The 72,089-nt window shown below is 35.1% G+C and overlaps 1 long non-coding RNA gene across 1 annotated transcript; it reads right to left on the minus strand.

The window, feature by feature from the left end:
* Positions 1-16,491: 16,491 nt before the first annotated feature.
* LOC311606649 lies at positions 16,492-55,181 on the minus strand. Its single transcript, XR_014782387.1, has 4 exons — positions 55,055-55,181; positions 51,910-52,044; positions 19,937-20,086; positions 16,492-17,427 (listed from the first exon to the last, which is right to left on the minus strand). It is a non-coding gene; the product is annotated as an uncharacterized lncRNA (long non-coding RNA).
* Positions 55,182-72,089: the final 16,908 nt, after the last annotated feature.

A 72,089-nucleotide genomic window follows, 5' to 3' on the forward strand; every position in this document is an offset into this window, starting at 1 on the left:
TCAGCAGTGAAAAAATAGGGATGTCTCAAAATCCAAGGTTAGAATCAACTCTTGATATCCTTTGACCTTTGGACGTATGCAGTAGCACCCACTCGTACATAAAATGTTTGAATACACACACACACACACACACACACACACACACACACACACACACACATACACACATCATAGCAAAATTCCTGACATAGACACAAAGAAACCTCATGTCTGCCTAAACTTTTATGTTTTCAGTTTTTAATATTTAAAGCAGGTTTATGATATTTTGTTCAATTAATTTTAGGAAATAATAGACAGTTAAGCAAAATGTATATTTTGACCCTTGACTTCTTGCCTTTGAGGTGTAAAAAAAAAAGATATCTGCTTTTATTTTAATTTCCTTAAGTGTTTTCTTTTATGTTGTAAATATTTGTAAAATAGTATGCATTGCTCAATGCTCTATGGCCTAAATATGGTTTGCTTTAATAATAAAATCAGAGAAATGTTGGGGAAAAAACACATGGAGGTCAGGAATATATATTATTTCATTGTGCCCTTGCAAGTATTTCATGTTCTTTTCACTTTCTGTTCTAAAAATAAATAAATAAATAAATAAAACTGCCTGTACACAGAATCTTTCAAATGAAAAGGTATAGGACTGAGGATCTGGATTCAAAGAAACAGGGCAGTAAAATAAGCTGTTAAAAATTAGGGCAGAATGATAGGCAGGAAACAATTAGGGCACCGTAGTTCTGAGATAGAAGTAGAGGGCAAGGAATGGCAGAATATGACAGGTGAAGGATGAGCTGGGTCTGTACATTACAGAACAGGAGGATGGAAGACTCAGACTGAGCGGGAAAATCAAGTGAACATCTGCTGGCTGCAAAAAAAACGTGCCAACACCCCAAAGGTGAACTAGGAAACTGAACAGGAAAAACAGTAACAGGCTTCAGACTGATCATAAGAAATTAAAGATACCTCCTGAAGATGAAAGAAACTTAACTTTTCCCTAAAGGACATATGTATTTTCTGTTTGGGTTTTAATTAATATAAAAAATTTATAAGCAAGTTTCAAAATATTTCTAATATAGTGTGTGCACTGGATTTTATTGTATTCTACCACAATGTATTTAAATCGAAGTTTATAAAATTTCTTACATGGTTGATTATGGAAATGCAAAGTAATATATTAGAATAATGCAAGATATTTATCATATTTTCATATTTTAATTTTTACATTAAAATTTAAATTTACCATTTAAAACTATTATTTTTGCTTTTTACTTCACTTCTAGTTTATTCTTCTAAACTTCACATTAACAACAAAAACTGATACAGCAACAAAAAAAAAGGAAAAATAAACTCAGCTCTTATCTACAAAAGAACAAAACAATAGTTAATACTTCCCAATGAAGGCTCAGGAACACTAGGTAATTTAATATAAAAATACAACACATCCCTTTACAGGTGTGCACAAAGATTTGAAAAGAGCAGTTTGAAGAAATATATATTTCTTTTAATGTGATTTATAACAATATGGCAATTTCTAAGAAAATAAATCGCTCCTGAGAAAAAACTCAGCAGAAATGAGCGCATGTTAACACTGCGCCTGCTTTCCAGGTATCCTGAAACTTTGCAAGGAATATTCTGTGTACAGAGACCGGTCAGCTTCCTAATGCTACCATGAGTTCCTATGGACACTTAACTCCACAAATCTAAACTCAGTTTCCTCCATGAGCAGAGGCAGTTGTGAAAAAAGAACCAATGGTAAACACAGAATGTCATTCAACTGAGGTCAAAGTCAAACTGCTGGGAAGTGAGAAAAATAATTAATAATAAAGATAATATAAGATCACTTGTGAAAATAAAAATTAGTTCCCTTGATGCAGAAGAGCAAGGCCAGAGAGAAATGAGGCACGGTTGAATCCTCAGGTCAACCCTGAAGTTTCACCTGTGTGTGGTAAAATACGCTTTGACTTTTAAATGTTTTAGCTACACTTTTTTCTTTTGTTTGATGTCAGCCTTTTTTCCCTGCTCTGCCTAGATTCATTTTTATATTTCAGTCAGGGTCTTTTTTCTACACTCACTTTTTTCATACAACACATTTTTAAATTAATCATAATTGCATGTAAAAGTGTATAATTCCAGATAGTGTCAATATTCCACAATATTTTTTCCCCACTGGAGAATAACGATGTTACTGAAAATGTTTACAATTGTTCAAAAAGCTCCCCATAGATTTGGAAGTTCAACTTCCTTGGAGGAAATTCAGGCAACAATCACTAAACTGAAACACTCCTGTGAGAAAACTGCAGGCAACATCATGTTACAAAATATGTATTACGTTTTATAAAGAACTTGAAATAATTCAGCTTTAAGTCAGCTGTTGACTATAATCAGGTCATATTCAACGTATAGAAATAAAACAAAGCATAATTTTTTAAAAAGGGAACAAAATGTCAAAATGAAACATAAGCTCTTATCTTTTGCTGGTGGCTAAATTTAATGCTATATCTCCTAAAGCTATTCATGTCTTTCTGTCTTAGGAGAACAGCTATATTCTGAACCATGTACCAAAACCTCCCACAGAAACCACCTGCTCATTACTTCTCCCCAGGCTCTGCTTGCTCTGTCTTTCTTTGCCAAGAAGCTACTGCCTATATGTTGTTGCTATCATGAGTTCACATCCGTGGTCAGAATCAACAACAGACATCATTTCTTCACTGTAATGAGAAATGGAGGAATTCCAAAAGTATGATGTTCTTGAATCTGTATTTAGTTAGAATGGGCAGATATTTGTCCATCAATAAGCAGAAACTTTCATCTGCTTGATGCTTTGTGAGATGTCAAGTATTATGTGATGCATATGTCCTTATGCTAGGGTTTGCAGGTAGTTTGTCTTCAACAAGTTCTGTGTTGGAGATTTCTTCATCAATAAAGCCATATTGATGTATTAAAACCTTTAAAAATTGAGACTCGGTTAAGGTGGTGAAAACAGGGGTGTGTGGCTCTCTCTCACCTCTCCCCGTTCCCTCTCTCTCCTCTCTCTCTCTCTCTCTCTCTCTCTCTCTCTCTCTCTCTCTTTCTCTCTCTCTCATACACACACACACACACACACACACACAAACACACACACACACAAACACACACACACAAATCATGACCGGTGTTTGCCTTTACAACTAAACAATCTAAGTATCTTTTAGAGAACATATCCTCTGTATCACTCTAATCACTTGTTTGATTAAGAAAATCTTATTGATGCACTAAAGATATAAGAATTATGATGAAATTTCTTGGTAATGTTCTGTATGAATTTTTGTAAATATTGATTAATGTCAGTCATAATACAGTTTATATGTTAACGTTATCTGTTATTATATGTTATATGAAATCAAATTGAAGATTAAGAAGTTAAAATATAAACAGTGTCACACAACTAGTTCAAGGAGGACACTGGGACCTACATGCTAGAATTTCAGAAATCATTTCTATAAACCTAAACACTGATAAATGGTAATTCTTATTATAATGTTTTTGATACAACAATCCTCACACAAATAGAAAAAAAACTTGTATGCTTGTATTCTTACATCTGTCCTTTTATTACATTTAAGCTACACTAATGATATTCTCAGAAGGTGTAAAAAGCACAGGAGCATATATTAAGAAAAATGTATTTAGATTGTTTTTCTCTATTTCAAACCATGTTGCTTCTTGTATCTTTAAGTAGAGCATCATGTGAGCTTGTTTGCCCACTGTGTTCTTGTGTCTCTGAAATGATAGGGCACTGGTTTTCTTTACATTTCCCTTCATTCATAGTAAGGATGATCTGATCCATCATTTATCAGTTCCTTCCAAATAGTAAAATGCAGACATTTAATATTCATTAATATTTACTTAAATATCTACTTTTCCCAACCTGGTTTGACTTAATAATATAAATATAAAATCAACAAAATTCTCACTAATGTACATCTGATTCTATATTTTGCTCTATAATAAAACAAGGTATCTTGACCTCATATCTGCCTTCTGGTACGGCCCTACTTTTTGCTGCATTTCACACAAATATGAAACAGTTGTCTACAATCCATTTCAACTTTCCGAACTTTCCATTGCTGAACTTGTGCCCCAGCTCTCCACTGAAGCTGCTCTTGTGTGTCTCACCGCTGACCTTCTATTATAGAGAAGAATGTTCCTTTGTCTCGCTTCTTCTTATATATTTCCTCAGAAGCACTCAAAAAAATATTACAGACCCACTTTGAAACACTAAATGTCCTTGGTTTTTGTGATTTTTTTATTGAGTCCTGATTGTCCCTCTACCTTCCTGTTGGATCTTCTTGCATTGACTTTTCTGTGTCTTATTGTTTTTCTTGAGTCATAAATATTGTTTGCTTCAGAAATTCTGAGACTCTCAATTGCCTTTTTTTTTTTAAACTTTTACTTTAAACTCTTCTTCTTGGTCATCATATCATAGACATAAACTTGACAGTGTGAGGCTGTGTGTGACATTGGTTATGTGTCTTCAAAGTTGAATTCTATCCTGAATTTCAGGCTATTAGATCCACATTGTTTTTATTTGTGTGTTCATCGCTTCCTTCCTTCATTTTAACAGTTCCAGCACTTTGTAGATGTATAGAATTAAGTTTTAAGCATGCTCAAATATTTCCCTATCCAACACAGGCTGCTTTTTTCTTTACAGTTCTAATATTTACTTATTTTTTAAATATATATTTTATTAATTTATGCATATTACATCTCAATTGTTATCCCATCCCTTGTATCCAGCCATTCCTCCCTCCCTCCCACTTTCTCCTTACTCCCCTCTCCTATGACCATCCCTGAGGGAGACCTCCTCCCCCTGTATATGCTCATAGGGTATCAAGTCTCTTCTTGGTAGCCTGCTATCCTTCTGAGTGACACCAGGCCACTCCATTAAGAGGACACGGTCAAATATTGGATACCAGAGTTCATGTGAAAGTCAGTCCCCACTCTCCACTTAACTGTGGAAATGTCTTGTCCATTGGCTAGATATGGGTAGGGGTTTTGAGTTTATGCACGTAATGTCTAGTCAAGGACACCTTGGCTGTTGCCATAGTTTGAGCAGAACCCTTGGACGCAGATTTGCCCATCATAATGTTCTGCTTGGAGGTTTCTAGGACCCTCTGGATCCTTCTATTTCCCCCATTTTCCCATGCTTCTTTCACCTAGAGTCCCAATAAGATGTCCTCCCTTCTGTCCCACTTTCCTGGTAAGTGAAGACTTTCTGGGACATGCCCCTTGGGCTAGTGTCCGTATATAAGTGGGTATATGCCATTTGACTCTTTCTGCTGCTGGGTTAACTCACTCATTATGCTTAATATCATAGTTATTAGCATCATTATTATTGACATTATTTGCTTTGGTATTTTAAGGATTTTTTTTTATAACATGCTAGGACTCTTTCACTAACAGAAGGAACCTCAAGTGATATGCATCACTAGGGTCTCAGAAGCATTCAGAAGTGTCCTCTGAGCATGTATTTTACTATGCCTTAGGAATAATTATAGATACTTAAAGAACTAGTGTTATAATTATCAATTTTATTTAAAGATAATTATTTCTATAATATGCTATTTATATTAGTCTGTGAACCTTATAGTCTATAAAATTTCTTGACAAAGTCGCCATGATACTTCTAACAGAGACCAAATTTTCTCTTTCTGTTCCCTTGCACATACACTTTTTCTTGCCATATTTACTCAATCCTTCCATAAACAATTCCTTTAGTAACTGATACCATGTGTCTGGGTAACACACAATATCTAACATTACTCAAATTTTCAAAGCTTTCTCTTCAATAGTATAATGAATCCAATTAAAAACATATCCATGTTTATTCCTAAGTACTAAACATTGTCTATTCATGGTCTGACGGCTTCCCTTAACACATGTTTTATAAACTGTAGTATTTTTTATGTAAAAAAAAAACTTATTTTTTTATTAATTTTATTTTTTACATATACATTTATATTATTACACATATATACAATAAACTACCCAACAAGAAGAACCATGAAACTATCTGGAAGTATATAAATATTACATTATTAGTGGTTTTTTTTCCTATTTGTATTTGGAAGACTTGAAGAGAATATCTTTCCTATCTGGGTTCATCTAAAATTCTGAATGTAAATCAATCATTTCTACCACAGATAAAATTCTGCCTAGAAATGGGCAAGCTTTGATGCAGGCAGAATTGAAAGCCAAACTCTGCCAAGACAAGCAAATCCTCCATAGCTCCTGTTCACAAAGATGTCTATCATATATATTGACTATGAAGGCTGAGGATGATGCCCCAAATTATAGACACAGTTTTGTGTGACTGCTCAGGTAGCAAACTGTCTCTGTCATCTTCTCATTAGGAAAGGTACTAACCTGCACTAGATAGATGTTTTGAATTGATAATGATGGGATATGATAAATAATGATTTTAAACCAGATTTTAGATGCACCAATATAGGAAAAATGCTTTCTTCAGGGCTGCCGAATACAAATAGCCAAAACACTAAGAATGTAACATTTTGATTGTGTCATGGGTCTTCTTGATATACGTAGTTTATTGTATATATATGTGTGTAATTATATAAATGTATATGAAAAGAGTAAAAAATATTAAAAAAAAGAACTAAGCAATCATTAGAAAAATTTAAAAAACTGTAAGTTAACTAAACAATAAGTTATAAAAAATTCAAGGAGGATACAGTAATGTTTAATTACCTTGTACCTTTGAATATACTGAAGTCTACTTTGGCTGTTTTCTAATCTGAAGCAGTAGATTGGCATAACAGATGAAAAAGGCAGTGCTATTGCTCACCCCTCCCTGAAGGGGGAGCCACTTGCTGATGCAAAGCATTCCAGGTTTCACTTTGCAATAATTTTGTGTGAAAAATATGTGAAGATGAAGATTTCTTTTTATTTTCTTACATTGAAATATGCCAGAAGATGACAAACCATGTACCTCTTCTCAGGAAATGACTAGAAAAAAAATTGACTTCTTTACCTTTCACACATTTAATAGTATGTGCACAAGACAGTGCATTACACAGTGAAGGCTACGGGAGGATAGAAGCGATTTCTCATCTCAGAAAAACACTCTCAACACAGTTTGTTTACTTCATTCACCCCCCTGGCTAAATCTCAGTGGAGAAAAACATTTCTACTGTTCACCCCTGGCCTAGGTCTTCAGAGAGTTTCCTGTGAGTTGTATCACATTTATAGTCTTGGTTTTCTCAGATGGCTACAGTGAAGTCCCAATAACTGAATGACTTTTAAAATACAAACGTGTTCAATAAATACCAGGATGCTAGATGCCTGATATGAGAGCAGTGTTCACGTGTTGGATGTTGGTTGATTCCGGGTTTGGCCATCATCTCTGTCCCTTCACATGTGGTGGCACAAAAGTAAAACAGTCTTCTGTGATCCTTGTTATATGGGCCCTAACAGTACTCATGGCCATGAATTCATAACCTCACACCTATGTACGATGACATTGGGAAATATGACTCCAGCATGGATATTTGGGGTAACATTTAGTTCATATTACTTACTAGGTGTTAAATCTCTACAATTAATAATACTAAGCAACCAACATATATGTTTCAAATATATATGTATGCTATAACATGAAACTCTAAAATGGTGGACAAGAAAACATAATTGTCAAATTTGGCATTCTTAGGAGGGAGGGGCAAAATCATATATAAGATGGTGACCTTCCATTCAGCATGCATTTAAAACAAATGCTATCACTGAATCTGTCATAAGTCTAGGCAAGTCCATGGATTATATTACTTCAATATTTCTTTGAGTAAAAACCTTAAGTAAACATTGAAATATGAATAGGATTGAATGAGTGTTTTAAGGAGGCAGAATACATGCCCAAGAATAAAGAAAAGCTATATATATGGATACATAATAAAAGATATAAAATTCTAGAAAGTCTAGGACTGGGGTGTTATGTACATTCAACTACAATAGGTAGGGAATGGTTGCATTCATCATAAACAAATAATGATGCAATACAAAGGGGAAAGGAACGCTAGAGTCAGAACTGAGGAAGGCTGTTATATACACAGCTGTTAGTAGTGTAAAAATAGAAAGAACATCTCTGTCAAAAGAAAATCTTTGAAGTCTAAAACCTGATCATTTATTTCACTATATTAGGCAACATTATCATTCCGTTTCATAGGATCCCATTTAAAGCAACTCAGCAGAATTGAACGTAATTCAGATACTTACTGCAAACAGGAAAGAGGTGTGGTAGGATGTGTGTTAATCAGTTTCCTGTTACTGACCACAATTGGCTAATTTAATGAATAGTTACAGAGACTCTACTAAATGCGAGTGTGAATAGACTCAAGACCTGGAAATATTATAAAACTGAAATTATTAGTCAATTTCCAGAAATAGAAGAATATGGTATTGAGATAAAATTGAGATAAAATGAGTACTTGGACTGATTTAGGTAAATGATACAAGAACATTTCTTCAGAGGATGATACCAAGGGTTAAGACCAAGCAGAAAGAGATTTGATCAGTGAAAGATGCTGTGATGTAAATTATTAGGTCTATCATATGAAGCAATTGAAATCAAGGAAGCAGAGAAAGAAGAAAACTAAATCTGTACCCCATAAAATTTGTTTCGGTTCTTTAATGTGCATTTTTTTTTGTACATTTCAATCAACTTTGATGTTACAATTCCCATGTTGTAAATTATCTAACAGGAGAGACTTAAATTTAGTGATTAGCAAAGTTATATAATAAGTAAATGGTACAGCTCAGATCTGTTAAATTATTTAAAAATGCTTTCTTAAATTAGATACTATAATCACAATGGCTAATTGACACATTAGAGATTTATTTTCAAATATTACTCTCATCTAGAGTCCCAATAGAATACCATGTCCCCTGGAGGGGGAGACCTGGTGGCACTCAGAGGAAGGACAGCAGGTTATCAAGAAGAGACTTGATACCCTATGAGCATATACAGGGGGAGGTAATCCCTCTCAGGAACAGTCATAGGGGAGGGGAATAAGGGGAAAATGGGAGGGAGGAAAGAATGGGAGGATACAAGGGATGGGTTAACCATTGAGATGTAACAAGAATAAATTAATAAAGGAAAAAAATGTGAAAAAAATAAAAAAAATAAAAACTGTTTACAAGGAAAAAAAGAAAAAGAAAGAAAAAAGAAATATTTCTCATACACTCAGCTTCCTACAGCCTTGTGGAATTTGTTGAGCACTCAAATGTAGCAAATAGGTAGCTCAGTCTCCCTATGGGTCCACTATTAAGGGAAGTATTGCCTGTCACTGTCACAGAGAAAGAGGGTATAGGCAGTCCTAATAAAAATCTGATGCTCCGTATTTGACCACCTCCCCTTGGTGGGGAGGCCTGATGGCACTCAAAGAAAGAATACCAGGCCAGCAAGATGAGACTTGATAGCCTGTGACCATATAGTCGGGGAGGAGGTCCCCCTCTGTCTTAGACCTAAGGGAGAGGAATAGGCTGAAAGCAGGAGGGAGGGAGGAATGGAAGGATACAAGTGATGGGATAACAATTGAGTTGCAATCTGAATATTTAAATAAAAATTTAAAAAGCAAAGTTAAAAAAAACTTGATATGCTAGGGTCAGTTGGTGGGGGAGAAGGGCACCACCCCCTCTAGGAGGACCATGGTAGAAGAAGAGTGGGGAGGTGGGATAGTAGGTGGGACAGGCAAGAAATGAAGGAGGGGCCTATAATTGGTATATAAAGCAAATAAATTTTAAAAAATAAAAAAATTACAAATAAAAAAGGAAGAGGAAACGTATTCAGTTGTTTGCTTTTAAATGTAATCTGAGCATAAAAACAATGTAAATCGGTTGAAATAATTTTAAAAGCATTTCTTTCATTATAACTTCGTTTTCTATTTCCTTGACCAATATATTTGTTTAAAAATGCTCCAATCATCTACTTTTTTTTAGAATTGTCACAAAATATAATTATCAGGAATGTGGAGAGCAGCAGTTTGGCCCACAAAGGCACACTTGCCATTCACAGTGCATGGTGGCTGTAGGGAGATTGAAAACTTGTGTCAGAGAAACTAGTAAACATATTCTGAAAAGCCTTTGCAGTTGGCTTTTTTTCTTACCCAGAAAACCAACTGTTTATGGCAGCTACTGCCTCGGGGCTATGTGGAGCAGTTGTGTTCATTGATTAAGGAAACTAAAGACATATCAAGACAGAGTGAAACACAAATAAGACCTTTCAAAGGCATCTAATGATGAGATTTCTTCAGGGCAAGCACAATGCCTTAAACTTCTAAGCTTCCCATAAAATCTCTTTAAATAATCTCTACTCTATTTAAGTTCTAGGAAACAAAGCCACTTTTTGCAAGCTGCAATAACAAATGGAAGCACTTCAACCCATACTGAGTAGGAAACACTGCAGTAAGTGAAGGGGAAAATGAACTTGGTTTTTAAAGCAGAACCTATTCTGTGTGATAACACAGGTAAATAAATTTGCTTAGCATTATAAATTATTGGATACAAATGTATCTCATTTAAAAACACTAGAAAAACCTTCTAAAATGACTAAACCATCTTAAGTTCTTACAAATCACACATACAAAATAAGCAGTCTTCATCAATTTCATAAATCTCCTATGCCCTTATTACAAAATACTATCGTGATGCTTTTAGTCATTGAATCATACGAGTTTAACCTTATCTTTTTATTATAATTATGTGTGTATTATGATGTCTTTATACAACATTTATAAACTTTGGACTATTTCTGTCTGTCATATCATTTGAACAAGCAGAGTCATATTCACGTAGTATCCACCTGACAATAATGTAAGCTGTGTCATACCTCTCTGATCCTGTTGCTGCTGCTTATAATACACTTAAAAAGAGACGGTGGTATAAAGTTGTTTATGTCTTCTAAAAACATACACATTTATTTGGTAACCCAAAGTAAAATTATTATAGACTATTGGAGTTTAGGATAGAGATCTACTGAAAATTTTAATAAACCACTCCCATTCCTTTCCATTTACTCAATATGTTCTGGTTTTTCTAGGAAGGGTAACATGACAATTCCATTCACAACTTTTCGGTTCTATTTCAAAACGCCTGAAACTAAGTATGTTATAATTTATTTGACACATGCTTATGAAGAATAAGGAAGCCAAGAACGTGACTCTGATATGTGTTCGCCATCTCCTAACTGAGCGTTACAAAGAAAAACATGCAGCCCCAGTGACCGCTTTCTCTTGGATGGAGGTATAAGCAGTACCACATTGTTCATTCTCTTATGTAATCCTGATTGCTTCCCAATTTTCTTGCTCCCAAACATCATCTGCATATGAATTTGGAATTGAGAATTTTAGTTTGATCTTTTCAAAAATTGCATACAAATGGTAGCAGAAATGAACTGGACAAGAATGCCATAGAATATATAGTAGAAGGGAAGAAATCTAGCAAATGTGGATAAGATTCAAAGTCCAGAATTTCCAAATTATTAGAGCCCCTGGTCACTCTGGCCATGTAGCGTTTTTTTTTTTTTTTAACCGAACACTTGTTTAATGATGTTCCAAGGGGAAGCGGACATATTACATGGACACCAGCACGTATGTCCTTGCTTCCTTATCATCTCACATCACTCCTTATTTCTTATTATCAGAAAACATAATTCCTGCCTCAGGATTTCCCTTTTATCATACATGCTGGTTTCTGTTTATAAACCTGGGAACTGTGCAATTCGAGGTAAAGAAATGGTTAACTTACCATCGTGTGCTTAGTTTAGATGTTCCACTATGCATATTACGCCAAGGAATAAGTCCAATAAAGTCTCTTTGCTGGCAGATCAGATGTGCAATAATAGTAATAGTTTAGGAGCAGAAATCTGTGTGATTATCCCTATGCCCAACTGATACACATTCAAATACCCATTATATAGGTACTATGGTGGACAGTAGGATCAGCTTGAGAAGCAGAGTAATACTGTCTTCTCATTTGCATGTACCATGTTATCTGTGCTGGTCATGTCATATAATTTCTATTATTGGTACTTCTTTTCCTTAAGGATTGGAGAATAGAATTTAGTTCATGTCTCAAAATTAGTAAACCATGGCTAGTATCCTTCGATATATATGCATTTTGTGTATATTATCTAGGATATAAACAGGATTCTTTGTTTATTTCTTTTATTTTTAAAGTGACATGACTTTATGCTAGGATCCAAGAGCCTTCCTCTGACACCAGGGCTTTCCTTAACTCCATACTTTTAGCTCACCACTAATAAATGCATGTCACAGAATTTCACATCATATAAGAACAAGAGGTAAAGCATGTTTACACTATGCTTTAATTCTTGTCAGAACACCATTCTACTGGGAATAATGAAAACAGGAGATTCTATCCATAAAGTAGATTTCTACAGTGTCATAGTAATCATGTAATCTGGCTGATAAAGACATAACATTGGACATGGTGGCTGTATTTGTCAGTACTAGCAAGTTTCTCAGTGTACTGTCATTCATATTTATAGCTTTGCTAAAGAATCCAGTGTATTTCTCCATTCTCCCATGCTTCTCTCATCTAGAGTCCCAATAGGATGTCCTCCCCTCTGTCCCACTTTCCTGGTAAGTGAAGACTTTCATGGGACATGCCCTTTGGGTTAGTGTGCAGATATAAGTGAATATATACCATTTGATTCTTTCTGCTTCTGGGTTAACTTACTCATTATGGGGACTGGCTTTCATACGAACTCTGGTGCCCCATATCTGACCACGTCCCCTGGATGGGGAGGCCTTGTGGCACTCAGAGGAAGGATAGCAGGCTACCAAGAAAAGACTTGATACCCTATGAGCATATACAGGGGGAAGAGGTCCACCTCATACACAGTCATAAGGAGGGGAGGAAGGGGAAAATGGGAGGAAGGGAGGGAGGAATGGGAGGATACAAGGGATGAGATAACAGTTGAGATGTAATATGAATAAATTAATAAAATATATTTAAAGAATAGAAAGAAGAATCCAGTGTAATGAGATAAATACAGATGTCTATATATGGTCAACTGTCTTTAAATTATTTGTGTGCTTAATACTGACATTGCTTGAATAGATTTATAGTGGCATTTTTGTCATTTTAGCTATGACCAGAGTTGCTGAAGAGGTTGTGTCTGTAACTCTCACTTGACTTAACTACTTTAGTAGCCTAACACAAGACAAGCATTCAGTTGGTGATGTCACAGATTATACCAAATCACAAGGTAGGACTGTAGAAATTATAGAGTAGCACAATTTTTAGTAGACCTATGAAAAATTCCACATAGTGACTTGAAAAATGTATTTATTATCAGAGAGTTCTTTTATATTTCAATTCAATTTAATTTATTTTTAAAAGCCCATATTTAGAATTGCTGTAACCAGGGAAGAGAGCCAACTCAAACTCTACTAAGGGTCTTACATATTGCACTCAATATGGAAATTTCTTTCTTCTCACCTAGAGCTTGCACTAGGAAAGTTCGAACATGCTGTTTTTCCTACACTGGAAAGTAATTATATCTGGGAAGAATAAATTCTGTATTATTTTCAAGCAATTTGCTAAGTGAAAGCCAAGTGTTCTGAGTAGCATAAATCCATCACAGAATGATGACTACTTTCTGTATTTCATCTCTTTACCCGTTCTGTAGTTATTCATCCTCCATTACGCAATTTTTTTTTCAGTTTCTGGATTTCCACTTGTCTTGCTTCAACAAATTCCAAAAGTATTCTATGGCTATTTGATCAAAGTCCTAAATCAAAGTAATATATATTGATGTTAACATGTGTTCCCAATACTTGTGTGGCTGAAGAAGGACGAGGAGCTGGAAGTTACCCTGGGCTATAATAGCTGGACTCTGAACCAAAATAATGAAGAAATCCCATCCCAATTACAAATGGAATATTATATGTAAATTACCAAAACTCAGAGCCTTTTAGTAAATACTTAAAACACATTAGTTCACAGTATTCCTTTTATTCAGTTACACACATTATATATTCCTCTGTTCATAAAAATAAAAGTGATTTGAAATTACCTGAACATCAAGGCGCATAAAAAAACAGAAATTGAAAAAATAGAAGAAATATAAATATTGATTTCCATGCCAACTTAAATAAGTTGTTCTTTATTTTTTTATGCTCTCAAAATTGATTTTCAATACTAGTTAGAAAAATTGATGCTTATTACTTGAAGATTTATACAGCTCTTCTGTATGTAACGTGTCTAAAATTTTCAGCATCGTGATGAATTAATATAATATATTAAGATTATTTAATAAAATATGTTTTAGAAGGACAAATGGTTTCAATATGTCAGGTGTGCTTCATGGATCAATATAAATGCAAAGAGTGAAATCATCCATTATATATTTCGGCTTCCTTTTTAGGAATCTCAGGTGATGATTTGTGGGAGGTAGCATCATCAGAAATTTAATAGTAGTAATTTATGTTAAAATAAAGGATTTATGATAGGTATATTTTTACTCACGAAACAAGATAGATTGGAATTATCCATCATTGCTGTCTAAAAGAGTTTGGATTATTATAATTTATTTTACAGAGTATTCTGTAGGAAATAGAGTTGGCTAGCCAACATCTTATTATTAGCATCACAAGATTTTTTTCAATAAGGATAAGCTGCCAAAAACTTAATACTACGGGGAAAATAATCAGACTCTATTAAGAAAAATAAGGGTGTTTTTTGGCTGCTATTTTTGTGGTTAAAAACTTAAAATATTCATCCAGAACATTCTGAATTATTTTCTTATTATTACAAAAGAGTTCATAACTCAAATCATCAATGTTACATACCATTTTATGTACGTTCATTGAATCATCCATTTTCAATATCAGTAATGTTTGTGGACTGCTATTGGCACCATGAGCTGAACCTTCACCAATAAAAATCAACACTTCACTCTTCATCTTTACTCAAGATACTTTCTTCTAAATATGTGAAAAAAGCTTAAAGACCTCTACATAGGTATACACAGGAACACATGCAATATCAAATGCACACACATACATGCATGCACACACACATGCAGAAACGGTGTATTGATGTAATAGTTATAAATTGAATATTAAAAGCACTTACGGGTGGTCTGACTCTTCTCACTAAGGAAATAAAATTGAAAATGGAAATAGACATTTGAGCAAAAGTGATTTCACGTTCAAATATGATGTGCAAGACCAGGAGAGGTTCTATAAAATCAAAATCATTTCATAGGATTGAAAATTAGTGTTTGTTTAGGGGGCAGAAATGGCAGGACCTTAGTAACTTTTGCCTGTTAGAGTAGTTCTTGTGAAGAGAATGTAATCTTGCCTTAGTCTTAGTTTTTTGGTGAGTTATCAGTGTCTGCTGGCTATAAGTTAGTAAAGGTTACATTTAGGGATTTCTTTCTTTCTCTCTCCTATCCTTATTTCTCTCTTATCTTTCTATCCAATCCAGCATTAGAGAAAAATAGGTGAAGGAGGGAAAGATAAAAGGGAAGGATACATATTTATAGGATAAAAAATAGATGACTGAATCTACTACCTTCAAATATTTCATGATGGTGTTTTAGATTGATGGAAATTTAAGACTATGTATTCAACTCTTTTTTTTTTTTATTCATGGTATTACCATTAGCATTTTTCTCCTTTATTAATTTATTCTTGTTACATCTCAATGGTTATCCCATCCCTTGTATCCTCCCATTCTTCCCTCCCTCCCATTTTCCCCTTATTCCCCTCCCCTATGACTGTTCCTGAGGGGGATTACCTCCCCCTGTATATGCTCATAGGGTATCAAGTCTCTTCTTGGTAACCTGCTGTCCTTCCTCTGAGTGCCACCAGGTCTCCCCCTCCAGGGGACATGTATTCAACTCTTGCTTTGTGTATTGCATATCATATGTTAATAAAAATTTAAACTGTATGTTGTATCTTGATAGAAACTTAAGTTTCTTTTGTTCAACATTTACCTAATGTATTTTACATGTGCAACTCATTTTAAAGGGGTGATGTACAGTTCTAGACTTATGAAAACTGTTATAACCTGTTCAGGATTGTCAGAGATAGAAGTTGGTAGGTAGTCATCCATAAATCTTACTAGGGACTAAATTAGTTAATTACAGAATAAGCTTTATCTAGTCTCTCATATACTTTTAAGCAAATAGTAAATAGCTAAAAACAAACAATGTTTGTTTATCTATATTAGATACATTAAGATAGATGAGTCATGAGAATGATAAATAAACAGATATATGACTAAATAGATATCGATATGCATAATAGTAAATAGAAAGATGTCTTCAAACACTTCAGATATCTATAGAATATGGCATTTATTGGGGCTTTTCTGAGAGAGACAGAGACACACCTGCTCCTGACCACACCTCTAATCTACTTCAATGGAGAGTATGGGCATAGACGAAAGAGGGTGACAGAATGACCACTGGACCAAAGTGCTGTTCTTGTCTCTACTGGTGATGGCACAGGGACAGCCAAAACTGTGACTACAGCAGAGCACAGTGTAACTGGTTGTGAAGCCTTATGAGGACTGGCTGGAACATTCTTCAAAATTCCTACCTCACAATCATGTCTGTTCAATATACTGGGCCAGAAGGCTGAAGACTAAATGTTCCAACAATAGTGAAAAACCTGTGACTGTCCACACAATCAACTCTCTCTGTCCTGCCTTGTTTTTAGAAGTTGCTTGTCTGTGCTTCCTTCACATTAGATAATATTTCTTTCTTTGATCTTTGATAGTGCTGAAGTCTAGATAGCCACAGTGTTACTATAAGCTTTAGTTTAGGAATTAAAAACATGTTTATAGGTTGATTAATATAATTTCTATTAAACAGATTTTTTTTAAAACTTTGGACATTAGGAAAGAACAGGATAGAAGAATACTTTCTCCAGGATTGTCAAATATGAAAGGACTAGGTTATGTACATGTAACTTGTACCTGATGACTCAGTATATGTATTTCTTGGTTTTTGCCTATTTAAAAAATTAATAGAAAAGGTGATGTATGAAGAGAATGTAATCTTGCCTTAGTCTAGGCCCAAAGTGGAAACAGTCTTGGGATGTCACTCCACCTAGACTTTGTCTCTACAAACTGATAAACATCTGAGATAGACTCAGAGGAGGTAGTATCAGCCTAAGACACAAGGTGACTCCAGCAGGGATTTGGAGGATTGGGGAAGGCAGTGTGATGCTCTGGGGAGGGGGGACACCTCCAAGTTTGGTCCACGGATGGTACAGCTTCTTCTGTTTGGATAGATGATCTGCAAGGCTCCTGAGAATTATGCCAGGGGAATTGCCCCATGGAACCGATATCCAGAAGGTTTCATTCTTGTTCTCCTTAATCTTCTTTCCCTCCTATTTAGGGTAACTAGGGTATAAAAGAGGTACATGCCTTTAATAAATTCCTAATAAAGTTGAATATTTAAGGAATCGGAGTCAAAAAGTTCTATCTCTAACTTCACAATAAAGCTAAAAAATAATGTAGCTATATTCCAAATCTGAATTTGTCAAACAATTTGAACCAATACTTTAAAATCATATAAGGCTACTTCTGTATATATTAAGATATTTCAATTTTCACGGAGCCCATCAGTCAAAGGTTAAGCAGTATAAATTCTTTGAATGTTTCTGTTCATCTCATTATCCAATAATGATCTACAGGATCCCACTATATGCTTCAGAGGAATGGACTTTTGGGCATGACTGTATTATAAAATGTTGAAATCTCTCAAAATCCTTAACTTTGAGAATTTTTTCTTTTTAAGCTTACTTTTACATTACTAATGATATTTTAATACTTTGTTATTATTCCTATATTCAGACTTCCTTCACAATCACAGAAAGTTCAAACCACTGTCATTCTTTACTGGGTGACCTTTCCTCTGGAGAGCATTACCCTGGCATCCGCTGGCACGCTGCAAAACATGACACTTTAGAAGCAGTGATGTGGCACACCAGTCATGATTCATTTGTCCAGAATTCCAGTGTCAGATGTGATTAGGCCAAAAAAAAAAAAAAGCTTTTCCTCTGTAGTCTGAGTTTTTGGTGTACTAAATAAGAAATAATTTGCTGATAAAATATCAGATGCATCAATTTTATGGCTTTGTAAAAATTAGAGATATATAAATCATTATTGTCTGGCTCATGTATACCTATTTTGTAGATATTTTATGTAAAGAGTCATAAACCATTATTATCTTATCTATACATACATATTTTGAAGTTAGTTTGTGTTGAAGTCTTCGATTTTACCTTTTCTCAAAGCACAGCACCTGCTTTAATTTATGTAATCATAGCCATATTCTCATCATCTACTAATTTTAGCAGATGAGTGTCTCATAAGTGGATAGTTCAAATATAATAGGCCAATAAAGTAGGATGGCTTCTGGAAGACAATCTCAGTCATTTTCAAGAGGATGCATAATTGTACACAAGACTAGACTTAAATGGTTATCTATCAACTATCTATCTATATCATTTATCATCTATCTATATCTATCTGTCTATATCTATCTATCTATATCTATCTATCTATCTATCTATCTATCTATCTATCTATCTATCTATCCATCATATATGTATCTGTTGATATTTTTAACAGTTAAAACATACCCTCTGCTCAGTTTCCATGCCTTGGCTTCACTAGATCTGCCACCAATCTTTCCTATGTATTCATCATCCTACCCAACCCTTTAGAGTCTCAAGGTAGACATACCAAAATTGAATGGAAACAATCAAAATAATGGGCAGAAATGTTTGGCCTATAATCTTATTTCTGTTGCTATTTTCTGGCCAAATGCTTTAGGTTCTGTACTGCATATTATTTCTCTCCTTAGAAGGATCTAGCAGCACTGGTCCTATCTATCATTAGAATGTCTTCTAAATGCCAGTTGAGAACCTTCTCCTTGAGGAGGGGTATAAGATACCATGAATAGTAGAGCTAGGCAAGGAATTGCAGATAAAAAGGTAAAATTTGAAAACTTTAAGAGATAGAGTGTCTCCAGGAAAGGATGAGACTATTAACAGAGAGCCTTCACAGAGCTGCTTGGTTTGAGCATCAGAGTGTGCACAGACAAAAACAACATTAATACCTGTCAATGAGAGAAAAATCAAATGTCTTTTCATTCTCCCTATCTTTCTTCCTCTCTTATTTCTCTGTTATATAATTTTTAATCTCTTTTTGCTGAGGACTGAGAATATAGAATTGTGTTTTAGAGCTTGACACCATTGACCAATTATATTTGTAGTCTTTGTTACTAATTTGTCTAAACTTAGGATAAATAGTGCTTTTTTTTGCATCAGTATTTTCCATCCACCAATCTAAATTTATGATATTTCATTAATTAAGTTGTTGCTGAGATTAAATTAATTGATGCGAGTGAAATATTTTTATAATATCTGGGACTAATAAGTAGCAAAAAATGTGTCTCTTGTGTTGTTTTTCCATTTGCTTATGAAGATGTGATCTTACATTCATTCTTCTTTATGTATGTGTTATCTAAATATTTATATGGATAGTTTCCAAATCTGCTTGCCATATAGACATCTTAGGCAGGAATCTATCTAAAAATCTAAAATCTGATAATGTCAAAGTCATCTGGCTTTCAGAACACTGGATAAACAAGACCTCAGATGGTGGCGCTCTGAACAACTCGAGTAGTAGACCCCTCCTTATGTCATGATTTTGAGGGGGATTTGGAATTTTAAAGTTCTTTATGTCTTACAAAAATCTACTAATTTGTGTCAAACTTTACCATGGATACTATTTTTGTAACACTAGAGATGAACATTTAATTTTTCTCCATATTAAACACATTTGATAATGAAATGTCATGTTGTTGAAGAGTATATTTTCATACCCAGGGACTATTTCCTACTTGTCCTGGTATTGGAAGAAGAAATTTTCATGTGATTATAACCCTCTTTCCAAACATACAAGTTAAAACACAAACAGGATTTGGTGGCCAATTTTGTTCACTTCTTCACCATGACTCATCAGATTAATACATGAGACCTGAGGGCAAAACCTGGGAGGAAGAGAAAACAGGACCGGTTATCCTTAACATGCTAAGTATAAGGATATAATGAACTCATTTAGGATACTTCTATGAAAGACCCTAAAACAAAAGCTGCAATCAAGAATTATGAAATGGAGCAAAAGCTAAGAAAACGTCTTAAATTATAAAGCCCTGAAATTATTCCTCAATGAGTCCCCAAGTAGTCTGAAGGAGATTCTGCCCTTTGGTTGGTAACTCTAACCAGTATTTGCTTCTGAGAGTGGTCATCTCCTATAGCACATTTTCAGATCCCTGGCTTTCGACTCAGTGTTTGAAGGAGTTCTTCTCTAAGTGGGTTAAGTATTTTTCATTTTATACAACACATTTTAGGTCAGGCCTGAGGAACTCAAATTGCTTTCCTCATTTAAACTGCCTTCAGGCATATATTAATATGTGTTTGCTGATAAACTTACATTTCTCATATCCTTATTTAAAGATGTAAAAAATTTAAGAGCTTGGTTTAAAATAATAAGACAGAGATTTCAGATATTTTACTGGATCTGAAATTAGACAATCTGATTAGTAATCATTCCAAATTAGGAAAATGTGAAGTAAGCTAAAACAAGTGAGTAAAAGAAGAGAAATGGTGACATAATTTTTTGTTTCTTAAAATATCATCCAAATGTTCTCTAAGAATTCTAAAAGATAAAAAATACATCAGTTAAAGTGGCAAGCAAGATGTTATTTTTGGCTACTTTTATGAGGGATATATATTGAATTAATATCAACTAAAATAAACAAAGGAAAATTAAAACAATGCCTTTAAGAGCTGTGTGTGCACTGGAAACATACATTAGCTATGAGTTCAACCTATATATGGTCATTTTTATTTTATTTAGTAAATTTAAGATCCAGCTTTCCCATGTAGTCAGAGTGAAAGATGTACCATAATTATAGTTATAAAGGATGATCAAATAAAGGGAATGGTAGCATGAAAAAACCATTTAACATAGAATATCACTCAAAAGAGAATTCATGCATAAAGTATCATATTTTCTCTCTTTTAGACTATGCTAAAGCATGGTTTTATTTCAATCATGTTTCACATATAAATATATATGGCAATTATACATTGGAAAATTGGAAAATTTAGCCACTATGAAATCTTTTGTGTTTTAATATAATCAAACAATATCCCAATTCTACTTACACTGTAGTAGCATGTGACTACAAAGATAATGTTATTTTCAAGTTTCAAAGTTTATAGAGCATCAAAAGTGGTAAACTACATAATTAGATGATGAAATGGATACTAAACAATTCAGGTGAAAGAAAGTTACACTCTTTGGGTTCTATTCAGTGTAAGGAACCCTAATTTCCAAAGGTAATATAGTAACTGGTGACCAATCCATTATTTGGTCTCTAGAATCAATCAAGCTTTGTTCTGGAAAGAGAATATAGGAATTTGAATGTGGATACAATCTATAAGAATCCTTTAACTTGAAAACAAATAATTCAGTATAATTTTGTAATCAATTGCTAAAGACTATGGGGAATGTGTTCTTTGCATAAGTAGCAGAAGTGTCTAACTCTGATTACTATTAAGATGTGAGAAAAATTTCTGCTTGCATTCATTTTAAAATTGGATTTCAAGTTAATTTTCCCTCTAGGTGAAGGAAACAGCAACAATTTAGAGATATTGTCATTTTTAAACAGCATCATTAAAGAATGTCATAAATATTGGACAAGAATCTGCCCTATTCTTGGTTACATAGTTTTCATGATTTGCAATGAACTCAATGTGATGGAATCTCAATTTATTCTGTTGAATAAATATTTTCCAAAAGCTAGGAAAGTATGGATAAAGTGACAGTCTCTTCAGAAAATGTCAACGTATGCTTTATGGTAATGGATAATTTATGAGCTAAATTTGGACAAAGTAAGAATACAGAGAAAATAAATAACATTGTCACTATCTTTATGCAACAGGCTAGCGAAAAATTTGGGATGAGGAGCAGTAGAGGAACCAGAAGAGAGAGAACGGTCCTAATCAGATCAATATATATATATATATATATATATATATATATATATATATATATATATATATATATAATTTATTCATATTATACCTCAATTGTTATCTCATTCCTTGTATCCTCCCATTCCTCCCTCCTTCCTATTTTCCCCTTACTCTTCTCCCCCATGACTGTGACTGAGGGGGACTTCCCCCCACTGTATATGCTCATAGGGTATCAAAGGTGTCCCATATTTGACCATATTTGACCCCTGGATGAAGAGGCCTGGTGGCACTCAGAGGAAGGAGAACAGACTACCAAGAATCTGATCATTCTTAAGTGACTGGTTTTCATTAAGACCTAGAAAGTGGGAAAGGTTCCATTTGTGGCAATGGAAATTATTTGATTAATGTTACTAAAGAGTTTTCACTGCAAACAGAGAAAAAGAAGAAGCATAAGATCTGTGGTTCATGATTCAGGCATGAGTAAATTAGTGCATTATGGATGAATTTGAATATGAAATAATAAAAATGTAGGAAGGAACAAGGTATCTACATCTCCTTAGAGACAATAGAGTTTCCAAGTCTACAGGTGAGAGTATGACCTACATCACTTCTCTCACATGAGTCTTTTCTTTAACTGATAACTAGCAACGTTCTTGTTACAGATTATTCAAATTCCTGGGAGAAGGAAACAGATACCCACATATGGCTATAGATACATTTGTTTGGTATTCACTTCATAGCAGCATTCCTTTAATTCACAAATCCATACTAATGCCTTTCAATATTGTTATAGCTCTCGGGAACAGATACCATTATTTGCTCATTTTTTTTAAATGAGGAAAATAGGACAGACATATTTGGAAGTCATATAGATATGCATTTTATAGATATGATTTGAAAGCAAGGATATTGAAGATGTTCTTTTTTTCTTCTTGCTCTCTGTGGAAGAAACTCAAAATTCCCTCTTCATATCACAGCATCTTGTAAACTTATTTCTTGCAAAAGTCTTTACCTATGATTTTTTCAACATTAAGATATACAGGCGGTAAACTTTAAACCTCTACCCAGATCTAGGCAATGATCAGAACATTCTCCACAGTTGAGTGGAGAGTGGGGTCTGACTTTCTCACGTACTCTGGTGCCTCACATTTGACCATGTCCCCTGGAAGGGGAGACCTGGTGGCACTCAGAGGAAGGACAGCAGGTTACCAAGAAGAGACTTGATACCCTATGAGCATATACAGGGGGAGGTAATCCCCCTCAGGAACAGTCATAGGGGAGGAGAATAAGGGGTAAATGGGAGGGAGGGAAGAATGGGAGGAGACAAGGGATGGGATAACCAATGAGATGTAACAAGAATAAATTAAAAAAAGATATACACAACAAATTATATTAAGCTAATATTTTTAACTTAATTCTTGGTTAAAAGAAGGATGACATTATTATAAACAATTTGGAGTTCTTATTTTAATAGAGGATTTCAAAACAGCAGTGGCATTACTAGACAATAGTCTTAAAGACAGTACATTGTGCTTCAGAAGTTTGGTCTTTTCTGTCACAGATAGCAGCTGCTAGTGGTGATGTCAGTGTTATTATTACCAGCAGTTCTGCAATAGCTGTAAGCATAAAGTGCACCTTGCTTTGCAATAAATTTTCTACAGCGTAGGAGAAAGTCAGCAGTGTAGTTGGACTCAGACTGACAGGGAAAAGACTGGCTTTGTCAACTGTGACTGTGACAGGCAGTAAAACCAGAGCAAAGCTGCAGCTCATGGCACATGACATCTTTAAAACAAAGAAAACCATAGATGATAGAGTATTCAGAGGCAGCATTGGAAATGACAGCTGGCATCCTCTGCAACTCCAGGGACTCCCGGTCTCCCTTCTTTTCCTGCTCTCTCCTCTTACCTAGTTATATTTCTCTTTTCAATGTGGTTCTTAAATCACAAGTTTAGTGCTTAGAAAAATGGCCTGAAACATAAAATAGACACACACATGTACTTTAATTTATAAACATATAACATATTTATTCTAAAGAAATCAGTACTTATTGTTTCAGTTTAACTAAAACTATAGTGTTGTATGTTGGATTCCGTATTTTCTTTATTGTTTACTAAGAAAAAGGTAGTGTCTTAAGTTGATAAAGGTTTTATATTTGACATTGTTGACTATTTAAGTAACAAGGAAGATGTGAGAAAATAATTCCCAGAAAAATATAACCACTGAATTTTTGGATGAGATGATTCTAAAAGGCTTTTAATTGAGAACTATCTTTTATCTTCACTAAAGGCAATCTATTAGTTTATTATTTTAAGTTTCCTTGTGTATAAGAAAAATAATTCCAAGGAATACTGAAAGTTCTTATTATTACTCCTTAGAACACACAACCATATGTAAAGTTATCAGAGTCTGACTGCATTTTCCAGTTAGAAGGAAAAAATATATATGGAATATATAATAATATAGAAACATTTTACAGTTAATTTAATGTATTTATACAGTGTTTATGGTCACTTAATAGTAAGATACACTTCTTTATGTTCTGAATGCTTGGAAATGTGGTAGTTTTCTTAGTTTATGGCTGTTGTGGAGGCTTTATTACTTCCTGTAATATATATATATTTCTGAGCTGATATTTTTCTTTGTGACTTTCCAATTCTGCTTCATTATTTATCTTTCCGCTCAATCCCTTCTGCCTTCCTTTCCATCACCCATGCCTACTTAGAGACCCTTGGCCCTTTCTCCTTTCTTCTCTTTTGTCATCTCTGTCTTACTAATTCTCTCTGTATAGTCCTGTATAGAACCTTTATTTATGTCAAAATTTATGTATTATGCATTACCTGATATTATAAATATAGACCCCTTTGTGTAAATTTAATTAAGATTCGTAGCATCCTAACAAAATAAATGACCCTGACCTAAAGTATTTAAAAATCCTCAGTAGAAAAAAAGTGTAATACTGAGGCACTATACTTCATCTCAGCTAAGTGCTCCCTTGTCCTTAACAAGCAGTGAAATTGCACCAAAAGCAAACAGGAAACAGCATCTAGAAGTATGAAGGAATTCTAAACTTAGCTACTGATAAAAAAAAAATCAAAAGCCTTTTCCAGGTATGAAAAGAAACAAATAATTTGTGTTTTTCAGTAAAGACTTTAAAAGTGGAAGAGAAATACCTGACAAGTAAAGCCCCAAAGACCTGTAAAAATAACTCTCCTCAGAGACCTTCTCTTGTGTTCCAAGAGGACTCAGAGCACAGTTGCAAGCAGCAGACATGTGACAGATTTCTCCAGTACTAAACACAAATGCACAAGTGTCAGAGGGGAGGATGTGAGTATTACAAGCTGTGAAATCAAAACAAATTTAAAAATGTAAACAAATAAATATGAGTAAGAAAGAAAGTAAAAATAAAAAGAAATGTAGGGAGAACTAGATGTCTTTGTGTTATTTTGCAAAGATCTTACTGTCAAAAATAGCAGGTAAACTAATGTAATTGTGAGGAGAAAACCAGAAAATCAAAGAAACAATCACATAAAATATTAAAGAAAATAATATTTCTCAATATATCCAAATAAAAAATATGACATTATTAAATTTGAAAGAACTAAAGAATAGAAAAGTCTGCCAGGTCATTTTTAAATAGAAACAACAAAATCCAGTACCTTTCCATTATATCTAGTCAGGTAAGAGGAAAAACTTAGAAGTTATTTTTAAAATTGGGGACAAATGAGCAGGTGATGAAAAGGAAAGGCTGAAACACTGATGGAGAACAAAAAAGAAATTATGATCAATAGAGGAACTGCAATTAATAAAGAAAGGGAGGCATGCATGCTGTACTCCGGAAAGAAGCACTTTAGTCCATAATGAAGGTGAGTGGTAGAGAATCCTACTACAAAAACTGTATGTTAAACAATAAACAAATAAGGTTTCTAATAAATGGAAGCAATATTATTTATTCACATATATTTATTCTTTTAACATTATACAGGGTTGGCTCATAACAAGGAAGAACTAACCCTGTTAATATTAAGTCTTTATTCCTCAGACACTAAGGCAACAGGACCTTAGAAACCAAGATCCAGTGCCTGCAGGGCAAAAAAAAAGAGAACCTTAATTCTACCAAAAATTAAAAGATAAAGGAAAGGAAAAATGAAAAAAGAAGAGGAGACCGAGAGGAAGAAAATAAATAAAAGAACAAGTAAGATCAACACAATTGAGATCATTATCTCAATCTCAGTGCTGAGGTTGGGTGAAGAAAGAAACAGAAGTACACACACACACAGACACACACACACACACACACAAGCAGGCACATGAGAACATAAGAGAGATAGAGCAGAGAGACACAAACAGAGACAGAGAGAGGACACTCTGACATACAATAAGCGAGTGTTACCTTGAACTGGAGGTAAGGAAGAGAAGAAAATTATGAGCAAGAGAAACATTGAATCTGTCATGCTATGCGCACTGTACTCTAAGTACTGGTATTTAGAATGTCACCTAAGAGAAATCCACACATGTATTTTTGACTAATAAACATGAAATTGAAAGTTATTAGCAGGAAAATAAATGTGATGTCTGAAAGACGAATGTGAATTAAACAGTAAATGAAATGTGCATTGGTTCAGAAGCCATGACTTAAAAAAACAAAACAAAACAAAAACCCTGAAAATTTATCAAAACTAAAACCTACTGGATGATGTAAAGCTTTAAGGAAAACTTTTTATGCTGGAAAAATGAAAACACATAACATAGTATTTAATATAAAATAAATACAGAGTATAAAGTGTACTGATTAGCAAATGTTTCTTATTAAACAGAAAACCACAACTATAATATTGTTTGGAAGAATTTTTAAGATTATAAATCAAATAGCTAGTATAAGAAAGATGAAAGATATTTTGAGATTTGAAATGATCATAATTATAAAAAACTAAGTATGAAAGTAAAAGCAGCCAATTTGTAGATGAAGCCACAGGAAGAGTCTGTGGGTTCAGAGTTCATCTTTGATTGTAGTTGTTTTTTGGTGATCAGAGCCAAATATGCGCCTCTTAATAAAGAGTATGTGGTTATTTAGCAGTTTGGTTAAGGTTAAAATATCATTCGGATTCCAGACTAGCAACCCATTTATGTAAAGAAACAGAACTGGAATTTATATGCTTTAAATCAAAATACATCACAAATCAAATTCTCAGTGAGATATTAGAGCATGCCATAAAGCTAAGACATGTAGACTGGTAAGCGTAGAAATTTAAAATCACATCCATAGTTATTTCCCTTAAATGGATACAGAGGCGGTTCTATGAATAAAAGATGCTTTAGCAATGTGGGAACAAATGGATACTTTTAAAACTAAATTTATATATAATGTATTCATATGTTATACATAGCTATTTAATTAATCCCTCCTCCTTCTCTTTCGACTTAGGTTTCCGATTTCTCATCTTCTTTTCCTCCCAAATTCAAGGGCTTCCTTTCTTTAACCATTGGGGTCACATATACATATAAACACATCAACATATAAAGACAGTAGGTTGAATACATTCACTGTTTCATGCATGCCCATGTTTCTACTGCTAGTCAACTGGCACTGGATAACTAATCAGTTGACTCATCTAGGGATGAACCAAGTAAGATTGCTCTCTAGACTGGATGTCCACTACCAAGAGTTCTCTTGGCAGCCATGCATGTAGCTTGCCACCCGTAGTCAGAAGCCTCAGATTCACTGCACATTTTCTCTTCTTCTTAGATGGTCTCTGAGCTTTAGGTACTGTAGTTGTCTTATAGATGCATTAATTGGGGCTGAGTTCCCTGCTATCAGTTCTTCTCTTCACTTTTAATTGTTACACTTTGTATAATTGCCCCTGCTACAAGAGGAAGATTGTTGGATGAGGTGTAAGATTTATAATTATTTGTGGGTGTGAAGATATGTATTCAAAATAACCTATACACAAAACATAATTCAAAATAGAGCCTATAAACAAATGTGCGTACTTAAATTGTGAAGCTTTTTAAAAATTTTTTTATTAATTTATTCTTGTTACATCTCAATGGTTATCCCATCCCTTGTATCCTCCCATTCTTCCCTCCCTCCCACTTTCCCCTTACTCCCCTATGACTGTTCCTGAGGAGGATTTCTTCCCCCTGTATATGCTCATAGGGTATCAAGTCTCTTCTTGATAACCTGCTCAAACTATGGCACCAGCCAAGGACAATACAGGCGGTAAACTTTAAACCCCTAACCAGATCTAGCCAATGGACAGAACATTCTCCACAGTTGAGTGCAGAGTGGGGTATGACTTTCACAGGAACACTGGTGCCTCACATTTGACCATGTCCCCTGGAGGGGGAGACCTGGTGGCACCCAGAGGAAAGATAGCAGGTTACCAAGAAGCTTTTTTTTTTCTTTCAGAAAACAGTCATTTATCTTGCTGTTTTGCATTAGATGATAGTTACTCAAATAAGGTATCAAAGATTCAAACGGTTTTTAAATGTGTAGCCTTGCTTTCAAATAAATGAAAAAATTCATAAAATGAAACTTTAAAGTCAGTGGGAAAAGCCACAGATTCAGAATTGATTCTCGTAACTGTGTAGAAGCTCATCGAGATGTACAGATATTGGATCTGGATGACTTTGTTATGATGTTTTATATTTGTAAAATTTTGTAATTTTTTTAATCCAGGAAAATGACATTTGGAAAATAGCTAAATGTAGCAAACAAACTACCAAAAATATTCTTGCTTCATGGGAAAGAGTAGAAGAGAAAATGAAGAAACAGGCCATATTATGAAAAAGTATGTTAGAATTTTGTTGTTTTGTTCTTTGAGACAGTGTTTCTCTGTATAATAGTCCTGGGTAGCCTGGAACTCACTTAGTAGACCAGGCTGGCTTCGAACTCACAGAGATCTATTAGTCTCTGCTTCCCAAGTGCTGGGATTAAAGGTGTATGCCACCATGACTGGCAATGTTAGAAAGTTCTAAAATGAGAAAATAAAATTCATTAATAAAGAGACTATAGTGTTTCTCAAAGAGTAACATATTTAAAAATATGAAAAAAAAACTTTGTTTAAATTTTCTGTAGCAGAAACTCTGAATACATTAATGTCCACTAAGGTAAGTACTTGCATAGATGCCAGAACCATTAGTAACTAAGTACATGAAAATCAATATCAAGAGACATAATTTCACAAGTGTAGTCATAAATCAATTACAGAAACTAACAAGGCATGGAAACCTCATGAACTGTTGAATAAATACAAAATAATGTATTCACCTTGAAAACTATTTAATAAATTCCCAATTCTTAAACATGGAATTAGCTAACACCTGAACAGGAAATTCTGTTCCTAGTTATATACCTAATATAAATTTAAAAGCCTACTGACACAAAACCTGTACCAGGACATTTCTTCATGATAATAATAAAAAAAGAAAATTCACATCAATATTTATGAATATTACTCATAATAGCCCAAAATAATATATACTCACTGTATATATTTTTGTGTGTATATATATATATTCTGTATGTTACATTATGTGTACATAGAAAATATATAATATTATATACATTATATATATATATATATATAAAACAACACCTTTAAAGCAACTAGTACTCAGTTTTATATAAACACATGAGTATATATATCCATATATAGGTATGTATATATCTAAAATATATATGTACATATACATATATATGTACTAATTGCTGTAATGTTTTATTACATAGCATAATGAATGAATACTGGATGCATTACTCTCCACAAAAGAACCATTATGCCATTTGTGTGAAAATGTCAGAATAAGCATGCATATACAGAGCACTATACAAAGATGGGCCTGGAGATGTTGGTTACTAGATGTGATGTCAGAAATGGGAATAATAATGTCAACTGATTGCTCAGAATTACTTCTAGAGTGTTTCAATCCTGCAAAATGTTTTGGCAATCACTGCACATTATGAACATTTGAAATTTTATGAACAGATTTGTATAGTCATGATGGCTAAATTGTATGACCTAAGAGTATATTCATGTGAAATCATAGAAATATTCTATCACAAACTTTTATAAACATTGATAAGGTGCTTTAATCTTAGATGAATTATTTTACTTTGAATATTTATTTGTCTGTTTATTTTTGTGCATTTAGTAGAATTCTTATGTAGAAGTTGGAACAAAAATGTAAAAGCAGCACCAGACTACACAAGTTTTTATAATTTTCCTGAAATCTATTTATTTCCTCAATCTTCATAGCCTAGAAGTTCGGGATGATCCCCCTCCCACCCAAGGTCCTCTGATACCAATTTCAGACATAAAAATGGCTCTCTGATTCATTTTGAGAATGTGACGATCCACAAACACGTTAGTACTAAAACATCCTTAGCAGATTCTTACTTAAAATGCCACATATAACAGGCAATCAACGGAAAGCGAAGACAACATTATGCAAGTTCTGTTTCGCAAGTAACTCAATGTGAAAGGATTATAATTGATATTAAAATCCTATTTTTCAGTTAGAAGATTCCAGGGACGTTCTAGAATATAACACACTACTACTTCTGTCGGTATAAATAGGCTTATAAAGGCAAATTTAATAAAAAAAACACCATTGCTTTTATATTTAATACTTTTATAAAAGACTATGTCCAACACAACAGAATAAAGAGAAGAGCTAGAGTTAACTTCAGTCTGCTTTCATACCTACTGTCTATTTTCCTTCCTTCAATTTTCCTCCATTTTCTCAGTCTTTTCTGCTTTTTTTATTCAGTTTGAGTGGTCTAGCATTTAGACGCTAGACATAATTTATAACCTTTCTAGAGAAGCCATCTAACAATCATGGGGTAGCAATTAATCAGTAGATTATTAATGACCCTAGATACATATAACCTTAATTAAAATTGTTCTGTGGCATAGAGAAATGAGAGTAATAAGAAACAGTAGAATTTCATTGAAGTTTTAAAAATGAGTATTTTGGCCTGTTTGCCATGTTTTGTTTTGTTTTTTTTTTCAGTAAAAGGAATCTGGAAGCAAGCTGAAGCATAAGAATGTAATGTGCACATTAAATATTGTACTTATTTAATCTGTAAATATATTCCTGGAAAGAACCATACTTGCTTCTCATTAGCTAGTGAGTTCTGAGTTTAGAAGCTGTAAGACTTTGGAGAAAATAATTTAACAATTGTCATTATTTGAATATATATATACATATATATATATATATATATATATATATATTACTGATGTATTACTTTGTATTTTGTAAATCAGGAAAGCAAGATTGCACCAACTAATGATTTATCTAGCACAATTTTCTTCCAACTGTCTTAGATAAAACCCACTTTATTCTCCTTCAAAAAAAAATGATACTTCTAACAGCTCATGTTCAAATGAAGCATGTAACTTCCTTTAAATCCATGTGCAACATCTCTTTCAGGAATATCTTAGGATATTGTATGAATTCACAGTAGAAAATGTATACTATGGGAAAAGAATGGCCCTAAGATCTAGGAGAAAGCAGAGGTGAACACATTCCTCAAATGCTGCCTATCCTGATAGAAAAATACCCAAAGCATGCATGCACTAATTACCCATGAGTGAAAAGTTACAAACCTTATTTGTATAAGAATTTACCCATATCCCCAAGACATATTCTTGCACCAGTAGTAGTAGTTTAGAAAATTAGACTTTAAAAGAAAAATCACAAGTATTGCCATTCTGTAACTTTGCATTTTCATGGAAAAGTTATTAAAACATATAAAAGCTTTTGTTAACAGAAATTATTAACAGTAAAAATTAAATATTGAGCACAGTAATATTAGATATTTTAGATGACAGCTTAATCAGGAAAAGAATCTTCTTTTTTGAGCTTAATTTATAAAGAACATAAATTGAAATATGGAGACATTCCTGTGTCAATTTCCTAACTTATAGGGGATTAATTTATGTTACACAAAAGATCGCCCAATATGGCTTTCATCTCAGAAACTATATTAAAACCAAAGCTACACAGATATTATTTAACTGTCATTCTGCTTCTCCATATTAACTGTGGTAAACACATCACAACATTTTAGATTTTATTTAAGACAAGTATATTGACGGAGTCTTATATAACCTATATTTAGACATTGTAACTCAGAGAAGAATTGGAATAAACAATGAAATACAACTTAATTTCTAAAACATTTAATTGTACAAACATGTTTATAAAGTTCTATAACCTAAGAGAAAAAAAGCTAGTAGGTTTTTAATATATTGAGCTGCCCTTACCTTCCTTAACAGACGATCTAAGACAAATATTTCATTTTGTATGTTTGTTCTGTTTAATTTTCACAGTAGGAAACAAAAATATCTCAAAAATACCAATATTGTCTAGTAAATTTAAGAAGTCAGTTTTGATTAAAGGACCCAATATAAGCAACATTACCTTGTCTAAGTAATTAATTAGCTCTGCCTTCTATTGGGATAATATTCTTTTGAAGAGAGCTTTTAAATGTATTTCTAAATGAATGATTTATATTTGTATATCAAGTACAGTTGAGCTACAGAAGGATATGACCTGTGGCTTTTTTATTAGATATTTCTTTATTGTTTGCCTTTCTGAGAGATTTGAACCAATAAAATGTACATGTGTCATGAAATTTAACTCATGGATCCCAAGGTTTCACAATGACATACAGTATTAAAAGCAGGTACAATTTTATGGAAAAATAAGGGAAAAGACAGAATGATGATAAGAGCTCAGCCCTACACACTGGTCATTCTTCTTATTGGAAAAAACTATTTGATAATAAGTTTGACCAAACCACAGGATTCCAAAGTTCTCATATCTGCAATTTTATGATGGGTGGAATTCATTTGGCATAACAATTTTCTTAGAAGGTGTGGCAAGTCTTTGATTATAGGTGTGCATTTTTTCATTTTATTAGAGTACACTACAAGTTCAATCTGCCTCTACTCATTTTGTGTCATTAAAATGTTTACAGTTATTTCCACCATTGGAATAGTTCCATATGATTTTCTTCTATGACCCTCTTTAGTAAAAGATAAAGAAATGTTACTTTCCTGCTGTTCTACTTTGGATGATCCAAGAAGTGAAGAACAATTAGGTCAAGTGGCTTAGGAGCAAATATCAAACGATGACTAGGAATATTATGACTTATATTTTGAAACTACAAATGATTATAATACAATATAGACATGCTAAACATGCTAATATGCCAAGGAGAAGCTTCACTTTATAATGTGGAAAGATTTGACAAACTTATAAAGACACACAATGTGATGCTGCACAGTCAAGTTGGATTTTAGAGTAAAGCCAAGGAAATGAATTAGAATTGAATGGTTTTGCAAATACTATTTTAAGGTCAATTTTATTTATATAATATTTTATTAGTTTTTTGAACAGTCACCCAAAACTCTCTATATTGTTGGAGCATCATCTTCAGTCTTCTGGCCCAATATATCTGACACATATATTTATGATGCAGAAACTATTGAGGACTTGATTACTCAGTCTTGGAAGAGTTTGGCTGTTGACTCTACCTGCATCCAAGCTTGGCCATTTGTAAGCAGAATTCTGTCTATAGAAAAAATGGGGACATTTTGTCCAATGGATGGTTTGCCCCATTTGAAGCCATCTCCATGAGGAGTTTCTCTGAAGCCAGCTGGGTTTTGCCAGGCGTTAACCTTTCTCATTGTAAATGTATCTTTAAATAATATAAATATCTTTAAAAGTCTTATTCTGTATGTCTCTGAGGCTTTTGACAACTTTATCTATTTTACCTTATCTTTTATAGAATCACATCTATCTGTTACACTTAGAATGTGTATTCTTCTGATAAAAACTGACTAGTAATTGATGTGACCATGAATTGATGACCTAAGAATAAACTTGTATAACTTACTTTTCCTAAACAGCCTGCAACAGTACTTTAAAAGTATTCAAAGATTTTTTTGTTGTTTTTCTTGTTGTTTGTTTGTGTGTGTGTGTGTGTGTGTGTGTGTGTGTGTGTGTGTGTGTGTGTATGTGTATGTGTTTGCCTGTGGAGGCAGAATCAAGTGTTATATCCCTGGATCTGTAAGCTGCCTGATTCAAAACTAAATTATAAAATTGTGCTTTGCAGGACTGAAAGGTACTTCAACCTCTGGTTATCAAAGATCAGAGTTGAATTGTTTCCTACAGACAGAAATATCAAATGTCTGTTTCATGGGAGTTCTTTGACTTTTTTTTAATTCTTTCTTTAATTAGAGCTCCAGACCTAGATGCCTTTATCAGTATTTCACCACGAATTGATATTAGTACAAACTGCTTAACTACATTTAAGATCTTAAACTTTTCCATATATTTCAAGAACTAACCTGGTGCACTAGGATATACAGGCTAAAGCTATGTGTCTGGCTTTTATATAAGTTCTATAAATTTGAACTCAGGTCTTTATGATTGTCAGGCAACTGCTTTTACTCAAGGAAACCTCTCTGTAGGTTATAATTGCATATTTTATCGTTGTTTCTGAAAAATATGCTACAATTTTTTTTAAATGTAACAGTTTAATTTATCTAGAATTGACTTTGTAAAAGAAAAATTGTTAAGCATTCTCTCTAGGGTCCTCCTTATTATTTAGTTTCTTTATGTCTGTATATTGTCGTGTGATGTAAAGTGAACAAATTAAAAAGAAAAAATAAAAATATGAAAATTGGTAATAATTCACTAATCCATACCATCGAATATTAAATGAAATAAACAAACATATTCAGAACTTTCTTTTTTTTTTTAATGTATCCTACATGCACGCTTCTGAAGAATTACATATGAATGCCCTTAAACAAGCCAAGTGTTACCTAGCTAAATATCTGAAACACATACTAAAGTGAAACAAACTTAAAACAGGTGGTCTAGTTTAATGGTTTCTCATCTGTTGTGATCTTGGCTTTGTAATTTGCATTATTTTGATACTGTAATAACATTAGCCTTTTGGGAGTTGAATTTCGTTAAAGTTTTACAAGGCTTTATTTAGGAGTTGCAAATTGTTTTTGAGCATTGGATCTCTATTAATTATTAAAAGTAAAGGCGCAGAATGAACATAGCATTTCAACAGGATAAATAGCAGTTTAATTAAAAAAAAGTGTTTTCTAATTAATCAAGAGAAAAGATAGAGAACTAGAGATATTTAAATAGAAAATGAAAAGAAATTATTGAAAAATAACAGTGGATAAGATGCTGTTTGTATTGAGAAGTATCATGAAGTCAGTGATACGTTGCAAATTAACACAGGGCTTATTTCCTATCTCTGGGAATCCTAGGCCTGGATCATTTGCTGTTTCCAACACCCCCTTGAGTGCCTAAACAACGCAATTAACCTGAGCAGTGGCAGCTAGATGGCATCAGTCAAATCATTTTATAGGGCCCATCTCAACAAACTGTGCTGATCTGGTACAACGAGAGCTGTAGTAGATTATGTACACACCCTAGATATTGGTGGACTGATTTTTCTACACTCTTTGTTCCCTCTGTTGATTTGCAGAGAATTTTAGTTTATAATGTATGTGAAGTACCATGCATTGTTTTTCATTTATTTGTAACTTAAATAGATATTAAGCAAATGCAATGACGTAAGCTTTCTCTTAGGTGACTAAAAAGACTTATAATGAAAGACTAAGGCGCTGGCCAGGAGAAACAATATGATACAAGAGCAGATACAGTGAAAAAGACATTTAATGTCATGGGAAAATACTCTCAGTAAGTGAAGGTCATTATATTTTGTGAAAAATTTTGTGAGCAAAATGGTGGACATGTAATCTAACCAATGCTATAAGGCAACTATTGATGATTTATAAAAAATTAAAATCTGCAGTAGGATTCTCCTTTTTGTTTAAAAATCAAGTAAATAAAAGTAAAAAGTTGTTAGACGCAGAGAAAGCATTTGATAAAATCCAACACCCATTCATGTTTAAAGTTTTAGAGAGATCGGGAATACAAGGCACTTTCCTCGACATAATAAAGGCTATATATAGGAAACCAATAGCCAAAATCAAAGTAAATGGTGAGATACTCAAGGAAATTCCTTTAAAATCAGGAACAAGGCAAGGCTGCCCACTCTTTCCATATCTCTTCAATATAGTACTCGAAGTTCTAGCCAGAGCAATAAGACAACAAAAGGAGATCAAGGGTATTCAAATGGGAAAGGAGGAAGTCAAATTATCCCTATTTGCAGATGATATGATAGTCTACATAAGTGACCCTCAAAATTCCACCAGAGAACTCCTACAGCTGATAAACACCTTCAGCAAATTGGCTGGATACAAAATTAACTCCAAAAAGTCTTTAGCCTTCCTATACACAAATGATAAGCTTGCAGAGGAAGAAATTAGGAAAACTACACCCTTCACATTAGCCACAAGCAATATAAAGTACTTAGGAGTTACTCTAACTAGGCAAGTGAAGGACTTGTTTGAAAAAAATTTCAAAACTCTAAAGAAAGAGATTGAAGATGACATGAGAAGATGGAATGATCTTCCTTGCTCATGGATCGGGAGAATTAACATAATAAAAATGGCCATCCTACCAAAAGCAATCTACAGATTCAATGCAATCCCTATCAAAATACCTACACAATTTTTTAAAGACATTGAAAGTTCAATTCTGAACTTCATATGGAAAAACAAAAAACCCAGAATAGCTAAAACAATCTTGTACAATAAAAGGTGCTCCGGAGGAGTCTCTATACCTGATCTCAAACTGTACTATAAAGCAATAGTAATTAAAACAGCATGGTACTGGCACAGCAACAGGCTGTTTTTATTTTCTAAGAGGAGGGGATGAACCATTCCCAACCCTTTCTAGCTCTTTCTGAACTCTCTGTGGCTTTTTCAACTCAGGTTTTGTGCCCCAGACTCCTCTCCAAGCTGAATTATTCATACTGGCTTTTCTTGGCTTGTAACTCAATTGCTCTTCCTGGCCTACAACTAATTCTGGCAGCATTTAATTTTCTGTCTTATTCTCTGGCTTGTTCTGTGTTCACCTGAGTCTAGTTTGTACAGTCTGCAACCTGTCTCTATAAAACTGTCCAGTCCAAATGCCTCTTCTCTGCTCTTTCAAATCACTACTCTTTCTCATGAGAGTTTGGGCTTATCTTGTATCTGACTCACTCTGTCAAATCTTTCTTTGATTTGTCACTTTGTCTGCCCTTCAGTTAGACACCACTTTCAAAAATGACACCATCCTTCTACAAACTAACCTTACCTACATTGTCTGGGATTAAGGGTGTGTACTAATGGAGTATATGACAGAGCATACTGTAATCCATGGCATGTCTGCCTACCAGCTGGATCACATAGACTTAGAAGGTCTTTGGATGTGATCCCTTGCCACAGAAGTCATGTTGCTGGATTAGAATTCCTCTATATAAAAGATGCAATAAGAAAGGAAAATGAGAAAGAAAGTAGGAGGAAGAGCAAGATGTGAAAGATGAGAGCATTAATTTCATTTCAAGATGATCAAGCATGTGTGGAGGGTAATATTTCTGGGAAGAATTTTAGACTTTGCTTTACATCAGCATGATTGTGATAAAAAAAAAACAGATGGTAATAGACATACAAAGGGGATGCTACTTTGGTTCGTAGTTTCTGAAATTTCCATTTATGGTCACTTAGAGTACTGTCTACAGATTCATGGCATCACAGCATACTACCTAGGGAGTTCCTTAAAGGTGAGGTAATTTACATACCATCTAGGAGATAAAGCTGAGAGAATCAAGGTGTAAGCATCCTTTTTTAAAACAATAATTTTTAAGAAGGGTCTCTACGTAACCTGGTTATCCTTGAAATCCTTGAAATCCTTGAAATTATGTAGACCAGGCTAGAATCAAAGTCACAAAAATCTGTCTGCCTCTGATTCCAGAGTGCTGGGATTAAATGTGTGCATTATTATGCTCAAACTTTAATTATATTTTTAATTAAAATATATTTACATAATTTCACTTCGTTTACTGTCATTTTTTAAGGTACACCACTAAGAACCTAACTTCCTTTCAATATACTAGCTTAAAGGTTCTGCCTCATTTTCTTTAGCATTAATTAAAAAGTTTAGGTACACTTCAATATATTTGACTTAATAGAAACCTATTATTAAATTATTCAAATTTTAAGAATGATTTACTGAAATTGAACTTAAAGACAGATTGCCCTAAATCTAACAGTTACATGAAAAAAAGTAAATATAATAATAAAATTGTCCTAGTGGCAATGACCAATTAAAAATAACCATATTCAATCAGAAGATCTATGAAAAAATTTACATACATACATATATATGTACATAAATACATACATGTTTGCATGCATAGTAAATAAGCCTAAAATAAGTCATTGTTATAAAAGGTGAACACTGAATGAGCATTCCCACTATTAGATTAAAACTAGTGATTTTCCAAATACCTTCTCCATTTGATGCTAACCAAAACAGAACACTAACTTCAGATGAAAAATAATATGTTTTAGCTTGTATTTTTTAAAATTAGATTTATTTATTAATATGTATATAATACTGTGCCTGCAAGTATGTGTGTACACCTGCAGGCCAGAAGACAGCCTCAGATCACGTTATAGCAGGTTCTGAGCCACCATGTGGCTGTTGGGAATTAAACTCCATACCTCTGGAGGAGCGGTCAGTGCTCTTAACCTCTGAGTCATCTCTCCACTCCTGCTTTTGCTCTTTATCCAGAGAAATTATGTGCACTAAAGAATGGAGAAAATTAAAGAAAAGACTGAACTATGCTATAGTAGTTAGGGTGTGGTAGAACCAAATTGCAGTTCCCAAGTTGAGAATATACTTTTGGTCTATAATAATTCTGGGTAAAAGAAAGAAGCAGGCTCCCTCCCTCTGTTCCAGACACCTTCTATCTGTAGTGGAAATGAAGCAATTGTAATTTTATCCTCTATTTCTGACTATGTATGTATTTCATCGATTGACTGTCCATCAAATTGGAAGTCTATCTGCCTCACCGATAAAACTTTCATTCATAGTAGGCTTTTATTGGTTTGATAAGAGGCATATGTCTCTTAATCTTAAACTCTACTACGGACAATCCTGTCCCACTATTTCAAATTAATATGATCATATCCACAGTATCCACAGTCTTGACTCCTTCCTTAGGATTTCACAGCCAATAGCAAGCTGTGAGGCTTTGCCAGCTGCTAACTACAGAATACATACTGACTGTACACCACAAGAGCGTTCAAGCAGTACGGCGGACAGAACAAGCAGTTGTCCATGTGTTTTATATAAGGACCTCTGAGGGAAATTAAAAGTATAAACTGTAGAAACTACAGGATTTGACAAGAAGGCAAGGATAAGAAATGTGAGAATATATGAAGCCAACAGACCACTAGACAGTCAAATCAAAAACAATATGTAGGTACCGGCAGACTGTAGTGCTCTGTGCGGGGCAATAAGCAGAAGAGAGTGTAGAAACATTGAAGTAAAATTGAACAAGTGAGTAAAGCAACAGGCAATATGGCTACAGTGGTCTTTCTGTAAATATTACCTTCTGTTTCCAGTTCTCAGAGTGGACTATTAAAAAGGCATGTTCAGATCAAAAATTCAAGCGACACCACATGCTGGCGAGGATGTGGGGAGAGAGGAACACTCCTTCATTGCTGGTGGGAATGCAAACTAGTACAACCACTTTGGAAATCTATCTGGTGCTATCTCAGAAAAATGGGAATAGGGCTTCCTCAAGACCCAGCTATTCCACTCCTTGGAATATACCCAGAAGATGCTCCAGCACACAGCAAGAAAATTTGCTCAACCATGTTCATAGCAGCCTTATTCATAATAGCCAGAACATGGAAACAGCCTAAGTGTCCCTCAATAGAAGAATGGATAAAGAAACTGTGGTACATATACACTATGGAATACTATTCAGCTATTAAAAACAAGGAATTCCCGAAATCTGTGGATAAATGGATTGAGCTAGAAATGATCATAATGAGTGAGTTAACCCAGAAGCAGAAAGACTCAAATGGTATATACTCACTTATATCTGCATATTAGCCCAATGGGCATGTCCCACGAAAGCCTTCACTTACCAGGAAACTGAGACAGAGGGGAGGACATCTAGTGGGACTCTAGATAAGAGAATCATGGGAGAAAGGCAAAGTAGAAGGACCCAGAGGGTCCTAGAAGCCTACAAGTAGAACATTATGATAGGCAGATTTGGGCTCAGGGGTCCCGCTCAAACTAAGGCACCAGCCAAGGACAGTACAGGCGGTAAACCTCAAGCCCCTACCTAGATCTAGCCAATGGACAGAACACTCTCCACAGTAGAGTGGAGAGTGGGATATTACTTTCTCACATACTCTGTTGCCTCACCTTTGACCATGTCCCCTGGACGGGGAGACCTGGTGGCACTCAGAGGAAGGACAGCAGGTTACCAAGAAGAGACTTGATACCCTATGAGCATATACAGGGGGAGGTAATCCCCCTCAGGAACAGTCATAGGGGAGGGGAATAAGGGGAAACTGAGAGGGAGGGAAGAATGGGAGGATACAAGGGATGGGATAACCATTGAGATGTAACAAGAATAAATTAATAAAGGAGGAAAAAAAAGAATTAAAAAAAAAAGGCATGTTCACCTGATTGTGCTTGCTAGACTATGACCAGGCCAAATTCCAAGACAGAGCAATATAAGTCTCCATAAGGTTAGGTAAAACCACGCAGCATGTACACAATGAACGTGTGATCTTCGTCAGGACTTAAGCATCTCTGGGGAACATGATACTATTTTCTTGATCTATAATCAAGAGCTACTCATATTGAGTACATTGAGGCATCAAGCTCTCAGTGCTGTCAGTTATAAAACCTTGGCTGCTTGCTGCTTTCCAGCTCTGTAGTATTGCTTTGGAAAGTTTGTATGTTTTCACAATAAAGCAGAGAGATATTGTACTGGAAACATATTTGCTGGAGTTTGTCATCATGTTTGACATCATCTCCTTTAGCATTGAGATAGGCTTCCCTGCTAAACTGTGGGCCTGACTAGTAATCCTGAGACAGGTATAGTTTAGGCTTCTGTTGTCCGATCAATACATACCATGTAGTTTTGGGGAAAGGGCAGGTGGCCTCTTTGGTCTGGTGAGATTATTACAGAATTGGAAAGTATAATAGCAGAAACACATGATGTATACTAACCTGTGATTTCCAATTTTATGCATAGTGTTTGCCTAGTGGTATCTATTACATTCACCAAAAAAAAAGATTAAGGAAAACACATGAGAGTTCAGAATTAAATTTGCTCATATTATCTACCAAGGTAAAAGTATATTAAATTCTTAATTATCTACTTTGAGCATGCACTTGGAAATCATATTTTGTCTAGCCACTGGCGATATCCAGGTAAATATATTCAAATTTTGGTCAAGTACTCAGTAAAACATAGAATTTACAATTTTCCTTTGAATTAAGTTTTAAAATAATTGCTTTAAAAAGAAACAGTACCTTGTTAAAACTAAAGCAATTTTAGAGTCTAATTTATTTTTTATATTTCCAGCAAAACTCTTTGTAAGCCAAAAAATAATGATAGAATAATAGGCCATATTTTTTTAAAACGCTTTTATTACTTCATGCTATGACTAAACTAGGTTAGTTAAATAATGCCTAGCAAAGGAAAACTGCTTTAATGATCAAGTAAGAAAGTATTGTAATTAGCTCTGAAAAACCTTTACATTATTAATTTGCTTAGAAAACCATTATCTTCCTAGGGGGGGAAAATGTCATTTTAGTCTTTCACATTCTTCCTCCTTTCAATTAGGAATTCCAGCTATTCTACCAGTTCACATGAGCCTGATTTTTAAAAATACATAAATAAGTGATAGATAGATAGTTAGGTAGAGAGATGATAGACAGATAGATAGACAGACAGACAGACAGACAGACAGACAGATAGATAGATAGAGGTACTTAAGGAAGCCTCTTTAAATTAAGTATAAAATATTTGCATCTAAGATTAAGTGGCTGGTATTTTTCTTGTATCTTGATTTGGACCTGGCTTGGAGTAGAATAATGTATAAAATTTATGGCATTTCTTTCTTTGCAGGTGGGTGAAAGTAGTTTGTGAAGGATACGAAGAACCAAAGTCGTCCTGAGGACAGAAGCCAAGACAGAGCCATCCCTCCTGAGGGCAGAAACAGAGGTGAGACCAGATCTCTAGGGAGAGTAAAAAACAAAAACAAAACAAAACAAAAAAACCAGAATGCCCACACCCCAGAGGGCAGGGGAATCAGAGCCAAGGAACACCAGCATTTCTATTGCTGGCTATGTCTCTACTGCAGCTGCTGGCATTTAAAATCTCTCTGCCAGTTTTAAGAGTTCAGGAACTATGTGGAAACATAACTTGAGATTTCCAAGGTAATGCTGAATGAATTTGTTCCTGATAGGACCCTTATACAGCCATCACTACAAGGTTTTCCATATACAGGAGTATAGCCTGATTACAGAGGGGAATAATGGATATTTCAAATAAATATTTGAAACATGCCAGTGTTTCCTTTTACTATAAATAAATAACAGGATAACTATGTATGGTGACAGATAGTACTCAGGAGCTTGATAGTTCCATATGCATGTGTTTGCCAAAAGATTGCTTATAGGCTTGTGCTCTTTATGAAGCCTAAAGATCTTCACTCAGTATATGAGAGTCACATGGTAGGGGAAAGAACCGACCCACTCAGGGTGTCCTCTGACCGCTAAGTGTATGCCATGGCTTTCATGCATCCTCCCTGGCATCAATAAATTGATAAATGTAACAAATACATTAAAATATGTGAGTATTTTATATACTCACAACTTTCATTTTTGATTTAAATCACAATTAGGATGACTGAACACACACACAAAATTAGTTTAAGCCATGTGTATAGACTTATTTTTTATTTTTGTGTACCTTTTGAGACTTTATTGCAGTTATAATGTTTTAAAAAACATATTTCTGCCAGTTCCTACCCTTCATATCTTAGAATAATGTACACTTCCACTTTCCTATCCCTATTTCATGTATTTTTTGATAGTTTGATTTCATTTTCACAATCTGTTTTTCCAGTTTAATGGCTTTTTTTATTACCATAAAATCAAAGTGAGTGCTGATACTCACACATTTTTTTTGCAGTTTTTTTTTATTAATTTATTCTTGTTACATCTCAATGGTTATCCCATCCCTTGTTTCCTCCCATTCTTCCCTCCCTCCCATTTTCCCCTTACTCCTCTCCCCTATGAGTGTTCCTGAGTGGGATTTCCTCCCCCTCCCCCCGTATATGCTCATAGGGTATCAAGTCTCTTCTTGGTAGCCTGCTATCCCTCCTCTGAGTGCTGCCAGGTCTCCCCAGGGGTCCTGCTCAAACTATGGCACCAGCCAAGGACAATACAGGCCATGAACTTCAAACCCCTACCCAGATCTAGCCAATGGACAGGACATTCTCCACAGTTGAGTGGAGAGTGGGGTATGACTTTCACACATACTCATGTATTTTTTTTAAACCCATAGGTTTCAATAAGTCTGGCAGGTGTGTAAATAGATACAAGATCATCCACTGGAAATTATCCTGGAAAGTGCCATATCTGAAGAAAAATGACTGTCTCTTCAATGAAACCCAACACTTGTTAACAGCTCCTTAGCCGAGAATGTAACTTTGTGAGCCCCTCACCTATTCATGCTGGCAAAGTTAAGATAAATGTAAGAGTTAACAGCCAGCTAAGAAAATTCTGATTATTTTTTACTCCAGAACAGTACATTGCACCATCTAGCACCATGAATTACAGCCAGCAGCAAGCTCATGTCTCTGCCTAGTTTCAGAGCACAGCACCATTAAACACACAGAAACACACAAATATGAGTACATATACACAAGCACACATGAACATACACACAACTATGCACACAAACATATAGATGCAGATCAAGTGACCAAAAATTTTAAAACAGCAATTTATTCATTTATTTATTTAACCCTATGTTTGGAAATCAGGGCCCAGTAAGGAGTAGGCAAATGCTCAATAACAGAGTTCTATTTTCAATACTCCATTTTATATTTTACATTGAGGGAGGATCTCACTAACTTGCCCAGCCTAGCCTGAACCTTACTTTCTTGCTACCGGAATTTTTTAGGGTAGCTGGTATAAAAAGTGTATTCCATGATACCCGGCTATGACAGTGTGCTTTCTAATAACCATACAGAAAAGTAAAAATAAATCAAGGTTAATTTTGATAATACATATATAATTTATCCTCATACATCATAAAATATTTTAAACCCAAGATGAAAAGTTATTAAGAATCTAGCTGGATGGTCAAAAAAGAAAAAAAAGGAAATGACAGAAAGTAATTTCTTGACAGTTATGTATTTCTTTATGGGTAATTCTACTAGAATTTAATATTTTTGACAATTGCTAAGAAAAAGCAAAAGTGGGATTGAAATTTCCTATTGAAATGTTACTAATTAGCACATTAATAAGCTGGTAAAATTATCTGAAATAATATACGTTAGTACATAGTAGTATTAATTAGTCAAACTATTATTTTACTGCTTCTTGTTGTGCTTTAGTGATGTAATTAAAGTTTTCATTCTATGTGAAAAGGAGTATTTAACAATCTTGCCCTTTTGCCCCATATAACTTCATTTACATTGCATTATTTTTAAATTCATGTTAGTATCCTTTCAAATATATCTCAAAAGATTGCAGTCATATATTTTAAATTGCCAGTGTCTTTGGATGATGCATATAATGTGTTAATGTTGCTTTTTGAAGGTCGTGTGATTATTGAAATCATTCAAAGTATATTGATAAGCAGGCAAATTAGCATTATTCTAACAGTTTTACTTTAAAGGATTCATTAATATAAAATAAATTTAGGTGCAAGCATTACAGATTACATCTCTTCCTAAGAAATTTTTTACTTAATTTCAAAAGAAATATTCAAAATAGGCTATTGATAGATGAGTGAGACCTAGAAAAACATTGGCCATGATGGAAATCATCTGCGAGCTCCGTTGTGCTGTTCATTTCAGACATTGTAAGGGTGCAGCAATGGAATATTACTGCAGCAGTGATCACTTTGCTTCCAGTTTTACCCACAAACCAAAGAATGTATCTGCTAAAAGATTGGATGGCATTTTTTTTTTCTTGTGTCCATTACTGACAAGAATTGGTCACATAAAATACAGCTGCTGTGATGAGTAGCAACACATTGCACGGATGCGCACTTCTTTTAAGTTGCTTTTCTTTTCTTTTTCTTTACACGCAAACTCTTCTGTTCAGTTTAAGTGGGAAGAGAAAGAGAGGGAGTGCAGAGAGAAGGAGAAGCTGATTGATTTCTCAGCAGCAGCAGCATTAGTGAATTAGTGTGTCAGAATCTCTGGGGACTGAACTTAGCAATTCTGCAATTTGCATTTTAAATAAGATTCACAATTGATTCTTATATGCCCTAATGTTTGAGAGCCTCTAGTTAAAGAGAATATTTGGGGACATCATTCAGTTACTTTTTTTCCTGAAGGTCCGGAGAGACGGTTTAACTTAAGCAGGCAGCTATAATTTGCAGAGCACATTTGAGTTCACAGAGACCGATAATTGATTCTGTACTTACAGGACTGGGAGCAGTTGCGTAATCAAGGACTGAGGACTTGAATGGGGATGCCATGTGGGATTTTCCCAAGAGAATCCCTCAAGCCATAACATGAGAAGTTATCCTAGAATACATATTTTTAATTTTATCTTTACTTCTCCCATGCTCTGCCTAATAAAATTGGCAGTGACCTGAATGAAGAACTTAATATAGAAATAAGGAGTTGTGCTTACTCAATGCATTGTTATCACACAGGAAGAGTGTGGCATGGAGTCCAGGGAACTCAAATGTATTTCTTATAAACTCACCCACCAATATCGATTGAATGTAGATATGTAAAACACTGAGATATATTAGTCCTTGAATTGTCTGTCTTCTTGGATTTTTGTTCATAATGAATATTCTACAAAACCCTATGTCTACCTTCCTATAGTAGGCTCCAACCACTATTAGAGAGTGTTTTGGTGTCTTATTCTTTTTACTTAAGATTTCCTACATTTTAATTTCAGAAAACAATTAGACAACAGTATACAGAGGAACATAATTTAAAAAGTGAAAAAAAAATCTAGAAGGATTTAATGAGAAAAATAAACCTGGTATGATTCTTCTTGATTATTTGCTCATAGTAGCAACATCTTTGAACAATTTCAGATTTTACATTCTTTTTGTTATATATCCATTTAAAATTTTTTTCTTTATTTTTTACCTGGAAAGATAATGGTTTAATGTTTCTTCATAGTGCTTAATCTGCTGCAATTTTTAACCAACATCCACTTCTAGTCTTCCACTTCCCTATACATATGTATGCTGTACTTTGTGATTTTATTCTGCTCTGTATTAAGTAAAACTTTCCAAATATGTGACAACTTTTACATAAATAGAATACTTAGCCATGAAATGAAATACTTGTATCTGGGATACATTCTCCTAGTCAATAGGGCAGGGCTGGGAATCATTAAACATTATCCTTTGAAAAAGAGATAAATGCCAGGGTTAGCTCTCTCCCATGCAGTGTGTCTCAGGTTGGGGCAGGCAGTGGTTCGACATTCCCTCAGCCTCTACTCTATCTGTATCTCTGCATATCTTGTAGGCAGAGTAAATTTTGGGTAGAGTGTTTTGTAAGTTCATTGGTGTTCCCCTCCAACCACTGTAGGTCCTGCCGGGCTAGAAGGTGGCCTCCTCCTCAGTTTCCAGTCAATTAGAGACATCCTCATATCCTCTCTGTAGCATACCCTGACTTCAAATTGTCTTCAGTTTGTCTCAGCTATGTGCTACCCTTAGTTTCCATTTTCTCCCCAAGCCCTCTCAACTCCCTTGACTTCATTAAGGATACTCTGCTATGTTTACACACAGGAGCCTAGCATAACTGCCCTCCAAGGAAGCCCCACCCAGAAGCCCATCAAATCAGATGTAGAGACTCATAGACAAGCAATAGGCTGAGCTTGGGGAGTCCTGTTAAAGAGTAAGGAGGTTGGGGGACTGGGGAGTGAGGTGTGGGGGTAGCAGTGGGTGAGTGGTAAGGCTGGGAGGATAAACAGACCTCCCAGAGGTGACACAAACACCACATGAAGAACAACAAGTCAACTAACCTAGACCCATAGGGGCACACAGAGACAGAAGCACCAACCAAAGGGCATGCATGGACTGGACCTAGGTCCCCCTACACAAATGTAACGGATGGGCAGTTTGATCTTCATGTAGGTCCCTTAGGAAGTTGAGTGAGTGCTGTCTATGATAGGGATTCGGTTGTTTGCTTTCAATCTCTGTGACCTAATGGGGCTGCCTTGCCTGGCCTCAATGGGTGAAGATGAGCTCAGTCCTGATGTGATAGGATGTGCTGGGGCGGGTTAGTGGGGGAGGAGGGATTCCCCTTTCCTGAGGAGAAGGGGAGGGAAGATAGGAGGAAGAAAGTGGGAAGGAGTTGTTCATTGTCCAGTTGGGGAAGGCCTACATTTCATGTCCTGTGGGTCAGTCCAGGCACTGCTTGCCTCTGGATGAGAACAGATGGACCTTGAGAGCAAACGTCCCAATGGACCATTTCTTGCTCATGGAAGCTAGAGAGATTTAGGGTGAGGCCCACGGCCTGGGACCTGGGTCAGGTTCCCAGTCTCAAGGGGTTGGGGTGTGTGGTAGGGATTGTGTGTATGAGGGCGGGAGTGGGAAATGAGTTTCCACTGGTGTTGACAGTCAAGCTCTTTTAGGATAAGACTGCAGGTCTCAGAGGGTAGTAGAGACTCAAGAACCCCACTGGCCCATGATGATACCAAGCTCCTTGTTCAAGTCCCTGTGCTAAGCAGGCAGATGAAACCCACTGATTTGCAGGTCTGGCAGTGCTACACCAGGGGCCAGCACTGAGCTAGAGGCAGGGGTGGAGCAGGGCCCAGTGGCTGCCTGATCACAGGGCCCACATCCCTCAATAAATGGAGTATAAGAAGGTAATAGTGGAGCAATGGCAAACCCAGCAGAGGCAGGCAGATCACTGTGAGTTTAAGGCCAACCTGGTCTACAAAGTGAGTCAAGGACAGCCAAATGTACACAGAGAAATCCTGTCTCGAAAAATCAACAAAACAAAACAAAACATCCAAACAAACAAAAAACATAACACAACAGCAAGCAAGCTCCTAAGAGAGCAAACCAGGCAGCCTTTATTTTATAGACCTTGGCCAGTGGGGAGGGGTTTTGAAGGTGAATGTGTCTGTATCATTAGTGTGAAGGGTGCCAGAATACTTAATCTGCATATAGTGGTACATTACCTCATTTACAGGCGGTAACATGGACCTAGCACAAGAAGGAGAAGCCTGTACTTAATTATCCTAGGTGTGAGGGCATGAATCCGATGCGTAGGATTAGAGGTCATTTGCTGGAGGCTAGGATCTCCTAAAGATAGGGTGTAGTACTTCTAGGAATTAATTACCTGTGCTTGTTGAAGAAGTCCCTTATCAGGAAAGGGTCTGGCCTCTAATCTTCCCTGAGGGCTATGTGATACTCCTTACAAAACCTGGAGTTACCAGATCAGATAGAGTGAGAACCCCACTGAGGAAAAGGAAACCACCAACATAGACCAAGCACACAACTGGCTATCTAGAGAAGTCAGACTTCAACCTTACCCAACAGAGTCCCAAAGAGAGGGACTGGGAAAAGAGGAGGGAGGGGGCTACAATCACGAAGTAAAGTGAGTACATAAATCAAAAATAATTTTTTAGAAAAGAAGAAGAGATAAGAGCTTTTGTTACAAAACTGTGGTCAAGATCTGGAATGTACTTGTATTTGTGTTGCAGATGAGAGGAAAAGTATATGATGCAACCAGAAAACCTTTAGGTTAATAGATTAGTCAAGAAAGAAAAGTTAAAACTTCTGCATTCCTTGGAGACTAGAGTGTGAAAGTTTGGGTGAAAACTGAGCATGGAAGGCAAGAGTGGCTCTGTCATGGGAGTTACAATATGTATTATTTTTCCTTTCACCTTATTGGGAATAAATAAATCATACATTGTTTTCTCAATTCCCCTAACTATAGTACACCATCATTCCAGTTGAATTAATAGACATATCTTGTCCACTGAAACTTTTACTTTCTCATAAATGTGACACAGCTACTCCCTAGACATTGATTAATAACACATATAGTCATTATATAAGGTATATTCAAAGCTAGCAAACATTATAGACTTGGAGACACAATTGGATGCTCTCCATTTGTTTCCCAAACCTGAAATTGTGTTTGCTAATCTTTGCATTTTCATGATTCCACAACCCTTATGGATTCTTTTGATATTGTCATTTGTTGTACATAATTCCTCCTTCCTTTTTGAAAATAGGAATATCTTTTTACCTTTTATGTATTAAATGTCTTCATGTGATTCCATTTACATAGCTTAGGTCATACATTACTATTAATCATTTTGCCTTTTAAAGACTAAGATATTCTCTGTTTTCTCTCACTTCTTATTATCAAGATAAATTCTCGAGTATACGGAGTTTCTTCCCTTCCTATAGAAAATTTCTCCAGCTTATTATTTCTAGAAAATATATTGTGAGTCATCTTTAGATTAGAGAAATCACATTACCACCCAAGCAGAAAACAAAATAATAGGGAAATAAGCACTTACTTCCACAGTTCTTAAGCTAGACAAAAATTCACCTGTTCATCCAAGATATAAAGGCTTCTTGCTTTTCTTGCTTCTGAAAATTCTATATAGGCAAATTATAGCTTTTCCTGATTACATGACATATTTCTTGATTGTAAACACTGAGGTGAGTGGTGCATTTTAAAAACTAATATTATGAAGACATGCATTGTCAGGAGGATAAACAGAAATGTGAAATGTAATATATAATAAAAAAAAAAGAAAAAACTTGAACACAGATTAGTAAACGAGTATCAAAGTTCCAATACACTCAGAGGACCAGTAAACATCATACATGAACTAAACCTCACACAATTCACAATTAACAGAAGGGCTTCCTAATATTCATTCATTAACATTTCTGCAAAAATCTACCAAATAATAAGCCATTGCTCTAGAATAAACTGGGGATATGAATGTAGAGCCACGAGTAACTCTTAAAATATCAAAATGATTTGATTTTCATATTTTAATTAAAATGATTTGTTTCTACCCTTCTAGAAGCTGTTGTTTCTGTGACTCTTTATATACTCCAAAGTACAAAAGTTTCACATGTATATTTGTGAGTCAGAAAGTGATGACAAAATTCTTCTACTGGTGTGACTTGTAAAAAAGAATAATCCATGCCAGCTTGAAATGTGTTTCCCAAATCCATGTTGGAACTGGTCTCTTATGAGAGGAGGCTTGGTCAAGCGAGGCTTGTCCTACTGTATGAATTCTCACATTTATCTGGTTTATATTATTTATAATAAAAATGTGTCTCCTTATATTCCTTCTTTTTCATCACCTCTCACTTGACTTAACTGTCCACACACAAGGACCATTTTCCTGTTACAAAAAAAGGTAAAAAAGATGGTAGCATCATATTATATTCTAGAATGGAACTTAATAATTATCTAAAGTGAATTTATCTAAAATTGTTACATCAAGACTAAGGTTGTTTTAGTAATATCATTGCTATTAGCGTAGTCCTTATTTATTTACAAGTGTTGTTGTATGTCCTTTTACTCAATATGTTCCTTATTGATTTATCATGTGCGTGTAGCTCAATTGTATTACGCTTACTTGTCACTTCATTGAGCCATCCCAATGCCTTCCTCTAACTACACATATTAAAATGACTGAGAGGAAGCCTGTGAGTTATAGTCACAATATACCAGGCAGGGGTTTTAAGATTTTAAGCAAATTGCTTAGCATTCTATTCTTCACATTCTATACCTTAAAATGAACATATAAATGTCAACTAAGGTTGTTGTCAATAGTAATGTAAAGCAGTAGAGTAATAGAAAGATAGAAAACTCAAAGGTATTTAACAGAGTTATTATTGTGACACAAATGCGTGCCGTCGGAGAAAGGGACACAAATTGGCATACCAATATAATAATACCAGCCACTAATATGGAAAGAGTTGCAAGTTAAAAGCTAAAACAGGCTCCTAATTTCTTTCCAGTTTAGTGCTAAGGTTCTTTGCATCCACTTTCATAAAGCAGCTTTCAATTACACATAATGAGATGTATCACATCAGTCATTTAGGGAGCGTTGGGAAATTATCTGCAATGGAAGTAAATAAATTCAATGAAAGGCAAGAGTAAAAATGTGTGATGAATTTCAATGACCAGGGAGGGATTAGGTATGAGGGGAAGGGATGGAAGGAGAGAGTGTTGGGGGAAACAGATGGAATTGGGGACATTTACGGGTGGTGCGATAACCTATTTCCAGTGCAAAATTCCTGGACTCTATGAGGGTGACCCTATTAAGGCTCCTAGTAATGAAGGACATGGAAGGGATCTGCACTGGAGATGTTTTGAGCCAAGCAAGGCTTCCCAGTGATAGCCTACAATCTGTCCTGCCAGCAAGATGTGCTGGAGCAGTGGTGAGACAGAACTTGTAGGAGTGGCCTGCCAATGTCTGATTTACCTTGGGGCCTATGCTAGGAGAATAAGCCCATGCCCTAGACTTCCTGATGGGCAGGCATGATAGGTTGGATAGCCCAGAGACCTCGAGTAAAACCAAACACAACTGGAAAGGCCAGAAAAAAAAACCAAAAAACAAAAAAACCATGAAATGATTCCTAATGATGTTCTGCTATACTTACAAATCAGCCCGTTTTCAGTTTGTCATCAGAGAGGTTTTCTCCAGCCACAAATGGGAGCTGGTGTGATGCCCAAGCCAGACTATTTATGTGGTATGTGGAGGTCTTCATTGGGTCCCGCTTCCTGGAACTCAGTATCTGGAGAAAGGAGGACAGAAAGCTTGTAGGAGTAAGAGAGGATGGACGACACCAATTCAACCTCTCCACAGAATCTGCTAAACAGGGCTCACCTGGGATCAAAGAGATTGAAGCAGCATGCATGGGGCCTTCATGTGTCTGAACCAAGTTTTCTGTGTATATGTTATGTTCAATGTTTTTGTAGAACTCCTAACAGAGGAAGCAGACATGTCTCTTACCCTTTGCCTGCTCTTCGAACTATTTTCCTCCTATGCGGTTGCCTTGTCCAACCTTGACTTAAGTGCTTTTACCTTGCCTTATTGTATCTTGTTTTATCCTATTAGTCTTGAGGCTCGCTCTTTTCTGATCATTGGTCTGGGGAGAAGGGTTGTGGGGTTTAATTCAGAGGAGTGAAAGGAGAATAAACTGTGGGAAAGATGTATGACGGACGAATATATTTTCAGTAAAATTATTTTTAAAAAACTATTAAAAGGATTAAGAATTACCAGAGGGAGGATTCAATATACTTTTTAAGTATATATGAACTGAAAATCTGAGAAATGGAAAAAATTATGCATCCATCAAATATGAATTAATTCTATAAAATATATGTAATTATGTCTATATTATTTAGTCTAATCATATTCGTTATAATTTCTAACTTTGTAAAGGATAAAGTTACTTTGCTTAATGGCAAACACATTCTTTTTGTTTTCGTTATCACTACAACTGACATCACCTAAGGCTACACTTTCAACTTCTTAGTCAAGTTTAGTGAGAAATAACATTCATGGAAGAAGTTTCAAGATGTAAGCAAATTGTTTACAGATAGTCAGCAATAATCAAGAGTAGCCTGCGGTTTGTGGCTTCTCTGAAGCTTGGAGAATCTACCAGAGGAGTTTCAGAGGAAGAATAAAGTAGGTCACCATAGGACACACAGATTTCATGATAAACCTTTGTCTCAGCGGGGAAAAGTTTGGTCAGATATCCTGAAGCCTAGATAGTTTTGACCAGTACTCTTTTTCTTCTTAAGTTGGAAGTTATTGTTGAGAAATTAAAGTGAGAAAATGGTAAGAACTCAATTAGTGGTTGAAGTGTTCCATACATACCAGATATATAGGGAATTATTTAAAATTTTTATTTTTAAAAGTTTTGAGTCTATATAATGTGCCTGTTGCTCTCAAAAAACTCACCCTATAACACCTGGGAAAATGCCTACAGACAAAGTGAATAATGTACTTTATCCTTTTTATTGATTTTGCAAAATATGTCAATATTGTATGAGCTGGAAATTTCCATAAGTAAACATTTTATAATATTTATAGATAATCTTATATCCTATAAATCTAATGCCATTGAACTGTGTTCTGACATTTCTCTGCTGTATTCAGGGTATAAATAAATTCTACACATTAATTAATTAATTAATTTCAATTAAAATATAATTTCTTCATTTTCTCTCTTCCTTTTTCTTTCTCCATCCCCTCCCATGTATTTCACCTAAACCTTTTCAATGCTCTTCCCTTCCTTCCTCTCAAATTCACTTTTTCTCTCTTTGCATTATTGTTAGTACATAAACTTATATAAAAACATAGATTATAAATAGAATATGCTGAAGCATTTTGATTCTGATTATATGTATTTGATTTCCAGGATTACCACTTGGTATTGGGTAATGAGTTATGGAGCTCATATTTGGTTAAGAATATTCCTTTTCTCTAAGGTATAATTAGTTACCTTTATTTCTTTTTCTAGAGATAAGGTACCATGGGACTCCCATCTTCTGTGTTAGCATGTCTGTTGGTGTATCCATCCATGGACCTATTATTGTTTATTGTCTTATGGGCATAGCTTCTCTGTCACAATCTAAAAGCTGGCTTCTAATGCTAAGATAGCCATTAAGCTCTGCTTACAGCATGCGACCACATTTTCAATCCAAAGCTCAGAAGTCTTCCACATTCCTAACAAAATAACTCAGTATCATCAGTTTTGTCATAGCAATGGCCAACTCCTTGTGCCAATTTCTGTATTGTTTACTTTTTCTATTGATGTTATAGGACAACATAATCAGGGAAAAATAGAAACAACAATTTATTTGTCCTCCTAATCTATCACAATCCTGGTGGGAAATTATGTCATGAGACAAGCATGAAACCTGGAGCACAGATGAGAGGTGCATCTTAACCCACAAGGAGGAAGCAGAGAGAGCAAACTGGGGATGATGTAAGACGGCGAAATCTCAAAGCACACCATAAGCAACCCAAACACTCTCATCAGTGGAGACATAGTATTTTAATGCTTGAGACTATGAGGCAGGGTGTCTCATTCAACCCACAATACTCAGAGTTTTCGTAGTATATTAATAGCAAAGTAGTCCCCATATTTTTTGCATGTTTTCTTTAAGGACAGGAGGTAACTAACATGGCAAACTTATTTTATTTTATTTTACTTATTTTTATTTAGGACAGAAGATAAGTTAAACATGAATAATTCCTCATAAAATGCTGTTTTATCTTGGTCGACAGTGGTGTTCCATAGATCTTCCATACTATGGTTACCCTCCACAACATAACAATAACTTCCTAGGGCTGAAGACACCACATATTTATACCAAAGAACAGTGAGAAATCGACTGGGCTCTCAACTAGAATCTTCATATACAATTCATAATGCTGCCATAATGCTAACAAAGAGAATAATAGTTACGAATTTCACCCAGCAGTTGAATCCAGGAAGCTAGAATAATGACCCTCCTAGCAGACACAACAGTTGCATCAATGTTTTGAAAGTAAACAAACACTTTTGATTTAAGACCCACTCCAACTTATGGAACCTGTCTATACCTGACACTCTCAGTAAGGCCAAGAACACAAGGTGAGGTCGTTATTGAGCCATGTTATCATTCTGATAAAGGAACATGACAAAAACTCTTAAGATGTGTTGATACATTCATATGTCACTGTTTGGCTTTCACTGGAGAAGCTTCTCTTTGAAAACGAGGGTAACTAACATTGAACCCAAAACTGCTTACCATGTAGAAGAGAAGAGATTGTGGAATTCTCAGGCCTGAATTGAGGGTCTATATCACACTCCATCCTCTGAAGGCTCAGGGATCTTGAAAGAAAAGGAGATGGAAATATTTTAAGCCACAAAGGTGGTGGATGACATCAAACATTTTCTAGAAACAACAAAGCAGATACCACTATGAGCTCACAGACTGTGACAGCATACACAAGGCATTCTCAAGCTCGAGCCAGACAGAAATCCCCACACGGAAGCATAAAAGAAGCCACAAAATCCTGCCCCCTAGATGAGGAACTACTGGTGGTGTGTTGGTGTTGGGAAAGGGAAAGCCAGTGTTCTTTAACGGAATGGTATCTGGTATATTGATCACACACCAGGGGAGAACTCACACTCGGGAGTATTTGGCTAACAGACACTGGACCAGATGGTCTAGGGAGAGGAAAGGAGGGATGGATCCAGGGATCCAGAGAGAAAGGGGAGGAGAGCGTGAATTGGGGTGTGTAGAGAGGTGAAGGAGGAGTGGGAAAAAAGTAATGAGTGTGAATACATTGTATTAAATTCCCAAATAATTGGGAAAGGCTTTATTGAAAAGATAGTAGATTATTATGGATGAGGAGGTGAAGGATGCAAGTGATAGGCAGTAAATTGTTACTAAGTATATAATACTTAAGGCGTAAACTATCCGGAACCCTGTTGTGCACAGTGGATTTCAGCTCTGACTGGGAAGAGTTATGCTGTCTCTTCAAACACAAACCCCACTCAAGTCACTAACTTCAAGAAGATGCAGAATAATCTATGTATACTTAACAATTCTGATTTTATTTGTAAATATATTGCACCCATTCAACTCTCCAAATGTTGATTTGAGAAATTTTACCTTGGAAGTCCTTTGGTAGCAAAATAATAAAAGAAATGGTCTGAAATTATTAATTGATATAAAAAGATTCAGAAAATTATATATTTTCTCTCATGTGTTTAAGTTATATGTGTAGGTATATGTATATTTGCATCTATGAGTGTGGACATACTAAGAAATGAAAGTGGAAAAGTGACTATACAAGAGAGAAAAATAAATTTCAAGGATGTAGGGAGGCAGGCGGTAGATATATAAGCCATGAAAGCAGAAACAGTATTCCAGAGTATGTAAGGGTTAAAAGATAAGGTGAGTAGTTTGAAAGGGAATTAAATAAGAAAAAGAGGTCAAAGAAAAGAAAGTATGAAAATGTTATCATTAAACTGATTACTTTGTATATTTTTATAAAGTTTTATTTTATTTGTGTGCATGCTCACATATATGTGGGAACCTTGGGAAGCCAGAAGAAGGTGACAAATATTTTCGAGCTAAGGCTGGGCATGGTGGTGCACACCTGTAATCCCTATAGTCAGGGAGGCAGAGGTAGGTGGATCACTGAGTTTGAGGCCAGTCTGCTCTACAAAGTGAGTCCAAGACCGCCAAGGCTACACATGGATACCCTGTCTTGAAAAAAGTATTTTTTTTTTTTTTGGAGCTAGAGTCACATATGTTTGTGAGCCACTTGATATGGGCAGTGAGAATCAAATTTCAGACCTCTGCAGGGGCCCAAGCTCTGTTAACCACAAAGCCTTCTGTTTAGCAGCAATACTTTTTGCTAATTTTTTAAAAAATCATGTTTTTATGATGGTTATCATCTTCTTTTCTATCAAGAAGATACTGTTGCTTCACAGTGTTCGTTTAGTTCTTTCTTACTTTTCCTTGGAAGCTTCTCAGAAGATTGAAAATATAGCCACTTGAAAATATAGCCACTTGAAAATATAGCCAAATTACTGCAGAATTATGAACAATAACAATATGTTTAAGCATTTCATCAGAAGATGTGAATGAACTCTCAGAACATATAGATTTAATCATAAACATCTAGATTGTCACATTCAAATATATAAATATCTGTTGGCTTCACTTAAATAATTTTGGATTTTTAATAAGAAGAGTGTATTTCTTTTAATTACTCAGATAAACAATGGTTATTACAGGAAATCTATATTGCTAATATGATACAGGAAACTAGGACTTTGTATATCTCTGTTATTCTTTGCAAAGAGTGGCTCAGTGCATAAAGCTCTTGTCATGAAACTCTGACAACCAAAGTTTGGATTCCTAGAGCCTTGTAAAGAAATTGGGCATTCCACATGTATTTCTACAATCTCAGTATTTAGAAAGAACAGAGAAGGTATCTTCTGGGCAAGCATGCTAGATAGACTAATCTTATTGGTAAGCATCTGGTTCTTGGAGAGACCCTGTCTTACTAGTGGGAAACAATCCAATTATCCCATCCACATGCTCATAAACACACATAAATACGCACCCATAACCAAGAATATATGCCCATACACAGATGAAGACGAATACAAACAGCACATACAAGTATTCACACACACACGCACACACACACACACATACACGCATACACAACATTCAACTTTATTTGTGATATATCTATCTACTTAATAGCAAATTTATCATACTATGATCGCGTGCTATACTTGAGATAAAATTACCGAAGTCTGTAATTATTTATGCAAGACTACTCTAATAATTTCGTAACATTTTCTAAGATAAAAAAATCATTGTTATTTTATAAGTGATAAAATGTATTAAAATTGACTTTCAATATATTAATAGGCAAATATACAGTGATTTCTGAACACTAACAAAAAAGTTTGTTATTGTTACAATACTCTCTTTGGTGAAAATTATTCTAAAGACAGGAAAACTTTGAAGATAAAATTTCCCTTAATTAAAATACTGTTTTCTAGCACTGGATGGCAAAATCAATAACTGGTTCAATGCCTTCAGGACCATTTGGTAGAAGAGTGAGATAACATCTGTGACTACATATTCTAGGATACTAAAAACAATCTACTCTTATCTATCCGTATTTATTTTGGTTGTTCAAAATTTTGTATCTAATAACAGTGCTTAGCTCTTGCATCACTGATAAACTGGCTAATTGCAATTGCCTGATTTAGCCATTGCTGATGCTTGCTTTTCTACTTCCTGAATATAGAAGAATATTTTCCAATAGCTTGAATGTGGGATTCCAGAAGCCAATATTAGGATTTTAAGGACTAAATGAAAAACATTCTTTATTTTATTTGCATTTGGAAACCAATTAAAAATGTAAATTCCCAAACTACTAACTGTGGAATGTGTATGTCTGTCTGCGTGTGTGTGTGTGTGTGTGTGTGTGTGTGTGTGTGTGTGTGAGAGAGAGAGAGAGAGAGAGAGAGAGAGAGAGAGAGAGAGGGAGAGGGAGGGGGAGAGGGAGATGGTTTTGGACAGTGAATGAGAGAACCCAGTTATGCTTAGGTTAATGTTCCCAGGGAGATGGCTTAATCTGGCTCTTCTTAGAAAGAATAATTGAGAGTTCAGAATGTATTTTGTTCAAAAATATAAATTATCTTCTCTCAATAGAAAAATTATAATCAATCAACCACTACTACTGACCAACTTTTTCCCTTTTAAGAGTTTAGATTCACTTCTAAATTAAGAAATTTCTCCAGGGATGTGGCACAGTGTGTAGAACTTGATCCTAGGGACTCAAATAGAAGAAAGATAGATAACAGATTCCCTCAAGCACACTGGCATGTGTGTGTACACACATACTAAATAAATTAACAGATGTTTTAAAATAGGACAATAGAGTTCATCTTTGAAGGACTTCTTTGAAGTACTTATATGAGAGTCCCTTTGAAGTTAGGGGATATTTATTATAAGCTGATACTGGTTTTCTTTTCTGTTTCTTCATTATAAAAGATTATTTTCTTCCAGATCAAATAATTTAAGGTAGAATTTATATATTTTGTTACTTACTAAAAGGTATGTACTATATCAACTTATTCAGTAAAACTGATAGATTAATGGGGTAAAGTGAGATTAACTACCAATAAATAAACATTTATTGTAAATCGAATTTTAACTATGTATGGTTGCTTTCCCAATAAAGTGCATACAGTAAGTTTGAGATATTTTAATGAATATCCGTTAGTTTAATATGTAATGAGGAGAACATAGTCTTCATAGAGTTGCATATGAAGTCGGCCTTAATTGAATTATGTTCTATTCTCAGTAATCATCCAGTCTTCTATAGGGAAAGAGGAGAGAGAGTGAGAGAATGAAGAAAAGAAATCATCCCACATCATCCGAATCTACTGGCATTGCAAAGTGATTATTCCGTCTTATTTTTCAGGTAGTCAGATTTTATTGTGAGTATGGGGAAAACTGTGGCTTAATATATGGTGTCACACTGAGGAGGGACAGGCTTAGTTTGAAAAAGAGTAGGGACAGTTGGAGTTTTGAGGAGGTCATTTGGTCATCCAAGAAACAATTAGCTATGTATAAAAAAAGGCAGTGTTTTATGCTTCTACATACAGAAAATGGTTTCCAAACTTATGGTCTCTATATTGGTCATCCTGAAAGTATTAATCTCTCATTCTTCAATTTCATAATGTTTAGAATAGAAAATATTTTAGTTCCTACTTTATAGATTTGTCTGAAGATTAAATAAGATATAACATTTGAAGTACAAACAAGGCCTGCACTCGTTGTGTGTGTGTTGAACCACAGTGATAGTGACTGAAGCAGGCAAAGACACAATAAAACTCATATATAGTTAATATGAGTATGAGGATCACAGAAATCAGACACTTCCATTCCAATACAGTAGTTGGCTTCAGAAATATTTGTGCATCTAGAGCTGTTCCTCAATAACAAATCATGATAGAATGTACCTTTTCTTTAACAAGAAGTAAGAGACAAGAAAGGAAATAAAGCATCTAGAATTGTCGTATAAAAAAGAAGGTCGTTGAAATAATAAAGAAGTCATTTATACACAAATATCCTTTGGGACCAACTCTGTTACAGGGTACACTTATCTGTATGGCAGATGGCAAGCACAACTGTGTCCTCTTGACTATGTGTCACTTAAAAGTCAAGGGTAGAAATATTATGTCCTAAGAGGGAAAGGGGCATTTAAAACAATATAATCAGCATCATGTGATGGCTCACAGCACATCAGATTCCCTGGATAAGAGCTCATAACATCTTTAAAATCATTACCTCAAATCTTCATGGAGTAGTAGGTATTGATTTCAAATATTTGAATCAATAAGTCCTACATGTTAATAAAAGAGAGGAGTTACCTTCTACCTTCAGCAATAGGCATATAAATGATTTTAATATGCAAGATATTTTGAGAATATAAACTATTAAAGGTATAAATTATTATTCATTTGCTGAAACTCCTTTGCTTTCAAAAGTGAGGCTCTGCAATGGAAAGTTTTTAGGTGAATCAAGTTAAGTGTATTCAATCTGATGCTTCAAGGATACCATCATGAACAGAACTATATCTTAGAATAAGGGTCCAGGTAGTCATTATTGCAGAAAATTGAGTTTAGAAGAATAGTCCATTAAAGTAGAGAGTGATTTCCCCAGGTGTATGTATCCTGATGTCTCTTTTGTCAGTGACAGTGTCTCTATCCTAAAAATAATATAATATACTTCCACCTAGGTGCTATTCTTTCCACAAGAACTCGATAATCACATTTTATTACCCAGAATACTTTGGCCTTTATATTTCACAATGTGGATTCAAATGACTGCCCCTCACTTGATGAGTCTTTATTATCCTCACCACTGCAGAGGAGGACAGGAAGAGGGAGGGGAGTGATTAATGTTCTAGTCAATGAACTGCCACAGAGCAGAGGAGAGGCAAGGTGATTCTAAAGGAAACTGTTATTCTTGTCTCGGGTTTCCTATTCATTATTGATATAATATAGTATTATTCAGTTGTGTTATTATTACTTACAGCACTAAATATTGGGAATAGCGACAAAAAATGGAAGCCAAGTTGTGATGTAGTCACGTGCATTAGTTAAAGCATAGATGTCTTATATGCTTACTGTGGAACAGAAGAAGAAAACAAAGTGCACTGGAATTTGAAAAGACTTGATAACTGGACTAATTTTCCAAAATTCATATTTGAAACTCAAGTGTTTTTTATTCAAAACAACTAACAAGTCATCTGCTGCTAGAAAAATGAAAGAATTGGAACATCTCTAAAAAGTGATCACACTAAATTAGAGGCTTTTTACAAGAAAAAATAAAGAGAAGTGACAGATTTCTGCATCTCAACATAGTACCACTTAAACTTTCAAGAAGACATTTTGGGGAAAAAGCCATTTCCTTAATTAAGGACAGAAAGAACATGAGAATAAATGCTAAGACTTTCAAACTGTAGACAGAGTTAACCAGCTGTGTTTAACCTAGTCTCTGAAGGACAAAGAAAAGCACCTGCAAGCATATCAGCTGAATTTGAGTTTTCTTTAAAAGTGGACTACACAGGCAGAATTCAAGATGACTAATGCCAAACAATATACAAAATGAAGATGCCTGTGTGCACTCTAAAGCAATCTAAAATACTGGTCATATTTTTCTGAAACCAACTGTTTTCCCAAAGAAAATAAGGAAGGATAAGCAAGTGTATTCACTTCAAACATAGATTTCTCTCAGAAAAGTTGCAACACTAACAACACCATCAGTACTATACTTAACACAAAAGTCTTACTCTTAAACTTTTTTTTGAAATTTAGGAGTTCAAATTTATTGCATGTTAATCCAAATAATTGTATCTGAATCATTATAAATAATATATTTTAAAATAGAGATGGGGAGAAGGCTTGGCGAATAAACTTTTCAGACCAAAAGTTAAGAGCTGAATCAGATACCCCAAATTCCAGCAAAGCCAGTCAAATGGGAAAGCGAAATGCAGCCCAAGTCTCAGGAGACAAAGCAAGGAATCCATGGAAAAAGCTGGTCTTCTACACTAGATTAGTTTGCTATTGGTTCATCCAAGCAAAAGGAGAAAGACACTTGAAGTCATTTTTGGGTCGGCTTAGACACACATTCATAGGTGAAACACCCTTCTCTAATGTAAATACACATACATGCATACACAGAAGGCCAATATACCCATATAAAACAAAGACACACACACACACAAACATGCGAGAGAGAGAGAGAGAGAGAGAGAGAGAGAGAGAGAGAGAGAGAGAGAGAAAGAGACAGAGACTGAGAGACAAATATAGGGAGAGAAATGAAGAAAGGAAGGAAAGAGGGAAGGAAGGCAGGAAAGGCATCTCCCTCACTCAGATAAGACTGAAGTTTTTTTATTCAGTAAAGCATAGAGCTACAACATTGGCACTAATAGGAGATTGGCATGCTTATTTAAAGTCTGAAAATATTTTCTGTATTATTATATAATAAATAGAATATTCTAGTGTCACCTGGTATTGTAGAATTGCAATTGCATTGTTACTTTGCATTACAAATCACCACCAAGAAGTTTTACTCATACTGGAGGACAAGTTCTATAATCGTTTTACATAAAACACCTTCCAGAATCTCAACAGCTCCACAAATTAACTTTTACCATTTGTTCATTCAGATTTGCTCTCATTAATTAGTCAACTGAGATCTACTGCAGGATACATATCAGTCTGAATTTCTGTCCACCTACACACACTGGAGCAGACACTGAAATACTTCACACACTAATGAAGTAACAAATCTCTCCGTACCTCCAGCCAATAGAAGATCACAAAAATAGCATGGCTATGGCCACTACTTGAATATTTTCTCCATTTGTTCCTCCAGTCCTAACAGCAGGCCCCAGATGTGCAGAGATGTCCCCTCTCTAAATTCACCTTTACTGCATCCTTTTGTTTATTCTAAGATTTTACTTATGTGAAATTTTCTATTTGCTGTTTTATTTAATGTTATTTTTTCTGTGAAGTATATATTATGCACATTAAAAGAAACAAATCTTTAATCGAGATACTCTCCTTTCCACCTGAGAATCTGGCCCTGTCTCTACTTCTTGGGCCCAAGAAATTAATTCAAAGCCATGTAGCTTCTAAGTCTGCCTCCTTTTCTTGATTCTTTGTAAAAGGGTAACTTTCTCTTTTCTTCTCTCATTCACTTTGCTAATTATATGTTCAAATAACACTTTGGACTTTGCCCCCAACATTTTGGGCTTTCTACCTCTTTCTTTATGGCATCTTTCCCTCCATAGGTTAATTTTTATAGCTATCTGATTGGACTAAAATACTATTTAGCCACATTATTTCTTCTAATTGTGAATTTGAAAAATATGTAACTTATAACTATGAGAGTAAGCATCTGAAAGGTATGATTTTAGATATAGACATAAATAAAAACTCAAAATGATAATTTAAAACATCTCCACACAATGAAATACAGTTATCATTCGGCTTAATAGTCACTTCTCACTTCAGCATTAGAGTTGACAGACTTGAAAATTTCCCTTACTCATGCTGATTTACTTGCATCTTCCTGTATACTCTTCCTGATTTTATTGCTCAGATTCAGGCATTAAGTAACGAAGTGGGAGTCAATGATTAAAGAAGTTACATAGACTTCTGAATGAAAATAAACTAAAATACAGCACAAAAAATGGTCCATCAATAACTAGAGATAGAAAAATGTCTATGTAAATCTTACAGTCATGCAGGTTTAATATATTTTAGAGGTAGTCATAGTACTTTCTATGAGCACATTTATTAATTCATCTAATAAATGATTACCACCTATGTGATCCATGATAGGTTTTGTTTGCAGCCATAAATACATCATACAAATTGTAATGCTCATTAAGATTATATTTTATAGTTAGTGAAATGACTCAGCATGTTAAGAAAGTTGCTGTCCAGCCAGTCAATCTGACAGTCTGAGTTCAGTGATTGGGACCCACCAAATGGAGAGCACTGCCTCACTCAAGCTGTTCTCTGTTTTCCAGAAGCATACCATAGCAAGCGCATGCCTCTCTGTATGCAAAATTAATTAGTATGAAAGAGATTGCATTTCATTGAGAAAATTCATTAAAAACTAAGCTTATCATACTGGAGTTTTCGTAATTTACAGTACTATAGTTTGATAAGGTGGTGGGTTAATCTCAGATCATGGCTTGAGATCTGAGAATACTGGGAGTAGATGAGCAGATAGACTGGAAAGAGAGCAAAAGATGCCATGAAAACAGAAAGACAAAGGTGGAAGCAGTAGAATTACCCATGATGACCTTCACCACTAACGTATCAAACTGTCCCTTGTAGATTCACAGACCCAACTCAACCATCTTGGAAATGACTCTGATTACCTTTAAAAGCAGTTCATGAATGTGGCTTCTGATTTTTCTTCGACAAATAACATGTAGATTTCAAGTTTTAGATATATTTTTATTTAAATCCTTAAACCTTATTTGAATGAGTGTCAGTGTACTTATGTGCCTGTGTGTGTGTGTGTGTGTGTGTGTGTGTGTGTGTGTGTGTGTGTGTGTGCTGATCACTCTAACACAGGACCTTAAGCTCATGCAGTGAACTATATCCTCAGCTTAAACTTATTTTGATCTCACAACTTTCCTCCATGTAGAGGCCAGCTTGACCATTTCCTTGCACATCTTCTACACTGTAAGATTTTGTCTTCAGTTGTAAATTGAAACCCTAAAACTTATTTTCATTGTTTTAATTTATTCATAATGAGTGACATTATTTTCTTTGATAAACACAAAGGTAAATTAACAGTTCTTTAATTTGTCCCCCCCCTTAAAATGTTGTGTCCCATTAATTATTAGTTTCTCAATTTAGATAATATATTTAGATATTATAACATTTTTAAATTATCTGACTAATATAAATCATTACAATATCATGTACTTTGATAACATTTAAAACAAAATTTAAAAAAATGTTGTATAGGAACATATGTGAACCTGAGTATTTGTAAGTATTAACTGATACTGGTTCACATTTATACTATAGTTCTTAATGTCAATAAAATATTAATCAAAGTTATGTATGTAGTTTTCTGTATAATTTTCTTTACACTTATTCTGAGTAATAGTCTGTATTTAGCTGGCATTATAAAAGCTCAGACTTATCAAACAAACTTAAAAAGATCAATGCATTTTTATTTTCTTTCCCTTTTCTTTTTTTCTTCTTTTTTTTTTCTCTTTGGGTTTCCTTTTTTGTTTTTATTCCTTTTTATTTATTTGTTTATTCACTTTACATCCAGGTCATAGCACCATCTCTTTTCTCATCCCAGTCCCACCTTCCAACCCTCTCCCACCACGCCTTCCCCTATTCCTTAGAAATAGGGAGCCCCCTTACCCCATCCACCCTAGCTCATCAAGTCACGTGAGGACAGAGCGTGTCCTCTCTGGCTGGGCAACACCTTCTCATCAGGGTGAGGTGATTAAAGAGTAGAGAGCCAAGTTCATGTCAGAGACAGACCCTGTTCCCATTACGAGAGGGCCACATGAAGCCTGAGCTGCCCATTGGCTACATCTAAATAGTGGGCCTAGGTCAAGTTCATGCATGGTCCTTGGTTGGTGCTTTAGTCTCAGCGAGCCACTCTGGGCCCTAGTTAGTTGCCTGTTGGTGGATCTCCCTTGCTCATGGATAGGCAGGATTAATATAGAAATCAATCTGGTGCTTTCTCAGAAAATTGTCAATAGTTCTACCTTAAAACCCAGGTATACCACTCCTGGATACAACCAGAAAGAATTTCCACCATGCAGCAAGGACACTTGCTCAACTATGTTCATAGCTGTTTTATTCATAATAGCCAGAATCTGGAAACAACCCAGATGTCCCTCAACCAAAGAATAGATAAAGAACGTGTGGTACATTTACACAATAGAATACTACTCAGCTATTTAAAAACTGAGAAGTCTTGAAATTTGCGGGCAAATGGATAGAACTAGAAAAGAACATCCCGATTGAGTTACCCAGACCCAGGAAGACACGAATGACATATACTCACTCACAAGCAGGTATTAGCCACATAATACAGGATAACCATGCTACAATACACACACCTAAGGAAGCTAAATAACAAGGAGGACCCTAGGGAGAATGCTTAATTCTCATTCAGGAGGGCAAATAGAGCAGACAAAGGAATCCTTTGAAGTAACAGGATGGAAGCCTAAAGCAGAGAATCTCTCAAGGACTCCACCCAGCCCCAGCGGGGATGGAAGTACACGCTGAGACTCACCGCTAAACTTCCAGGCAGGATGCAGGGCATCTTATGGAAGAGTTGGGGGACAAAAGGACCTGCCGGTGACAGGATCTCCATAAGGAGACCAATGGACCCAACTATTCCAGGCCAGGGTGGTGGTGGTGCTACAGAGCCTGACCCACCGAGCAAGGACCATGCATGGTGAGGACCTAGACCTCTTGATCAGATGTAGCAGATAGGCAGCACAGTCTCATTGTGTGTTCCATAACGTACGATGTAGGGCTGCCTCTGAAATGGACTCTGGTGCCCACTCACTGACCACTTCCCCATGGCAGGGTGGCCTGCGCAGAAGAAAGGATGCAGGCCGTCCAGATGAGACTTGATAGGCTCAGGTCACATGACAGGAGAGGAGGGCTCCCCAGGTCTTAGCACTGGAGGAGGGGTGGAGAGGAAATGAGGGAGGGAGGGAGGGTGGGACCAGGAGGAGATGAAGGAGGGGCTATGATCAGCATGTAAAATGAACAATTTGAAAATTATTTTTTTTTAAAAAAAGGAAAAATATTTCTGTTAAATAAAAAAAAATGGCCCTCAACATCCAACACAATTTTTTACAGTACTTGAGAGAACGATTCTAAACTTGATATGAAAAATAAAACAGTACAGCTAAAACAATCCTTCACTTCAAGCTATACTACAGGGCAATAGTAATAAAAGTTGCATGATACTGGCATAGAAATAGAGTGGGTTCATCAATGGAATCAAATTAAAGATCCAGAAATAAGCCTACACACCTATGGACACTTGATGCTTTACAAAAGAGCCAAAACCATCGAATGGAAAAAAAAAAGGTAGGGTCTTCAACAAATGGTGTTGACATAACTAGATGTGTGCATGTAGAAAAAAATGCAAATAGACTCATATTTTTATTTGGTTTTTTGGTTTTGGTTTTGGTTGTTGTTTGTTTGTTTGTTTCGATTTGTTTTGTTTAGGTAGGTTTCTATCTGTAGCCTTGGCTATCATGAATTCATTTGTAGACCTCGCTGGTCTCAGATTTACAGCAGTGTTCTTGCCTCTGCCTTCCAGAGTCCTGGGATTAAAGGCATGCAACACCATGCCTGACTACACTTTTCTACATTTATAACATTTGTATGTATAAACAAATGTATAACTACATTTATAACATTTATAACAAAATGTTATAAAAAAATTTGAGTCTATCACAAGTTAAAACTTAGTAATATAGGTCTTTTCAAATTAATAACCTAGAGGTGTTTTTCAAATGAATAAATGTATTTATACTTTATGATATCCTATATTTTTTATTTATCATATTTAATTTTTTAGCTTGTAAGTATATTAGTACTAGGAAGTGAAATTACATATAAAGTAAGAAATAGATCTTTTTGTTACATAGTGAGGAGTTTTATATTATAATTTATTCAGATTACATTCCAGTTGTTAACCCCTCACTTGTATCTTCCCATTCCCACCCTCCCTTCCTTTAATCCTACTCGACTCCCCTAGACCTCTGACAGTAGGGGACCTCCTCTCCCACTATATGACCTCAGCCTATCAGGTAAGATTCTATTTTTAAAACAATTTTATTTTACAATTTACATGGTTTATTGGCTATAATAAAATCTGATAATAACATCTTGATCTGCTTTTGGTAGGAAAATTCTGTTGTGTGTTTTTTAAATACCCTATGAGCATATACAGGGGGAGGAAATCCCCCTCAGGAGCAGTCATAGGGGAGGGGAATAAGGAGAAAATGGGAGGGAGGGAAGAATGGGAGGATACAAGGGATGGGATAACCATTGAGATGTAGCAAGAATAAATTAATAAAAAAAATTTAAAAAAAAAGAAAAAGAAAATCATTCATATTACGTCTCAATTACTATCCCATCCTGTGCATCCTCCCATTCCTCCCTCCTTCCCACTTTCACCCCATTCCCCTTCCCTATGACTGTGACTGATGGGGACCTCCGCCCCTTGAATATGATGCTAGGGTATCAAGTTTCTTCTTGGTAGTCTGCTATCCTTCCTCCGAGTGCCATCGGGCCTCCCCATCAAGTGGACATGGCCAAGTAAGAGGCACCAGAGTTTGTGACTTTCTGTTGTGTTTTTAAATAATTTAGTTGTATGACACTTTTTAAAAATGTAATCTGAAAAGTCAACCCAACCATGTCATCTGAACATAATATGTTAAGCAATAAATTATTAGTTTAATAAAAATTACTCAGTAAAATTAATCAATTCATTTTTCTTATTTTAAGCTTAATATAGAATCTAAACACATTATTAGCATTTTTAATTAATAGATGTATTAATCATTTCTGCAAATGAAATTCTGTAATTCTGATTTTTTCAACATTTTAGCAATGGTTTCCTTTCTCTTCCCCTACTCCGCACTTCCTTAGAGGCATTGCTGAATCTTTACAGTAAATAAATGTGGTAATGTCTATTTTGGACTTTGGGGATGTAATCAGCGCAGCTGTGTTTTATTTCTGGGAGGGCTTCATTTCTCAGCTTATGAAATTGTAGGGAAGATGATGAGATAAGTAGGAAGTAAGTAAAAGCGAAGAACCAAGGAAGAGAAACATTTGCCTCATTCTCTCCAATGATGATGATGATAAGGAAAATTTGTTTTACCACAATGGAATGCAGTTTTAAGATGGAAACAGTGGCAAGGTATCAAATCATAACCTTCCTCCTGGAGATCATAGATTTTAAATATTTGAAATTATTCATAATTTTAAGAATTTTGAAATATCTATTTCCTAGCCAACATGTTCGAGATAAAATTCACTTTTGTAGAGGTCATTTTTTTTTTTTTTAGCAATTTAGGTATTATGTACAAATAAACTATGGCATACATGTAACTCTAAAAAATAAGTACCAGTGTAATGGAGTATATTAGTATTTTCCATATATAGAAAACATATGTCATTATATTATTGAGGAAATTAATTTTCATAAGTTATACATAAATTATAGTGACTATTTTCTCAAATGAAATTAAATATATGCTAGAAAATATTTTTAAAAATTAGATGTCCCTATATCACTGTAATTTTTAAATGTAGGTTTGTTTTTATTGTTCTATTTAAAACTTTTAGCAGTGTTTTGGCCTCTCAAATTTTTAAACAAAACAATCATAGTAATATTACTTATTGAGTACAGTCATTTTGATCATGGTCCAATATCAAGAAATGGTTTCTGTGTATTATGCTCATTGATCCTAGGCTGACTTTTGGTGAGACTAAGGTTATATAATTTTCAATGCTAGACCATTAAAGATAGAGGATAGTTCACTCTTCCTTGGGACCACGGCTTTGAGAACACAACTACAATACTCAAAGTTTACTTGAATAAAGAGTTAAATTATGATGAACAGAGTGAAAGCCCCATATTTTCAGCAGCATTTGAAGTCACACGTCATAATTAATATGAACCTATTGGCCCCATGAGTCGGGCTGTCGACCTTACAGTAATCAGGTGAGTTGCCGCAACAGACTGTAGAAAAGACAGAGTTTTCACCCCATGATGTTCACATTTAGGAACAAAACAGTTGTTTTGAGCTACATGGCATTGAAATGGTTTGTATTCACCAACAACACAGATAAGAGTATAACTGACAAAAAAAAATTAGATTGCAAGTCAAATCTTAGAAATAAAGTCAAACGCTGTTCAGAAACTAGCTCCTCAATAAATATGTGTACATTCAGTAATATTCTCATCTCTCAAATTTTTCTAAACAGTTGGGTAGGTATGAAAGTTAAGAAGTGTGTATCAACTGGAATAATCAAATTCCACAAAGCAGCAAAGACTCCTTTACAAATGCGGGCTTGGTCCTGTTCACCAGACTTACGTGTTCTACAAATCTGCTGAGACAACACAAATCAATTAAGGTCAGCTCCCCCATTGTGTTTTTTTTGTTTTGTTTTCTTTATAAAAGCATTTCTACATACTTATGGTTATCATTTCATGCTGGTAACTGCTGTAGTTCAGAGCTATCATAGGACCACTGGTTGATTTGCTCTGTCAGAAGCTTGCATGGCAATTTCTAGTACCATGAAGGCTAGTCGTACAGAAGGATTCAGGTCAGTTTCAGTTCAGAGTCCTCTGTGTTCCGCAATGCAAGTGCATTGCTTGCTTTTCACCTCCATGTGGTTCTGAGTATCATAGACATAATCTGTACAATTTTCACAACACTGAACAACAACTCAAAAGTAGAATTCTCAATCTATTGTTAGAGTTTTCATTAGAAGGTTTTTTGGCACTTTGAGGGGGTATTATCAGACCAAATGATTTAATTTTAGTTGAATAATGTAAGAAAATTTAGAGCTAAAGCTCATGAGGTTTCCTGTGATATTCTGGTTTCTCAGTTTCAGAAGGTACACTTGAAAATTCTAAGAACTTAGGGATTAGTTATCCAATACATAATGTTCAAACCTGAAAGCATGTATATGACTAACATTATACAACTTAAGATCTTATATTTATGAAAATATGTGTGCACGTAACAATTATTAACAGAAAATGAGGCTATGTCTTTGAAGGGAAGAAAGAAGGATATATGGTTTGGAAGGTTTAGAGGGAGGTGAGGGGGGAAAAGTATCGTTGTAATTATAACATAATCTAAAGTGCTTTTTTTTAAGAGAGTATTAGGGTGGAAAGAGAAAATATTCCAAAGGGTTGGAGAGGTTGAGGAGAGTGTGGTGAAATATTATAATCCACTGTTCATATAAATGAAATTTTAAAAGAATAATATTAAAATATTCTTTAAAACCTATTTTTAAAAATCAAATGTCATGAAGAGACGCACACAAAAACTTTTATGATTAGCTATTTATTCATGCCACTTCACCTTCTCACTGCCTCACATGACATTCTCTCTGTCCTTGCTTACCCTTTCTGATGAAGTAAATATGTCTTACCTATGTTATAAACATAGATCATTGGCTAAGCAATGTTTTCTGCTCATAGGTTATTAAGTGTCTTCTTGGTAGCCTGCTATTCTTCCTCTGAGTGCCACCAGGTCTCCTCATCCAGGGGACGTGGTCAAATATGTGGCACCAGAGTTTTTGTGAAAGTCAGACCCCACTCTCCACTCAACTGTGGAGAATGTCCTGTCCATTGGCTATTCTGGGTAGGGGTTCAAAGTTTATTGCACATATTGTCCTTGGCTAGTGCCATAGTTTGAGCAAGACCCCTGGGTCCAGATCCATAGGGGAGGGGAGTAAAGGGAAATGGGAGGGAGGGAGGAATGGGAAGATACAAGGGATGGGATAACAATTTAGATGTAATATGAATAAATGAATAAAAAATATTTTAAAATAACTTAAAAAACAATGTTGTCTGATTTGGTATTGAAAAAGCTTTTTTGTTTGTTTGTTTGTTTGTTTGGTTTTTTTGAGACAGGGTTTCTCTGTGTTAGCCTTGGCTGTCCTAGACTCACTTTGTAGACCAGGCTGGCCTTGAACTCACAGCGATCCGCCCGCCTCTGCCTCCCGAGTGCTGGGATTAAAGGCGTGCGCCACCACGCCCGGCTGAAAAAGCTTTTTTTCTCACCTTTTAATAATCTTTTCCTTTATTGCCAAATGCTCTGTGTTACTTAGCTTTAACATTCAATTTAACAAATCATAGTATCCTTTGAGAGGAAGACTCAATTGAAGAATTTCCTATATCATATAGGCTTGTGAAAATATCTGTGGAGTATTCTATTGGCTTTGATGCAGGAGAGCCCAGTCCATTGCAGGAAGTGACATTCCAAGTAAACAGGCCTTTCTCTGCCCATTCTTCCTTCAGAGATGGACTGCAGACTGGAAGAGCTGGACAAAATTTTCATATATTACATCGTGAAGAATAAATAATAAAAATGAAAAACTCAGCCTTAAGTTGTTTTAATGCCTGGTTTAATTTGCTCATTGTAATATATTTCTCATTCTTCCATGGCTAGTTTTATTTCCTA

The sequence above is a fragment of the Acomys minous genome, assembly GCF_964271855.1.
Source record: "Acomys minous genome assembly, chromosome: 10".
NCBI classification, from domain to species: domain Eukaryota; kingdom Metazoa; phylum Chordata; class Mammalia; order Rodentia; family Muridae; genus Acomys; species Acomys minous.